Source organism: Hyla sarda, chromosome 9 (genome assembly GCF_029499605.1).
Source record: "Hyla sarda isolate aHylSar1 chromosome 9, aHylSar1.hap1, whole genome shotgun sequence".
NCBI classification, from domain to species: domain Eukaryota; kingdom Metazoa; phylum Chordata; class Amphibia; order Anura; family Hylidae; genus Hyla; species Hyla sarda.
This window is the reverse complement of record NC_079197.1, coordinates 8,595,629-8,667,717: the sequence shown is the minus strand read 5'-3', so window position 1 is coordinate 8,667,717 and position 72,089 is coordinate 8,595,629. Positions and strand designations below refer to the sequence as shown.

Here is a 72,089-nt window from a genome sequence, read left to right as displayed (position 1 = left end):
TGCTGAAGATAGGCGCGGTACAAGGGAGTAGACAAAAGCAAGGTCGGACGTAGCAGAAGGTCGGGGCAGGCAGCAAGGATCGTAGTCAGGGGCAACGGCAGGAGGTCTGGAACACAGGCTAGGAACACACAAGGGAACGCTTTCACTAGGCACGATGGCAACAAGATCCGGCAAGGGAGTGCAGGGGCAGTGAGCAGATATAGTCTGGGAGCAGGTGGGAGCCAATTAAGCTAATTGGGCCAGGCACCAATCATTGGTGCACTGGCCCTTTAAGTCTCAGAGAGCTGGCGCGCGCGCGCCCTAGAGAGCGGAGCCGCGCGCGCCAGCACATGACAGCAGGGGACCGGGACGGGTAAGTGACCTGGGATGCGACTCGCGAGCGGGCGCGTCCCGCTGTGCGAATCGCATCCCCGACGGCCATGACAGTGCAGCGCTCCCGGTCAGCGGGACTGACCGGGGCGCTGCAGGGAGAGACAAGCCGTGAGCGCTCCGGGGAGGAGCGGGGACCCGGAGCGCTAGGCGTAACAGTACCCCCCCCTTAGGTCTCCCCTTTTTTTTGTCCGGTAACTGCCTCCCCTGGGATGAGGACACCGGGAAAGAATGGAGGGTTTCCTCAACGGCAGGCAGTACAGCAGGAGTTGGAATGGGGAGGGAGGGCAGAGGGTGAAGCTTGGCACGGGGCAGGGTGACACAAGGACGGGAGCCATGAGGAGGCACAGAGGCTTGCCTGACGGGACTGGGAGGGGGGGAGAGGCACTTCCTATGGCAGGCAGAGTCCCAGTTCTTGATCTCCCCGGTGGTCCAATCAAGGGTGGGAGAATGAAGCCGGAGCCATGGCAGACCGAGGAGGACCTCAGAGGTACAGTTGGGGAGAACGAAGAGCTCAATCCTTTCGTGGTGGGGTCCAATACACATCAGGAGGGGTTCTGTGCGGTAACACACGGTGCAATCCAGTCTGACTCCATTGACCGCGGAAATGTAGAGCGGCTTGACGAGACGGGTCACCGGGATGCGGAATTTATTCACAAACGACTCCAAAATAAAATTCCCAGAGGCACCAGAGTCCAAGCAGGCCACGGCTGAGAGGGAGGAGTTGGCTGAAGGAGAAATCTGCACGGGCACCGTGAGACGTGGAGAAGCAGACTTAGAACCAAGAGACGCCACACCCACGTGAGCTGGGTGCGTGCGTGCGTTTCCCAGACGTGGAGGACGGATAGGGCAATCCACCAAGAAATGCTCGGTACTGGCACAGTACAGACAGAGATTTTCTTCCCTACGGCGATTCCTCTCTTCCTGGGTCCGGCGAGACCGATCCACTTGCATGGCCTCCTCGGCGGGAGGCCCAGGCGTAGACTGCAAAGGATGCTGTGGGAGAGGTGCCCAGAGATCTAAGTCTTTTTCCTGGCGGAGCTCTTGGTGTCGCTCAGAAAAACGCATGTCAATGCGGGTAGCCAAATGGATGAGTTCTTGGAGGTTGGCAGGAATCTCTAGTGCGGCCAGCACATCCTTGATGCGACTGGATAGGCCTTTTTTAAAGGTGGCGCAGAGAGCCTCGTTATTCCATGATAACTCGGAAGCAAGAGTACGAAATTGGATGGCGTACTCGCCCACTGAAGAATTACCCTGGACCAGGTTCAACAGGGCAGTCTCGGCAGAAGAAGCTCGGGCTGGCTCCTCGAAGACACTCCGGACTTCAGCGAAGAAGGCCTGGACTGTGGCTGTGGCAGGATCATTGCGGTCCCAGAGCGGTGTGGCCCAAGACAAGGCCTTTCCTGAAAGAAGGCTTACTACGAACGCCACCTTAGACCGTTCTGTAGGAAACAAGTCCGACAACATCTCCATATGCAGGGAACACTGAGACAAAAATCCACGGCAGAGTTTAGAGTCCCCATCAAATTTGTCCGGCAGGGACAAGCGGAGGCTAGGAGCGGCCACTCGCTGCGGAGGAGGTGCAGGAGCTGGCGGAGGAGATGGTTGCTGCTGTAGCAGAGGCAGAAGTTGCTGTAACATGGCGGTCAACTGCGACAGCTGCTGTCCTTGTTGGGCAATCTGCTGCGATTGCTGAGCGACCACCGTGGGAAGGTCAGCGAGACTTGGCAGCGGCACCTCAGCGGGATCCATGGCCGGATCTACTGTCACGATGCCGGCTGGCAGGAGGTGGATCCTCTGTGCCAGAGAGGGATTGATGTGGACCGTGCTAGTGGACCGGTTCTAAGTCACTACTGGTATTCACCAGAGCCCACCGCAAAGCGGGGTGGTCTTGCTGCGGCGGTAGTAACCACGTCGTATCCACTAGCAACGGCTCAACCTCTCTGACTGCTGAAGATAGGCGCGGTACAAGGGAGTAGACAAAAGCAACGGCTCAACCTCGCTGACTGCTGAGAAGGCGTAGGACAGAAGGACTAGGCAGAGGCAAAGTCAGACGTAGCAGAAGGTCGGGGGCAGGCGGCAAGGATCGTAGTCAGGGGCAACGGCAGGAGGTCTGGAACACAGGCTAGGAACACACAAGGGAACGCTTTCACTAGGCACGATGGCAACAAGATCCGGCAAGGGAGTGCAGGGGCATTGAGCAGATATAGTCTGGGAGCAGGTGGGAGCCAATTAAGCTAATTGGGCCAGGCACCAATCATTGGTGCACTGGCCCTTTAAGTCTCAGAGAGCTGGCGCGCGCGCCCTAGAGAGCGGAGCCGCGCGCGCCAGCACATGACAGCAGGGGACCGGGACGGGTAAGTGACCTGGGATGCGACTCGCGAGCGGGCGCGTCCCGCTGTGTGAATCGCATCCCCGACGGCCATGACAGTGCAGCGCTCCCGGTCAGCGGGACTGACCGGGGCGCTGCAGGGAGAGAGACGCCGTGAGCGCTCCGGGGAGGAGCGGGGACCCGGAGCGCTAGGCGTAACAGTTATATTCTTGTATATAGGAGGCAGTATTAGGCTAAGTTTCCACTTGGGTTTTTTCTGGCTGTTTTTGGATTTCTGCCACTGCAGTTTTTGAGCCAAAGCCAGAAATGTATTCAAAAGGAATAGGACATATAAAGGAAGGACTTATACTTCTCTTCCCTTATGGATCCACTTCTGACTTTGGCTCTAAAACTGCAGTGGCAGATATCCCAAAACTGCCAGAAAAAAAACCCAAATGGAAACTTAGCATTATAGTAGTTATATTGCATAGTTTTCTAAAAATAGATTTTATTCATCACAGGCAGGGAAGAGGTTAATCTCCGAATAAGTGAAAAACGTACATTCCATTAGTGCTGAGTAGTCCCATAAATGCTCCAAACTTGCACTTTACATTCATAAACATTAACTGCGGATCATCATTAAACATTTCTTTGTTTTACAGAGGAGGGAGATAAGGATATTGCGCGGTCATAAGACTAAACAGAAATACGGGGATGTTTTTGGCAGATAAACAGCAGGTCTGGATCAAATGGAACATCCTCACTCACCAGCAGGAATAAAGCCAACGGAGACAACGCTTGGACGGATCGTCCACTCACATCTCTTCTTAACGCATCATGTGGGTATGAAGTGGCTCAACAATAGATGTAGCAAGGTAACAGCGCCCCTAGTGGCTGGAAACAGGATGTATGGAAAGAGATTGCATAGCTACAGGGCCAGCTATAGGGCTAGGAAATTAAAGGGGTATTCTGGCCATAGGCATCTTATCCCCTATCCAAAGGATAGGGGATAAGATGTCTAATCGTGGGGAGGGGCCGCCACTGGGACCCCCCACGATCTCCGTGCAGCACCCGCATTCTATGCCAGGGCTGCTGCTCCAGTCTTGAAGACCTCTGTGCCTCTGGGACTGGAGACGTGACGTCAAGCCACGCCCCTTCGTGATACCACGCCCCTTCATTCATGTCTCCCATAAACATGAATGGAGGGGGCATGGTGTGACATCACGAGGGGGCGTGGCGTGTCGTCACGTCTCCAGTCTCGGAAGCACAGAGGTTCCTGGGACTGGAGCAGCGGCCGCCCGGAATAGAATGCGGGTGCTGCACGGAGATCGTGGGGTCCCAGTGAGGGGTCCGGCCTGTGATTCCGAAGCGTAAACCCGGCCTTAAAGGGGTACTCTGCCCCTAGACATCTTTTCCCCTATTCAAAGAATAGGGGATAAGATGTCTGATCTCGGCTGCGGCACCCCAGACATCCGGTGCACTGAGTGAACTTCGCTCTGTACCGGATGACTGGCGATGCGAGATGGAGGCTCGTACTGATCATATGGGTACCGCTGCTGGGGTACCCCGCGATCTCCCTGCTGCACGCGGCATTCATTTAGAGCGTCGGATGCATTTTACATAGACTTGCATTGAGGGGGCGTGGCCGTGACATCACGAGCTTCCGGTGCGGCACCCGACACTCTAAACAAACGCCAGGTGCAGCAGTGAGATTGCGGGGTTCCCCAGCAGCGGGACCCACATGATCAGTCATCTTATCTCCTAGGGAATAAAATGTCTAGGGGGGGGGGGAGTACCCCTTTAAGGCCATGTTCACACGGCGTAATATCTGTGTGGAAATTCACAGAGATATTTTGTTCGGAAATTCAGCAGCATCCCATTGATTTAAATGAGGTTCTGCTGCACTGTGAACATGGCGGAATTTCCGCAGCAGAAATCCCTAATCCAGCATCTGCAGCAGAAACAGAGAATCTGTTCAATGTTTCTGCGGATTCCGCTCAGAAATATGAAGATGGCGCATTGCCGAGTGGTCCTAGTGACGCCAAATCAAGTTAATGTGCAAAATGTCTGCCCTTTTTTTCCAGCAGACATTCCGCACATTTTCCGCCATGGCCTAATGGGAATTGTGCGACTCTGTTGCAGGTCTGAATAGCAATGGAAGAAGGGGGGGGGGGGGGTTAGTGGGGGTTCATTAGCAACAGCTGGAGGCACACTATAGGTTGGGTCACCGGCGGATCCGTAGCGTACAATAAGCTGCGGATACGTAACGTAGGCCCCCACCTTAGGCTATGTTCACACTGTGGAAATCCTGCTATTCTTCTCATATTTTCGTTGCAAAATTTTTGCAGTTTTTGCAGGAATTTTCGGCAGGATTTTCTGTGTACTTAAAACACAGAATTCTGCCGAAATTCAAATCCCCATTGAGTTCAATGGGATTCCGCCCGGAATTCTGCAAAATTTAAAGACCTGTTCAATGTTTTTTGTAGAATCTCGGTGGCAGAATTTCCGCAGAGAACATTCTGCATTGCGAATCGGACAGTGGAATCCCCATACGATTCTATATCCTGTTAATTTTGCGGAATTATTCCCCAAAATTCTGCATTGAAATTCCGCCGTGTGAACATAGCCTTACTGTGGCGCTGGGACCCCCACCAATCACAGTAATGGCGGTCGATCATCCTCCCCGGAATGGATAAAGAAGCAACACACATGTTCAGCCAATGCTACATTCATTCTCTATAGCTGATTTTTGTGCAATACTATACCTTACCGCGGCCCACCCTAATCTTTGTCCCGTTGGCCGTTGGGTACCTTCAGTTGGTGCACATAGATGGGGCCACTACAAAGTCCTTTTTCCACAGTGTTACTTGGATTAGACTGAAACTCTCAGAATGTCGATAATACGGAGATCAAGTTCAACAAAAAAGTCTATAGTAGTGCTTCCCAACCAGGGTGCCTCCAGCTGTAGAAAAACTTCAACTCCCAGCATGCCCGGACAGCCAACGGCTGTCCGGGCATGCTGGGAGTTGAAGTTTTTCTACAGCTGGAGGCACTGTTTTGGAAACACTGCTCCAAAAAGCATCCCCACCAATCAGCTAGATATCACCTATACTGGTTCAGGTCGAGACCACCCTTTTATATATTGGTACTGGCCCTTTAAGAAGAAAAGTTATAAAAAAAAGAATTTTTTTTTTTCCCAAGTCACATATTTCTTCTCCTTTCTCCCAGCCAGGCAGAAGGTGATAATGCCAATGTTTGCTAATGAAGTGACTTTGCTCTTGGAAATTACTGCACCCAACGCTCCTCGGCGCGACCCAATTATATAGGCGTCCGCCGGCAGAGGAGAATCAGGTTTCCATAGCCGAGCGCTTAAAATGTCAGGCGAGAATCGGCTATAATGCATGTTAATAAGTAGCACATAATCCTCACCTTGACTTAAATCTTCTGTACAATGTATCACTTTATTAACAATCCCGAGTGTAAGGCTTTTACACGTCAGGGCACCACGGCGGCGATGGCGGCGATGGCGGCGAGTGTCACTTTGCGCTCAGAATTCATTGTTTTTCCCCTAATGTTTTTTGTAACTTGACGGATAGATCATGAAACTCCGGAGTTTATAATAATAATAATAATGATAAGCATTGGAGACGGTTCCAGCATTGACTGAATTATTTACCGAAAAATTCTGCGGCTTTTTTTTTTCCATCAATTATAGCGGTGTCTTAATAATTTGTATCTAATAAGTGTGTATAACACTTTTAAATTAAGTGCTTAATGATTGCCTGATTACATGTCTCATCAAAATGCAAATGACGGCGCCCGAACGTATCTCCTTGGCGACCATTTCACTGCCGGAGGTTTTATAAAAGGAGGAGGGGGGGAGGGAGCAACTGAGCATGCTCCCGCCTAAGACGTTTTTGTTAAAAGTGAATAAGGTGGAAACTGGAATAGGAAAGATTTGGAATGATCTCTCAAGGATCTAGTGCAAAACTATTACTCCCAGCATGCCCTGACAGCTTTTGTCTATGTCCATTTTACTGATGGAGGTTTTTAAAGGAAGGAGGGGGGAGGGAGCAACTAAGCATGCTCCCGCATGTTGAACTGGAATAGGAAAGATTTGGGATGCTTTCCCAAGGATCTACTCTGTAGGGCAGTGTTTTCCAAACAGTGTGTCTCCAGCTGTTGCAAAACTACAATTCTCAGCATATTTGTTGGAAAAGTTTTAGAATTACTTGTCATTTTTTTTTTATGTAAATCTTCTCATTCTGGACTAAGTAGTCAAGTGGACGGTCCTTCAAGTGGGTGGTGATTGACAATTATTTGTGTGTAATGGTCTGGATGGAAAATTTTGAATTAATTAGGTTAAACCTCAACTTTGTAGCAGAGTTTGGCTGTTTCTTGCCCAGTTTCTGCGGCTTTTAAACTAAGCGAGGAACAGCAAAACTCTGCCACAAAGCTCAGGTTTAATCTAATTAATCCTAAATTGTGGGTTAGGGTCACAAAGCATCTTTTTCAGCCTTCTTGCAGCCTTCTTCAAAGTGATCCGTCCAGACCGTTCCCCTATTGATCTTTGTCTCACCGCTCCCACTCCCGATCCTGAACGTGCATAACAGTGTTATGCCCAAAATGCAACATCAAAAGGTGAGCATATTACTGTTGCTAAACTACTCCTGCTTAATAACATGATGTCTGCAAATTGGACTTGGACTTGGCTGTCCGGGCATGCTGGGAGTTGTAGTTTTGCAACAGCTGGAAGCACCCTGGGTGGGGAACACTGACCTAGATAGTGGGGCCTGAGTTGTAGGTTCAGTCTTGGGAACAGTGGGCTGGGCCTAGTAGATGGTTGGGAGCTATATTGAAGTAGTGTCCATAGGTGCTAGACTAACTCCCCTGAATGTGACAAGAGGGATTCAGAAGCTGGTCATGGTGAGGCCTAGTGGTACCATTAGAGGGCGGTAGCCTATTGAGGAATATTCCAGTCTGATAGATGGGAACAGGGACGGACTGACCAGTTTGTCTGTTCGGACGTGGTCCGAGGACCCATCCCGGTAAAGGGCCTGCCACCGCTGCTAAGGGCCACCGTCAGGGGGGTACAGGTAGTACCCCAGTTAGGGTGCATGGATCCCTGCTGTACATGGGAAAAGATGCCAGATAGCCATGGAGAACTGATTGATGGTTGTGCTTTGTGAAGTGAACAGGAACCTAGGACACGTATACTGTTGCTTTACACCGGTTTCCGATTGTCTTAAGAAGTCATATGGGGCAGGTACGCACTGTTTAAGGAGTCATCTAAGGCAGGTACACACTGTTTTAGGAGTCATCTAGGGCAGGTACACACTGTTTTAGGAGTCCTCTAGGGCAGGTACACACTGTTTTAGGAGTCATCTAAGGCAGGTACACACTGTTTTAGGAGTCATCTAGGGCAGGTACACACTGTTTTAGGAGTCCTCTAGGGCAGGTACACACTGTTTTAGGAGTCATCTAAGGCAGGTACACACTGTTTTAGGAGTCATCTAGGGCAGGTACACACTGTTTTAGGAGTCCTCTAGGGCAGGTACACACTGTTTTAGGAGTCATCTAAGGCAGGTACACACTGTTTAAGGAGTCATCTAGGGCAGGTACACACTGTTTTAGGAGTCCTCTAAGGCTGGTACACACTGTTTTAGGAGTCATCTGGGGCAGGTACACACTGTTTTAGGAGTCATCTGGGGCAGGAACACACTGTTTTAGGAGTCATCTAAGGCAGGTACACACTGTTTTAGGAGTCATCTAGGGCAGGTACACACTGTTTTAGGAGTCATCTAAGGCAGGTACACACTGTTTTAGGAGTCATCTAAGGCAGGTACACACTGTTTTAGGAGTCATCTAGGGCAGGTACACACTGTTTTACGAGTCATCTAAGGCAGGTACACACTGTTTTAGGAGTCATCTAAGGCAGGTACACACTGTTTTAGGAGTCATCTAGGGCAGGTACACACTGTTTTAGGAGTCATCTAGGGCAGGTACACACTGTTTTAGGAGTCATCTAAGGCAGGTACACACTGTTTTAGGAGTCCTCTAAGGCAGGTACGCACTGTTTTAGGAGTCCTCTAAGGCAGGTACACACTGTTTTAGGAGTCCTCTAAGGCAGGTACACACTGTTTTAGGAGTCCTCTAAGGCAGGTACACACTGTTTTAGGAGTCCTCTAAGGCAGGTACACACTGTTTAAGGAGTCATCTGGGGCAGGTACAAACTGTTTTAGGAGTCATCTAAGGCTGGTACACACTGTTTTAGGAGTCATCTAGGGCAGGTACACACTGTTTTAGGAGTCATCTGGGGCAGGTACAAACTGTTTTAGGAGTCATCTAAGGCTGGTACACACTGTTTTAGGAGTCATCTGGGGCAGGTACACACTGTTTTAGGAGTCATCTGGGGCAGGTACACACTGTTTAAGGAGTTATGTAAGGCAGGTACGCACTGTTTTAGGAGTCCTCTAAGGCAGGTACACACTGTTTTAGGAGTCATCTGGGGCAGGTACACACTGTTTTAGGAGTCCTCTAAGGCAGGTACACACTGTTTAAGGAGTCATCTAGGGCAGGTACACACTGTTTTAGGAGTCCTCTAAGGCAGGTACACACAGTTTTAGGAGTCCTCTAAGGCAGGTACACACTGTTTTAGGAGTCATCTAAGGCAGGTACACACTGTTTTAGGAGTCATCTAAGGCAGGTACACACTGTTTTAGGAGTCCTCTAAGGCAGGTACACACTGTTTTAGGAGTCATCTAAGGCAGGTACGCACTCTACACACTGTTTTAGGAGACATTTAAAGAGGTATTCCAGCAAAAACCATTTTTAGGGCAGGTACACACTGTTTTAGTGGCATCTTTGATATCTATGTATAGTTCAAGGAAGTATCTGAGGTAGGTACACACTTTTCTTGGGTACTTCTGAGGCCTTGTTTTAGGGGTATGTAAAAAAAAATAACTAGGCAGCAATAGGAAGAGTTGTACCCGTTTAAGATTTCCAAATATTGGTGGTTATAGTCCTATATGGGGTAGGATGATAGGAGGGGTGGTCAGTGCTGTTGGTTGCTTCTTTAGAACTAGAAGTTACCGGCAGGTGATTATCTCCTGGAAATTGATTAATGATTGAAATGTAAATTTTTCTTTCCTGCGACGCCCCCCCCCCCCCCTCTCCGCGCCGCGGTGACGTGACAGCGACGGACAGATGGCTACAATTTCATACTGTGTATTAGACTGTTAATACATGTACGTAGCAATTAATGGGAGAGAGCTCTCTGCGAAGGTGTGAAATTGTTTATTTATGTATATAACACTCCCAAGTACTGTCTCAGCTGTTCCTCCTTACTTCCCGACCCCCAGGACCTCCACCAATATGCTTCACATCACTCACTCTTCATTACTCCGCTCTTCACTTTTAACCATTGAAGACCTTTTTGGATTTGTGGGGGGATTCGCTTCGAAACCTTCAAGATCTATCGTTTTAGCCAGTGTTTTCCAAACAGTGTGTGGTGCGCCACGGGGTGCGATGTGAGGTGTAGGGGCAGATGGTGTTGCCCAGGGGCAGATGGTGTTAACCCCTAAATGTTCGTGACGCCAGGGCGTGGTTTTAACCGAGAACCGCCCGAACGGTAGCACCACTAGTCCTAGTTAGGAAGGCAAATAATAGTCCAAGGCCAGGTTAGGGTTAACGGTAGCTTTACTGAGGTAGATAGATGGTACAGTCTATACAGCTCGGCCAGGATCCCAGAGAGGTGACCAGTAACACAGGGGACCTCGCAGCTTGCTGGGACTTGTAGTGACTTGACAGACTTCAGCTCAGCCACGCTGACTATAATAGACTTGACTGTAGGTAGTGACAGCAGACAGAGATGACTTACTGTATATAGTGACAGCAGACAGAGATGACTTACTGTATATAGTGACAGCAGACAGAGATGACTTACTGTATATAGTGACAGCAGACAGAGATGACTTACTGACTTGTGGCTGTAATTTAGGTTGAGGCCTCCAGATGTGCTGGACACTGACCCTGAGACGTCTGGACTGGACTTGACCTCAGCAGAGAATGAATCACAAGAGAGATTGTAGAACCTCCCCCTCTTATAAAGGGGGCGGAGCAAGGAGCCCATAGGCCAACTGCAGGTCATCTGGTCATCTGGTGCTCTCTGGGTATCAAAACATGTGACTTTAACATATGACAACCATTATCATGTGATCAATAACCATGTGACCATATCAAAGGTCCTTTACACATAATATACATTTATATAGATTATAGGGGTACAGTGCAGGTGAGTCCTGGGGACGTGCAGGGACTCAAGCTGATAGGACTGTGAGATGCATATCCCGAACCGGGACATCACAAGTGCGCCTTCAGCTGTTGCAAAACTACAACTCCCAGCATGCCCAGACAGCCAACGGCCATATCTAAATCAGCCACACATCAGCCTGTGCAAACAGACAGTGCTACATGAACAATCCAGTGATGGAGCCCTGTAAAGACTGTCCTCGAGCACTAATGTTCCAGATCGGCACGCCTTTACAGATCATCACGTGTATAAGGTACACACATTTAGGAGTCCCCTAAGGTAGGTACACACTGTTTTAGGAATGTGTGGTAACAGGGTGTCATGAGGGCAGATGTTGTTACCCTAGGGGCAGATGGCATTAACCCCTTGTATTCGTGACGCCAGGGCGTAGTTTAGCCTATAACCACCCAAAGGTATACCGCTGGATCCTGGGCTAGGACCGGGGGGGCAATAATGACTCCAAAGCCAAGTTACGGATAACGGTAGCTTTACAGAAGGTAGACAGATAGTAAAGTCTATACAGTTCAGCCAGGGACCAAGATGGTGACCAGTGACTCAGAGACCTTAAGAGCTTGCTGGGACTTGTAGTAGGACTGGACAATTTAATGCAGACCACACTGACTGGACAGTTGCTGACAGGGACTGATTTGATTTGACTGACGACTGATAAAGCTATGACTGTACTAGTGTTGCTCGCGAATATTCGCAATTCGAATATTATTCCCGAATATCACATATTCGCGAATTCGCGAATTTCGCGAATATAGCGCTATATATTCGTAATTACGAATATTCGTTTTTTTTTTTTTTTTTTTCTTCACAGTACACATCACAGTGATCATCCCTCTCTGCTTCCAGCTTGTGTGGTGTAAAGAAGGCTGTAATACTACTGTGTGAGACTGGCGGGCGAAAATTCGCATTTGCGAAAATTAGCATATGCTAATTTTCGCATATGCTAATTTTCGTATATGCGAATTTTCGCAATCGCGTATTTTCGCATACGCGAAAATAAAACGAGAATATAACGAATATGCGAATATTCGCGAATATATGACGAATATTCGTCCATATATTCGCGAATATTCGCGAATTCGAATATGGCCTATGCCGCTCAACACTAGACTGTACCTTATTTCAATTGACTGTGGCTGTAGGACTTGACTTGAGGCGTCCAATGACTCTGGATACACACACTAGGCAACTGCACTGGACCTCAGCTTAGCAGAAAGATCAGAGCTCAATGAGAATGAGCTAACACCTCCCAGGGCTTATATGGAGGAGACTAGGAGGGAGCCCATAGGTCACCCCTGGGATCACCTGATCACTGGTACCTCCTGGGTAACAATCACATGGTACATTTCTTAAAGCAACAACACATTATATATTATAATACATAGCAAAACATATATACAGGGGGGAAACAAGTACAAGGGGCCCAGGGGACACTGAAGGGAGGCTGCCGGACAGGACAGCAAGGTTACGGGGTAACAACTCCTGTACTGGGCCACCACAAATCTAAGGTAGGTACACACTGTTTTAGGAGTCATCTAAGGCAGGTACACACTGTTTTAGGAGTCCCCTAAGGTAGGTACGCACTGTTTTAGGAGTCCTCTAGGGCAGGTACACAATGTTTTAGGAGTTCTCTAAGGTAGGTACACACTGTTTTAGGAGTCCTATAGGGCAGGTACACACTGTTTTAGGATTCATCTAATGCAGGTAAGCACTATATTAGGAGTCATTTAAGGTAGGTACACACTATTTTAGGAGTCATCTAGGGCAGGTACACACTGTTTAAGGAGTCATCTAATGCAGGTATGCACTGTTTTAGGAGTCCTCTAGGTCTGGTACACACTGTTTTAGGAGTTCTCTAAGGTAGGTACACACTGTTTTAGAATTCATCTAATGCAGGTAAGCACTATTTTATGAGTCATTTAAGGTAGGTACACACTGTTTTAGGAGTCATCAAAGGCAGGTACACTATTTTAGTAGTCATCTAAGGCAGGTATGCTATGTTTTAGGAGTCATTTAAGGTAGGTACACACTGTTTTAGGAGTCCTATAAGGCAGGTACACACTATTTTAGGAGTCATCTAAGGCAGGTTCACACTATTTTAGGAGACATTTAAAGAGGTGTTCCAGTAAAAACCATTTTATTTTTTCATTTCAACTGGCTCCAGAAAGTTAAACAGATTTGTAAATGACTTCTATTAAAAAATCTTAATCCTACCAGTACTTAACAGCTGCTGAAGTTGTGTAGTTCTTTACAGTCTGACCACATTTCTCTCTGCTGACACCTCTGTCTGTATCAGGAACTGTCCAGAGCAGGAGAGGTTTGCTATGGAGATTTGTCAGACAGAAAATAATAACTCAACTTCAGCAGCTGATAAGTACTGGAAGGATTAAGATTTTTTTTTATTAGAAGTCATTTACAAATCTGTTTAACTTTCTGGAGCCAGTTGATATGAAAAAAATTGGTTTTAACTGGAATACCCCTTTAAGGCAGGTACACACTGTTTTAGGAGTCATCTAAGGTAGGTACACCCTCCAGTGATCGCGCCCCGTAAAGACTCTCTAATCGCGCGCTAATGTTCTAGAACGGCGCTCGTTTTAGGCCTGCGCAAGGTTTCAGCCTGCGGCAGTAAACGGGAGTGTCGTCATTCACAGACAGCAAGCAGAGATCTGGGGAAAAAAATGGTGAAGACCTGACACAAAGTACATTAGAAAGTTGCGTAACTTTTCATTATGGGAGGATTAAAGTTTTATTTCTAGAGAAATGTCCAATCCCTTTTAGTATCTAATCCCCACAATCTCCTGGAAACGTTTTCCCCCCTTTTTCATTTTCTCTTTACTTCCAGCTCATGCTCCCCGCACCGCCGTTCCCTCTCGTCTCGCAGGGTGTAATTACACTCTCTCTCTTTCTCGTCGGCCTTGACGGCAATTAGCGCTGCGGAAAACGGAGAGACAGAAAAGAAGAGCAAACAGGCATAATTATTAATCTGTAGAAAGATCCGGAACAAGAACTTGTAAGGGAAATCAAGCGGAAAATCACAAAAAGCCGTCTTCATCCTCCTCCTCCGATATGTCGTCTCCTGGAGAATCAGTCGTACCTGCCGCGCGCCGAACGTTCGCCGCTGTTCAGATAAGGAAACAATGGCGCCAAATGGATCATTCACTATAAGACTGCAAAGTGATATATGGTCAATCCTATATGTGCAGCCGCTATAAGTTATACCAGTGTTTCCCAACCAGCTGTTGCAAAACTACAACACCCAGCATGCCTGGACAGCCTTCGGCTGTCCGGGCATGCTGGGAGTTGTAGTTTTGCAACAGCTGGTTGGGAAACACTGGTATAACACTTTGCAACTGCTGTAGACTTTTCTGTTGAACTTGACCTCCTTTTTATCAACATTCTGAGAGTTTCAGCCTACTCCAAGTAACACTGTGGAAAAAGACTTTGTATGGGTCCCATCTATGTGCACCAACTGAAGGTACCCAACGGCCGACAGGACGAAGATTAGGATGGGCCGCGGTAAGGTATAGTATTTGCAGTTATATAGTCACTGGCCTGTTCAATTGCAGTCAGCCAATCACACGTCTTTGTACGTCTCCACCACTTTATCCCTCACCTGTCTGGTGATAGAGCCCCGCATCGAGATTGGAGCCCTGCGGGACCCAATAAAAAACCTGCAGGAGCGGTCGGTAATGAGGTTGTTGCGGGCGGTCACTGAACATACAACGCGTTCTGCAAACTTATGAAATGGCACAAGGAGGCTGATGAAATGGTACAAGGGGGTGATAAAACGGTACAAGGGGGTGATGTAATGGCATGAAGGGGTGATGAAATGGCTCAAGGGGGTGATGATATGGCACAAGGAGGTGATGAAATGGCACAAGGGGGTGATGAAATGGCTCAAGGAGGTGATAAAATGGCACAAGGGGGTGATGATATGGCACAAGGAGGTGATGAAATGGCACAAGGGGGTGATGAAATGGCACAAGGGGGTGATGAAATGGCACAAGGGGGTGATGAAATGGCACAAGGGGGTGATGATATGGCACAAGGAGGTGATGAAATGGCACAAGGGGGTGATGAAATGGTACTAGGGGGTGATGAAATGGCACAAGGGAGTGATGAAATGGCACAAGGGGTTGATGAAACAGCACAACGAGGTGACGAAACAGCACAATGGGGTGATGAAAAACCACAAGGGGGTGATGAAATGGCTTAAGGGGTTAAGGAAATGGCTCAAAGGGGTAATGGAATGGTATGGGGAGGAGGAGTACTACCTCTAAAAGCTGTGCCAAACTATTTGCGGGAGCGGGCAGCATTGGACACACATATTGAGGGAACGGGAACACACACCTTGTGGGAGTGGGTGGCAATGGTCAGAAATTCGGCAGAAGTGGGATTGAAAAAACAGTCCTGCACAGGGCTCTATTTGGTGAGCTCCTTGGTCTTCATACTGCTGTTTGTTCAGTAATGCTCTCTAACAAACTCTGAGGCCTTCACAAAACAGGTGTATTTGCAATGAGACTAAATTGCAGACAGGTGGACCCTAGTTACTAATCATGTGACCTGTGAAGGTAATTGGTGGCCCCTGATCTTTGTTAGGAGATTCAAAGTAAAGGGGGTGAAAACATGTGCACTCAACACTTCAGACCCATGTAATTGACTATTCTGTCTTGGTCCATTACATAAAATCACAATGAATCTGGGGTTGCACCATTACCAGGGGGTATGAATACTTCTGCCTGGAAATGGAAGCATCTAAGACTTAGTTGGCACTTACAGGGTATCTGGGGACGGCACGACAGTCCCAGCTGCTATGTCAGCAATAAGATAATTCTAGTGCAGTGGGGGAGGGGCTGATCCTCTATCTCGGGGGTCACATATGAGCCCCCCAGCGCCCCCAGCCGGGGCCCATTGTACAGTATATGAGGCTTGAGGATTATATTTCATCTCAGATGTTTGACACTCATTTCCGTGGTTATTTCATTAGCGCAGGTAATGAGGGCCCCGCGGCCACTGCCGACCAATGGGAAGCCGGAGCCCGACGCCGAAACAGTTTGTTATCGCTTGGGTGTTAACAGACCATCAAGGAGCCTGAGCTTAATGTCCGCCGCCTGCTGTGATGGCTTCCAGTAGTCGCTGCTTAACCCTGCGTGTGCTGCCTCCAAGTCACCTAAAAGGGGGGGAAAAAAATTCATCCGAAACTTATTTAGGAAAAAAACCCAAAAAATTTCAGAAAAGTTTTTTATTTTTCACAAAAAACAAACAAACAAACTTTAGCCTTGTTCAATACATTTTCTAAAATCCAGAATAATTGAGGTTCCGAAGGATTATAATGTATTCCTAATGATCAAACAGTCGTAAAAAAGATAAAGACACCCCCGAAATAAAATGATAACATGAAATCAGGTGCTGCCATTTTGTATTTAAAATAAATAAATAACATAAAAATATAATAATTATAAATAATCATTTTTTTAATTATAATTATTATATTTATGTTATTATTATGCTATTATGAATTTATTATTACATTATAATTATTAATATTATTTCTATTATTATTGTCATTATAATATCATTATATTATTATGGTATTTTATTATTATTATTTTTATCATTATTATTCATAATAATAATAATAATGATAATATTGTATTGCTATTATTTTTTTTATTATTCCTAATAAAATTATCATTATTATTCATAATAATAATAATAAATACTTTATTGCTATTATTATTATTATTATTATTATTTTTACTTATATAATTTCCTTATTGTTTGCTTCTGCCCTTCTGGACTTTTTTTTATTTATTAATTTTTTTATATTTTTAATTCATACTTAATCTTTCAGAATTCCAGCAGATTATCAGACACTGTCGGCAACATGTCTTTATTATGTGTCTAGCTTCTGTAATTGGCTCCCAAATCCCTCCGTTCTTCTGCCCACTCATTCTGACATCCACTGCTCAGGAAGGGGCATGTCAAAGTCTGAGCCCGCCCGCCCTTACTCACCATACACTCATTTCCTCCCTTAGTCTGCTGTGCTGTACTGGGTCTCTTCATCCAATCACTGCAGGCTGCTCTGTAACCCCTTCCTCTCTGTTTGCACACTGCAGTTTGATAGAACAGGAGTGAGCACAGAGGAGCGCTAGTTCCGCCTTCTCCTACTGGGCTTTTGTCCCTGCCTGTGGCTCAGCTGGGACAAAGATGATGCTGCAGCCGGACAGGATTATGTTCTGGATGGAATGGGGACCCTAGTGGTCTTTTTTTTTTTAAGCCATGATTTCTATAAAAAAGGAGATAAAAAAAAAAATTATGAAGTATTTTGGGAAGTATACAATGACCCCCCCGACCTACGATCATTTCAACATGCGATGGCCTCTCAGCATCAACATACGATGCTTTTGTATGTCGGGGCCATCAAATTAACGGCTATCCGGCAGCGCAGACTGCTTCAGCTGCCACCGGATAGCCGTTTACGGTGCCCCGTGTGGTCCGCTGACGATCACTTACCTGTCCTCGGGGCTCCTGCGCGTCCTCTTCGGGATCCCCCTGCATCGTCGGCGCTCTCCATCGTCATCATCACGTCACTGCGCACGCCGTCCCGTCATCCAATAGGAGCGGCGTGCGTAGTGACGTGATGGCGGCGACGGAGAGCGAGGATGCCGGGGAAGGAGAGGCCTTGCCGGAGCGTCGGGGACACCCCGGGGACGCAGCGACAGCGATGGAAGGAGACATCCCGGGCAGCGGTGACGAGCAGTGACGGTCCGGAGTGGTGGGGACACGTGAGTATAACCTCCAATACCAGTGGTCTTCAACCTGCGGCCCTCCAGATGTTGCAAAACTTCAACTCCCAGCATGCCCTGACAGCCGTTGGCTGTCCGGGCATGCTGGGTGTTGTAGTTTTGTAACATCTGGACGTCCGCAGGTTGTAGACCACTGTCCTATACTTTACATTGCACGGATCCCTCAACATACGATGGTTTCAACAAACGATGGTCCATTTGGAACGGATTACCATCGTATGTTGAGGGACCACTGTATTAGAAAGTATAAAAAGTTTTCGCTTCAGACAATACTCATTTAGACTCTGTTCATCCTCAGCTTCCTGGTTCATGAATACAATGGCGTAATGACCGACACAAAGGGGGAAATTTATCAAAACCTGTAAAGAGGAAGAGTTGCTGAGTTGGCCATAGCAACCAATCAGATTACTACTTTCATTTTTCCCAGGCCTTTTCAAAAATGAAAGCAGCGATCTGATTGGTTGCTATGGGCAACTCAGTTACTTTTCCTCAGGACAGATTTTGATAAATCTCCCCGAAAGGGACGAAACTGTGAAAGAGACTGATGCGGATTTACGTTCCGTGTTATATTTAGCCGCGGTGGGTCGGGCACGTGGAGATATTTATTTACTTGGCCACTTCACGTCAGCTGGAGCCGGAAATGGCCGATGACGGCGAGGGGGAGGGGGGGTTCAAGAAGCCGAGGCCTGAAGGGAAGTGAGAGCAAGTGGAGGCTCATCCCCACAATAAGATCACGCCAAAGATCTTCTGCCCATCTGCTGCGGAGGAAATGAATGGCGGCCGGCCCCTATCACTATCTGCAGCCGCGCTCCCTTCCTGCCCTCACCTTCCTCTTTCGGCCGCCCGCGCTCCCAGTTCCCGGTCTGACCTGTACCCTGCGCCAGGCCCGGCCTACAACCCCTATTATTCCTGACTGGAGGTTAAAACCACAGGATATTGGGGGTCGTCTCACATCAAAGCGCCGTCTCCCTGCGCACTATTCCAGGTCACACATACCAGATTCCCAGCTAATCTGCTTCCTGCGATGGCGGCGGCGCCCGCGCCATGAGACGGACTGACAGCTGGGATATGAGGACGCCTTCACATAAGCTTTTTTTTTGTTTTTTGTGTTATGTTTTTTTTTCTCGTTTCTTGCAGTTTTCCTCTTGCGAGTCATGTGATCCCCTGGTCATGTGATTGAAGAATTTCTCATGAAGAATGTGAAGAAAACGCCACACGACGCGCATTTATGTAATATGTTTTATTAAGGAAAAGAAAAACAATAAAGGTCTATGGGGGAAAAAGACACAGAAAATCCTCAATGGGTTAAAGTCTGAAGAAATCTTATACATATAGGAGGAGAATTATCGAAACCTGTGTAGAGGAAGAGCGGTGATGTTACCCATAGCAACCAATCAGATCACTTCTTTCATTTTTCATCTTATATCTATTTCTATTTATCTACCTAATATCTATCTATTTATCTAATATCTATCTATCTATCTATCTATCTCATATCTATCTATCTATCTCCTATCTATCTATCTCATATCTATCTATCTATCTCATATCTATCTCATATCTGTCTATCTCATATCTATCTATCTCATATCTATCTATCTCATATCTATCTCATATCTATCTATCTCATATCTCTCTATCTATCTCATATCTATCTGTCTATCTATCTATCTATCTCATATCTACCTATCTAACCTATCTATCTATCTATCTCATATCTATCGATCTCATATCTATCTATCTCATATCTATCTATCTCATTTCTATCTATCTATCTCATTTCTATCTATCTCATATCTATCTCATATCTATCTATCTCATTTCTATCTATCTATTTCATATCTATGTATCTAATATCTATCTATCTCATATCTAACTATCTCATATCTATCTATCTATCTATCTATCTAATATCTATTTCATATCTATCTATCTCATATCCATCTATCTATCTATCTATCTATCTATCTATCTATCTATCTCATATCTATCTATCTCTTATCTACATATCTCATGTCTATCTATCTATCTATCTATCAATCTCATATCTATCTCTCTCATATCTATCTATCTCATATCTATCTATCTATCTATCTCATATCTATCTATCTATCTCATATCTACAGCGCTCCTGTGTCTCTCATAGAACATGTGCCGCACACCCCTCCATGGACAGGGAGAGCCGGGGCCCTGTTTTGGAGATTGTGGGGGTCTCAGTAGTCAGACCCCCTGCAATCACACACATATACAGTTTTGAAGTAGTTCCCCATTAAATTTCTGTCACCCCCTGTAAAATACCTCTGGATAGGGGAGACATTTTTTGAAACTGTAGTAGCCCTTATATCTGTCCGGGTGCTCACTTTGCCCAAATAAGTCTGAAGAAAATTGCGTCCCCTGTAGTGATACCCTAGGTCAGCGTTTCACAAAAGCTGTGACTCCAGCTGTTGCAAAACTACAACTCCCAGCATGCCCGGACAGCCAACGGCTGTCCGGGTATGCTGGGAGTTGTAGTTTTGCAACAGCTGGGGACACACTGGGGTCCATATATTGGGGGGCAAAGGACAATATTTGAATTCCACCTTGTACAAGCTTTAGAAAAAATACTCCAAAGGTGCCATTTTGCTCCTCACTTTATGGCGGCTGCACTGTGTCCCTTCTATGAGTACAAGCAGATGAAGGGCAGGAGGACATGACACCTCCTCGCTGCCGATCCAAGGAGTAACCAGGGAGCACAGCGTGTCATGTGACCAAATGCAGCTCTTCTACCTATGTGCCTGGTGTGTGCCGCAGGGGGAGGGGTGAGATGGAGCGCAGGTGAGCGCCTACTTTTGCACCTATACAAACATGCTAATGAAATGAAAATTAAACCCATCTGTTCTGGTGACAATGAACATATAAGCGCTGATTGCGAGCAAATGAACTTTCGGATTATCGCATTCTGCCGCCGATTATTTACATACGATTGAAAGACGAAAGGATTCTGTGCACTTTATATTGTTCCTGCAATGCTAAACTCTTATGGTCCATCAATTAATTGGACGACCATTATTATACTCCAGAGCTGCACTCACTATTCTGCTGGTGAGGTCACTGTGTACATACATTACATTACTTATCCTGCACTGATCCTGAGTTATATCCTGTATTATACTCCAGAGCTGTACTCACTATTCTGCTGGTGAGATCACTGTGTATATACATTACATTACTTATCCTGTACTGATCCTGAGTTATATCCTGTATTATACTCCAGAGCTGCACTCACTATTCTGCTGGTGAGGTCACTGTGTACATACATTACATTACTTATCCTGCACTGATCCTGAGTTATATCCTGTATTATACTCCAGAGCTGTACTCACTATTCTGCTGGTGAGGTCACTGTGTACATTACATTACATTACTTATCCTGTACTGATCCTGAGTTATATCCTGTATTATACTCCAGAGATACTCACTATTCTGCTGGTGAGGTCACTGTGTACATACATTACATTACTTATCCTGTACTGATCCTGAGTTATATCCTGTATTATACTCCAGAGATACTCACTATTCTGCTGGTGAGGTCACTGTGTACATACATGACATATCTTATCCTATACTGATCCTGAGTTATATCCTGTATTATACTCCAGAGCTGTACTCACTATTTTGCTGGTGAGGTCACTGTGTACATACATTACATTACTTATCCTGTACTGATCCTGAGTTATATCCTGTATTATACTCCAGAGCTGTACTCACTATTCTGCTGGTGAGGTCACTGTGTACATTACATTACATTACTTATCCTGTACTGATCCTGAGTTATATCCTGTATTATACTCGAGAGCTGCACTCACTATTCTGCTGGTGAGGTCACTGTGTACATACATTACATTACTTATCCTGTACTGATCCTGAGTTATATCCTGTATTATACTCCAGAGCTGTACTCACTATTCTGCTGGTGAGATCACTGTGTACATACATTACATTACTGATCCTGTACTGATCCTGAGTTATATCCTGCATTATACTCCAGAGCTGTACTCACTATTCTGCTGGTGAGGTCACTGTGTACATACATGACATTACTTATCCTGTACTGATCCTGAGTTATATCCTGTATTATACTCCAGAGCTGTACTCACTATTCTGCTGGTGAGGTCACTGTGTACATACATTACATTACTTATCCTGTACTGATCCTGAGTTACATCCTGCATTATACTCCAGAGCTGCACTCACTATTCTGCTGGTGAGATCACTGTGTACATACATTACATTACTTATCCTGTACTGATCCTGAGTTATATCCTGTATTATACTCCAGAGCTGTACTCACTATTCTGCTGGTGAGGTCACTGTGTACATACATTACATTACTTATCCTGTACTGATCCTGAGTTATATCCTGTATTATACTCCAGAGCTGCACTCACTATTCTCCTGGTGCAGACTAAGTGCATGCTGGGAGTTGTAGTTTCACAACAGCTGGAGCGCCGCAGATTATTGTCCTCTGCTGGAGGATTCTTGGGCAGACAACTTGTAGCTCGGCCCTAGTGATCTCTGTACATCGCCGCAGACTATGTTGATGACATCCTTCACACCGTCACAGTCCTTCCTGTATCAGCTCCAGCACCGCCATGTTGCTGCCTGTCAGGATGAGCCGGACCCGGGCTGTCACCTTGTTACTATCCTGGTGAAGCCTTACAGGTCACTGCCGGGCGCCAAGGACTATTTGTGGGATGTCGTGGGACCGGACCTCGGCCATGTGGCTTTTTTGGGAGCGGAAGGACATTTGAAAATACTGATATGAATACAATCAGTCCCATATCCCGGCCTGTGTGTGAGGAAGGAAGCGCAGGGCAGAGCAGCGTGTACGGGGGAAGCCTGCGCCCGCGCCGAGGACGAGGAAACCGAGATAATCAGGGGAAGATCCCACCATTCATAGAGCACACAGAGGGGCCGCAGATAAGGGCCACAGCATTGTGGATATTCCCATGGGATACAGCCGGGCGACACCCCAACCTCTCCGCGCTGCACACAACTTCCTCACTGCCGGGCACAGGGCATTATCTGGGTACACAGTGCCATGCATGGGTCTATACACCGTGCACCCATCCGCCCATACAGAAAAGTACTGTAACTCCCAGCATGCCCAGGGTCTAGATCAGTGGGGAGGTAGACAAGAAGAATTCCATTCATCGACAACAAGCAGAGATACTGAAAACGGGGAGAGTGGGAGATTTATCAAAACCTGTGCAGAGGAAAAGTTCCCCCGTCACCCATAGCAACCAATCAGATCGCTTCTTTCATTTTCAAAAGGGCCTTACAAAAAGGAAAGAAGCAAGCTAATTGGTTGCTATGGGCAACGGGACAACTTTTCCTCACTGCTTGTTGTCAATGAATGGAAACATTCTTGTTTACATCCACACTGACCTAGACCCTAAGCATGCTGGGAGTTGTAGTTTTGCAACAGCTGGAAGTCCGTTAAACTTGACCCAAGGCATGCTGGGAGTTGTAGCTTTTCAACATCTGAAAGTCCACTGACCTAGACCCAAGGCATGCTGGGAGTTGTAGTTTTTCAACATCTGAAAGTGTACTGACCTAGACCCAAGGCATGCTGGGAGTTGTAGTTTTTCAACATCTGAAAGTGTACTGACCTAGACCCAAGGCATGCTGGGAGTTGTAGTTTTTCAACATCTGAAAGTGTACTGACCTAGACCCAAGACATGCTGGGAGTTGTAGTTTTTCAACATCTGAAAGTCCACTGATCTAGAGCCAAGGAATGCTGGAAGTTGTAGTTTTTCCACATCTGAAAGTCCACTGACTTAGACCCAAGCCATGCTGGGAGTTGTAGTTTTGCAACACCTGGAGGTCCACTGCTCTAGACCCTAGGTCTCCAAGTTGTGGCCCTCTACATGTAGCAAAACTACAACTCCCAGCATGCCGTTGGCTGTCCAGGCATGCTGGGAGTTGTGGTTTTGCAACAGCTGGAGGTCCACAGTGTGGAGACCACTGATCTAGACTAAATGCTCCAGTTGTATCCAGTCTAGACAATCCTATACTACACAGCCTGGACTCCATTCTACCTGTACTGATACATTGCACCAAACTATCTGCACAGAAGAGACCATTAGACTGAATGTAAAAAATCCTCAGCTGTAAGAAGTATCAGGTCTATATGGTTTTTTTTTAGCCTCTGAATATCATTTAGAGTGCCCCTATTCATTGACAGCAAGCAGAGATCTGTGAAGAATGGAAATACAATGGTTTTGCAGTAATAATTTACACAATTGTTCTTTTTTTAAAGGGAAATTTATCATTAACACTGAATTTTACGCAGCACCAATCCTGCTGTGCCAGTGTGTGCTTTCCCAGCCATACGGGCATGTTGGGAGTTGTCATTTCCCAACAGCTGGAGGCACCCTGGATGGGAAACACTGGTCTACACAGCCAACCATTCAGTGGCAGCCAGCAGAGAGTTTGAAAACAGTGAAGAATTGATCGTAAAACTTTATTGGAAAGTTAAAAAACGTAATTATATATCCGATATATTCCAGACGGCGTCGGTTGAATCAGACCGCACCCCAAAGACGGCGACGTACTCCATGCATTATTCTGCAAGAAGAATGACTAAGATTATTCTATGGGCCCGGAAATACAGCGCCACAAATTTCCAAACCATGCACTATGTGGCGGAATCTCATTGGCAACAATGAGGCTCTGCTGCACCGTAATTTCCGAGCGGAATTCCATCTTGTTGCCAATGGGATTTCACTGCACAGTGCGGAGAATTGCGCAGTCGAAAGAATGATAGCGGATATTTTTCTGGCGGAATTCATTGCCGTCTATGGGGACTGCAGATTTAAGAAGGATGAAACCCAGCACTCACCGGAATTTCCAAGCGTAATTCTGTTTTGTCGCCAACGGGATTTTACCATACAGTACGGAGATTTGCGCAGTGCAAAGAATGATAGCGGCCATTTTTCTGGCGGAATACATTGCCGTCTATGGGGACTGCAGTAAGACGAAAGATGATACCCAGCACTCACCGGAATTTGTCGTAATTCCGTTTTGTTGCCAATGGGATTTCACTGAACATTACAGAGATTTGCACAGTCGAAAGAATGATAGCGGCCATTTTTCTGGTGGAATACATTGCCGTCTATGGGGACTGCAGTTAGTAGAAAGATGATACCCAGCACTCACCGGAATTTGTTGGAATTCCGTTTTGTTGCCAATGGGAATTCACTGCACAGTACGGAGATTTGCACAGTCGAAAGAATGGTAGCGGCCATTTTTCAGGCAGAATACATTGCCGTCTATGGGTACTGCAGTTAGAAGAAAAATGATACAGTCGAAAGAATGGTAGCGGCCATTTTTCTGGCGGAATACATTGCCGTCTATGGGGACTGCAGTTAGAAGAAAGATGATACCCAGCACTCACCGGAATTTGTTGGAATTCCGTTTTGTTGCCAATGGGAATTCACTGCACAGTACGGAGATTTGCACAGTCGAAAGAATGGTAGCGGCCATTTTTCAGGCAGAATACATTGCCGTCTATGGGTACTGCAGTTAGAAGAAAAATGATACAGTCGAAAGAATGGTAGCGGCCATTTTTCTGGCGGAATACATTGCCGTCTATGGGGACTGCAGTTAGAAGAAAGATGATACCCAGCACTCACCGGTAATGCGCAGTGAAGATTTTTTATGCCATAGTGTAGTACAAGGACGCGTTTCGTCGCGGGAGCCTTCCTCAGCTGTCGCAGACAGCTGAGGAAGGCTCCCACGACGAAACGCGTCCTTGTACTACACTATGGCACCGGTGTGCACAAGCGCAGATTCAAGAGAATTGCCAACATATGCCTATATGGGGACTGCAGTGTCCGCGCGGTCCTAGCGCTGGCTGCTTCATTCGGCCGCAGATTCCATAGTCTGAACCTCGCGACCGCGTAACACGATTCGGTTCCCCACAGAGTAATGCCGCCATTTGAAGTCGTAAATACATGGGTGTTTGCTTTGTAACCGGTATACATAGCGCGGAGGCATTTGCATCCATAATATGTGTGGAAAATGGCGGCTTTGTGTGTCGGCGTTCGCCACTGTATACTTAGCGATGTTTTCCTTCCATAATGCTGCATATATATTTGTGTAAGTCCCTGTATAAATGCATCTGAAATCCCAGATATCATTGTCCCTGTGTCAATATTTTTCCGGAATCCTTTCGCTGAGGCCTGATTTATGGCCAACTCCGAAATTTGTTCTTAAAAACTAATTTCCTTTGACATAATCAAAGCCAGCTGCTCGCCCTGCGCCTCCTGCCAAAACAAACCTCTGTCTTTGTGACAGGCGATCCTCCGCTGCTTTATTGGGGCTCCGATTTTAACACCCCTCAGTTTCCCCCTCTTCCGGACTTAACATAGACAAACATACAGAAGTTTAACCCGCAGCGTCCATGTCTGACCAGGACAGGCCCCCTGATATTAGGAACCCCCCCCCCCACCCCCCACCGCCATCAGGAGAGGGGGCCCAACCCACAAGACTTTATTGAAATCTACACTTAATCTGAATTCTCTGGTTCTGTACAGTAAAGATAAATAACAAAGGCTTATCTGCATGACGGGAGAGACTGCTCAGTATATTAAATGTGGGCCCCAGGGTTCTCACAGGATGTTATCATGCCAATAAATCAGCTAAACCCTTGTACTATGTACTAGAATATGGCTACTATAATACTGCTCCTATATACAAGAATATAACTACTATAATACTGCTCCTATATACAAGAATATAACTACTATAATACTGCTCCTATATACAAGAATATAACTACTATAATACTGCTCCTATATACAAGAATATAACTACTATAATACTGCTCCTATATACAAGAATATAACTACTATAATACTGCTCCTATATACAAGAATATAACTACTATAATACTGCTCCTATATACAAGAATATAACTACTATAATACTGCTCCTATATACAAGAATATAACTACTATAATACTGCTCCTATATACAAGAATATAACTACTATAATACTGCTCCTATATACAAGAATATAACTATTATAATACTGCCTCCTATATACAAGAATATAACTACTATAATACTGCTCCTATATACAAGAATATAACTACTATTATGCTGCTCCTATATACAAGAATATAACTACTATAATACTGCTCCTATATACAAGAATATAACTACTATAATACTGCTCCTATATACAAGAATATAACTACTACAATACTGCTCCTATATACAAGAATATAATTACTATAATACTGCTCCTATATCCAAGAATATACCTACTATAATACTGCTCCTATATACAAGAATATAACTACTATAATACTGCTCCTATATACAAGAATATAACTACTACTATAATACTGCCCCTATATACAAGAATATAACTACTATAATACTGCCTCCTATATACAAGAATATCTACTATAATACTGCTCCTATATACAAGAATATAACTACTATAATACTGCTCCTATATACAAGAATATAACTACTATAATACTGCCCCCTATATACAAGAATATAACTACTATAATACTGCTCCTATATACAAGAATATAACTACTATAATACTGTCTCCTATATACAAGAATATAACTACTATAATACTGTCTCCTATATACAAGAATATAACTACTATAATACTGTTCCTATATACAAGAATATATCTACTATAATACTGCTCCTATATACAAGAATATAACTACTATAATACTGTTTCTATATACAAGAATATATCTACTATAATACTGCTCCTATACACAAGAATATAACTACTATAATACTGCTCCTATATACAAGAATATAACTACTATAATACTGCTCCTATATACAAGAATATAACTACTATAATACTGCTCCTATATACAAGAATATATCTACTATAATACTGCTCCTATATACAAGAATATAACTACTATAATACTGCTCCTATATACAAGAATATAACTACTATAATACTGCTCCTATATACAAGAATATATCTACTATAATACTGCCTCCTATATACAAGAATATAACTACTATAATACTGCTCCTATATACAAGAATATAACTACTATAATACTGCTCCTATATACAAGAATATAACTATTATAATACTGCCTCCTATATACAAGAATATAACTACTATAATACTGCTCCTATATACAAGAATATAACTACTATAATGCTGCTCCTATATCCAAGAATATAACTACTATAATACTGCTCCTATATACAAGAATATAACTACTATAATACTGCTCCTATATACAAGAATATAACTACTATAATACTGCTCCTATATACAAGAATATAACTACTATAATACTGCTCCTATATACAGGAATATAACTACTACAATACTGTCTCCTATATACAAGAATATAACTACTATAATACTGCTCCTATATACAAGAATATATCTACTATAATACTGCCCCTATATACAAGAATATAACTACTATAATACTGCCTCCTATATACAAGAATATCTACTATAATACTGCTCCTATATACAAGAATATAACTACTATAATACTGCTCCTATATACAAGAATATAACTACTATAATACTGCCCCCTATATACAAGAATATAACTACTATAATACTGCTCCTATATACAAGAATATAACTACTATAATACTGTCTCCTATATACAAGAATATAACTACTATAATACTGTCTCCTATATACAAGAATATAACTACTATAATACTGTTCCTATATACAAGAATATATCTACTATAATACTGCTCCTATACACAAGAATATATCTACTATAATACTGCTCCTATACACAAGAATATAACTACTATAATACTGCTCCTATATACAAGAATATAACTACTATAATACTGCTCCTATATACAAGAATATATCTACTATAATACTGCCCACTATATAAAAGAATATAACTACTATAATACTGCTCCTATATACAAGAATATAACTACTATAATACTGCTCCTATATACAAGAATATAACTGCTATAATACTGCTCCTATATACAAGAATATAACTGCTATAATACTGCTCCTATATACAAGAATATAACTACTATAATACTGCTCCTATATCCAAGAATATAACTACTATAATACTGCTCCTATATACAAGAATATAACTACTATAATACTGCCTCCTATATACAAGAATATAACTACTATAATACTGCTCCTATATACAAGAATATATCTACTATAATACTGCTCCTATATACAAGAATATAACTACTATAATACTGCTCCTATATACAAGAATATAACTACTATAATACTGCTCCTATATACAAGAATATAACTACTATAATACTGCTCCTATATACAAGAATATAACTACTATAATACTGCTCCTATATACAAGAATATAACTGCTATAATACTGCTCCTAAATACAAGAAAATAACTACTATAATACTGCTCCTATATACAAGAATATAACTACTATAATACTGCTCCTATAGACAAGAATATAACTACTATAATACTGCCTCCTATATACAAGAATATAACTACTATAATACTGCTCCTATATACAAGAATATAACTACTATAATACTGCTCCTATATACAAGAATATAACTACTATAATACTGCTCCTATACACAAGAATATAACCACTATAATACTGCCTCCTATATACAAGAATATAACTACTATAATACTGCCTCCTATATACAAGAATATAACTACTATAATACTTCTCCTATATACAAGAATATAACTACTATAATACTGCTCCCTATATCTACTATAATACTGCTCCTATATACAAGAATATAACTACTATAATACTGCTCCTATATACAAGAATATAACTACTATATCTTTCCTAGCTGCCTCCCAGTCTGACTGGGAGAGTATGGTAAGTGAGCTATTACATCCCTGTTCACACTGGTGTGGTGCTGTGCGGTGTCCGTTGCTGCCGTGGCGCCGTGTCTGCGGGGGGGTGCGGCTCATAGACTGGTTTGAGTGGCATTGGGGCTGCTCTGCCGGTGGGTCGTTCCCCCCTGTGGGCATTGGCGTCGCGGCGGTGGTGGTCGCCGCCCGGTGCTGCGCCATTTTATGCTAGGGACGTTAGGGACCCACTCTGGATAGGTGGCCTTGACGTGGCGAGTGGGCTTGTACTTTTTGATCAAAAATGTATAATAACAACCTGTTAGTTTTTGATATTATGCTGAGAAGCAATCAGATCATTATACAAGATTGTAGATGTGCACCATGTCTGCTTTTCTACCCGAATTCACAATATAACTACTATAATACTGCTCCTATATACAAGAATATAACTACTATAATACTGCTCCTATATACAAGAATATAACTACTATAATACTGCTCCTATATACAAGAATATAACTACTATAATACTGCTCCTATATACAAGAATATAACTACTATAATACTGCTCCTATATACAAGAATATAACTACTATAATACTGCTCCTATATACAAGAATATAACTACTATTATACTGCTCCTATATACAAGAATATAACTACTATAATACTGCCCCTATATACAAGAATATAACTACTATAATACTGCTCCTATATATAAGAATATAACTACTATTATACTGCTCCTATATACAAGAATATAACTACTATAATACTGTTCCTATGTACAAGAATATAACTACTATAATACTTCTCCTATATACAAGAATATAACTACTATAATACTGCTCCCTATATCTACTATAATACTGCTCCTATATACAAGAATATAACTACTATAATACTGCTCCTATATACGAGAATATAACTACTATAATACTGCTCCTATATACGAGAATATAACTACTATAATACTGTTCCTATGTACGAGAATATAACTACTATAATACTGCTCCTATGTACAAGAATATAACTACTATAATACTGCTCCTATATACAAGAATATAACTACTATTATACTGCTCCTATATACAAGAATATAACTACTATAATACTGTTCCTATGTACAAGAATATAACTACTATAATACTTCTCCTATATACAAGAATATAACTACTATAATACTGCTCCCTATATCTACTATAATACTGCTCCTATATACAAGAATATAACTACTATAATACTGCTCCTATATACGAGAATATAACTACTATAATACTGCTCCTATATACGAGAATATAACTACTATAATACTGTTCCTATGTACGAGAATATAACTACTATAATACTGCTCCTATGTACAAGAATATAACTACTATAATACTGCTCCTATATACAAGAATATAACTACTATAATACTGCTCCTATATACAAGAATATAACTACTATAATACTGCTCCTATATACAAGAATATAACTACTATAATACTGCTCCTATATACAAGAATATAACCACTATAATACTGCCTCCTATATACAAGAATAAAACTACTATAATACTGCTCCTATATACAAGAATATAACTACTATAATACTGTTCCTATGTACAAGAATATAACTACTATAATACTGCTCCTATATACAAGAATATAACTACTATAATTCTGCTCCTATATACAAGAATATAACCACTATAATACTGCCTCCTATATACAAGAATAAAACTACTATAATACTGTTCCTATATACAAGAATATAACTACTATAATACTGTTCCTATATACAAGAATATAACTACTATAATACTGCTCCTATATACAAGAATATAACTACTATAATACTGTTCCTATGTACAAGAATATAACTACTATAATACTGCTCTTATATACAAGAATATAACTACTATAATTCTGCTCCTATATACAAGAATATAACTACTATAATACTGCCTCCTATATACAAGAATATAACTACTATAATACTGCTCCTATATACAAGAATATAACTACTATAATACTGCCTCCTATATACAAGAATATAACTACTATAATACTGCTCCTATATACAAGAATATAACTACTATAATACTGCCTCCTAGCTGTGAGGTTGTGTGTTTGTGGTTCTCCTGATGTCTGGAGAAAGCCCAGGGCGGGGCCACCCTGGGCGGGGAAGCTCCCCAAGCAAGGCCCAGGCTTCTCGGCCTACACTGGGGGAAAACTCCCAGGCTTCTTCTAATGTGGATGTAAATCCTAAAGTCATTCCAGTACAGAAGAATACTGAGCATGTAAGTCCAGCCATTGTAAAGAAGGAAAATACAGCGATGGATGTATGTAAAGAAAAGAAAGCAGCAGCAGCAAGTATGTGTAAGGAATGTGATGTGAAACAGTCTGCCAGCCATGGTGTACAGTGTGATGGTAATATGACTGAATTCAAGACAGAATCCATTGTGGGAACTCCAAAGTCTGCAAACAGAGGCCATGGAGGTGCACAGGAGCTGGGGCAGAGTGGATCACAGGCAGCAGGTGTGCAGCTCCACTCTCCAGCACAGAGACAGAGGAGGACATCTCTGGAGAGACAGACATTGCAGGAGAACCTGAAACAACAAGAGGTGGTCTCCAGCATGACCCGCTCAGGCCGCACAAGATCCCAGGCTGGAGGTAAGAGCCATAACACTGACAAGTCTATGGAGGTGACACCAGGGAAATATGTGGAGAAATATGAAAGTGTTTACAAAACTGTTCCTGCCCCAGACCCTAATGTATGTGGCCGGGCCTCAGGAGATCCAACCAGCCATGGCTCCTCTTTGTTCACCCAGCCTGAGAGACTGTCCAGACCCCTCCAGCAGGGCAAAGAGACCACCCGGGCACCAGAGCTACAGCTGGCGGAGGAGATCCCAGCACTGGTGAGGAGGATGGAGGAGCTGAAACACCAAAAACAAATGCTGCAAATGCAGATAGACTGTATATACAAACTGAAGACAGCAAATCCACAATACAAGACTATGCATGATAATAAACTGTATGCACTGAGCACAGAACTGGCCACCATAGTGAGTGAGATGGACTCTATACTGGAGAGGATGGGACCTTTGGCGGAATCCTATAGGAACAAGGAACGCTTTTCCCAATACCAGCTGAGTTTTGGTGCAGAGCCCAGATCGGATGTGGCATCTGTCATCACCCCAGATGAGCCCCAGGAGGTGACAAGACCCCTTATAAAACCCCCAAGTTTCACCTTCAAGGATCGGCATGTTCATAAGCCCGAGGAGCAGCAACCTCAGAGACCTGCAGCTGTTCCGGAGCCTGCAACTCACTTACCTGCAGAGGCACCACAAGTCCCAGAAGTCCCAGTGCATCAGGAGGACAGTGGACATTTGCCGGTGTATGAAGGTGATGGGGTGATGGAGCAGAGCTCTAATGTTGTGGCACGGACTGGGGGTGAGGACTGTGATAATGTTGGGGCACGGACTGGGGGTGAGGACTGTGATGATGTTGGGGCACGGACTGGGGGTGCGGACTGTGATGTTCTTGAGGGGTCGGTGGCTGGAGGGGGTGCACAATCTGTGTGGGATGTATTATCTGATAATGATATAGAGGTGGATGGGACAGGTGATGTTGTACACAATACTGTGCAGGATTTCCCCCCTTTACCCACAAGCACAGCAGCTGTGGCAGGGCCCCCTAGAGTAGACCCCAACCCTGTAAGACAGGACGCAGGTACCCGCCAGGTTCCTCCTAGAAATGCCTGGAGCCGTGGTGCTCCATCCTTCACCTCCAGCGCCAATTACACTGGCCAGGCATTTAAAAGGAGGAATGTTGTGCGATTTCGGCACAGAGGTGCCAAGGAGGACCTTCCAGATAGGAGGTTTGTGGTGAGGGAGCTCCTGTGCCACCAGATGGGGTTTGTGCCAGCGGACATCTTGGCTGTAATAAACCTTCCAGATAGACAGGGCTATGATGTCAGCTTTAAGCTCATGTCTAATCTGGATAGGTTCTGGTCCAACTTCCCCAGGTTCAGAGACAAGGATGGATGGAGTAAATTCAGTTTTATTCCCATATCCAAGCCAGATACCGTCATCATAAACATCATCTTCTGGAATGAAGCTGTTCCCCCCCAGGACATTGTGGTGTGGCTCCGCAGACATTGTGACCTGGTGTCTGATCTCACCAAGAACAGAGATGATGACGGTATCTGGACTGGAGGGTGGAAGGTCCTGGTGAAGCTGCGCCAACATGGGAACATCACCCAACATCTGCCAAATTCCTTCTTTATTGGCAGAGAGAAGGGTGTTTGCTTCTACCCCGGTCAGCCCAGAAAGTGTTTTAAATGTGGTAAACCTGGACATCTGGCTAACACCTGTACTGTGGTAAAGTTTAACCTGTGTGGTGAGACTGGTCATGTAAGTGCTGATTGCCAGAACATCAGATGTAATTTATGTGGTGAGATCGGTCACCCTCACCGGGACTGTCCCAATGCCTGGCACAACATCTGCCGGGAGCTTCCTGATGAGGACCTTGTGGCGGGGGCAGAGGCTGTAGAGGAGGAGGCTTTGTTATCAGACCCTATACTGACCAGACAGGAGGTCCAGCCCGATGTAAGTAACACTGCACCAGCACCTCAGCAGTCAGAGAGCACACAGGGGGACATGGAGGTTGTGCCACAAGACCAGCAGCAGCCAGGGGTATCCTCTTCTGTGTCTGAGGGGAATAGGATGCAGCAAAATAAAAGGAGGAAAAAAGACAAGTCCTCCCGCAGGCCTGAGGGGGAGAATAATATCAGTGTGAAGAAAAGGGCTGACAACAGGGCAGGAGTGATGGTGGTGTCCAACAGGTACGAGGTTCTGTCAGAGTCCGAGGGAGATCTGGACACTGAATTGAAAAGAATAGAAGGTGAATGTGATGGTGACACCAGGGACCAACCCCCAATAAAAAGAAAACCGCAGAGTGTGAAAGACAATGTAGAGTCAGATATGGAGACAGGTGGTGGCCAGCGGGACTCAGACTCTGACTTGTGATGATGGGGGTCAGGTCTCTGCTCTTCTGTCTTATCATGGCTGGGTTTACTTTAAGGGTCCTTTCTAGTAATGTGAACAGTATTAAAGTGAGGAGGACACGGCACATAGTCTATGACCATCTTAGAGACCAGGACGCAGATGTCATCTTCTTACAGGAGACGCGCCTGACTACACTGGGACACTTACGTGAGGCTGAGAGGGAATGGACGTCTGGTCTTTCTTTCTGGTCACTGGCTGTGGAGCCTTATGCCGGGGTGGCCATACTGTTTACCACCAGGGATGTGACAGTACATAGGATGACAGAGGTAGTCATGGGAAGGTGTCTGATTTTGGAGGTCACTATCCATGGTAGAAGGCTCCGGCTCATAAATATCTATGGCCCACAGACAGTGACAGAAAGGATCCAGCTATTTAATGATGTCAAGCCATATCTATTCACATCTGTTCCTGTTATAATGGCCGGGGATTTTAATGTCACTAGGACATCAGGTGACAGGTCCTCAGGCAGAGCGGTGGCCAGAGACTCCAAGGTCCTAAATAACATGATCTTGCAGTCCGGTCTGAGTGATGTGTTCACACAGGGTAGAAGGAAACCAAAACTCACATACACCTGTTCTAACAGGAGCAGTAGAATAGATATGGCGTTTGTGCGTCCTGAAGAATTTATTAGTGATAGGAATGAGAAAACTGTCCCTTATTCAGATCACATGGCCTTAGTTTTCCATCTTGGTGTCACTAAGCGCCCAGATATTGGAAGGGGGCTCTGGAAGCTTAATTCCAGTATCTTGGATGATGTCTATGTCCAGAAATGTGTTTATTCCTTCATGCAGAGCCAGCTAGAGCGGGTGGACTTCTATGATGATATGGCCGCCTGGTGGGAGGATGTCAAGGATGAGATCAGAACCCTCTTAAAGAGACTGTCCTTTAAAAAGGGGAGGAGCAAGTATGGCCAGTATCTCAAGCTGCGGAAAGAATTGGAGTCACTATATTCGGCGGGTGGGGACCAACAAAGGATAGACCGGCTGAAATCTGAGATAAGGCAGTATCAGTACAGCAGGTATACCTCCCTGGTTCTTGAACGGGATTATGGGTCTTTAGGGTCTCCTGATCCCTTTGAGAATTGCCGGGAGCGGGTGGCAAATAAATCTGTCACCGGTCTCACTGACTCCCAGGGTGTTTTGCAGGAATCTCGGGAGGGTATCCTGGGGGTGGTGAGATCTTATTATGCTGACTTGTTTCAGAGGAAGGTTTTGGATAGAGAGAAGATGACCCAATTCTTGGAGACAACTCCGCTCCCTGATACTAATGATTTGGACTTTTCTCCTTTGACAGCAGAATTGACGGTGGCAGAGGTCAAAGAGGCCATTGATAAGTTACATGTGAAGAAGGCACCAGGTCCAGATGGGATAACAGCAGAATTCTATAAGACATTCAGAGACCTCTTGGCTCCAATCCTCGTGGATGTTTACACAAATTGTCTAGAAAGTCACCTGATGCCTCCATCCATGAGAGTGTCCTCGCTGATTCTGCTGTCTAAAGGTAAAGAGCCGAGTGACATCAAGAACTGGAGGCCAATTGCCCTCTTGAATGTCGACAGAAAGATTCTGGCAAAGATCCTGTTTTCTAGGTTAGTTTGTCTGTCCCCGGCACTGTTGGCAGGCTGTCAGTATGGCACAGTAAAAGGGCGGAACATCTCTGGGGCAGTGATCTCCATAAGGGAGATGTTTGAGAGATGTAAAGCCCTGAGGTGTGGGAGATATGTTGTGAGTCTTGACCAGGCTAAAGCCTTTGACAGAGTAGATCATGAGTATCTATGGGCCACTTTGTCAAAGTACGGTATTCCGGGACAATTCATCGATTGGCTGAAGACTTTGTATTGTGAGGCCGAGAGCTTTCCTCTGATCAATGGTTGGCAGGGTGACACCTTCAGGGTTGAGGCGGGGGTGAGACAAGGTTGCCCACTGAGTCCGCTGCTGTATGTATTTGCCTTAGACCCGTTTCTGAGGTCACTGCAGGAGTGTGGTTTTCAGGGGGTGCCAGTCCCCCACTGCCTGCCCCTGAGTGTTGTTGCCTATGCGGATGATGTGACTGTAGTGATATCTGAGCCTCGTGAGGTGGAGATGTTGTCTGCAGCCATCAGAAGTTACTCGGAGGCCTCAGGGTCTCTGGTCAACCTTGAGAAGAGTCAAGCTCTCTGGGTATCAGATACTGATCCAGACTTTGATCTGCCCCAATTTGTGAGAGCCTCCTCCTATATTAAAATCTTAGGGGTCAAATTCGGGAGGGACGATAACGCCAAACTAAATTGGGAAGAGAAATTAGAAGCCGGAAATGCAAAGGTTCAGCGATGGAAGAACTGGAGGCTGACCTATAGAGAAAGGGTTAAAATGTTGAAGACTTACCTGGTCCCCGTCTTCTTGTATGTCTCTGTCGTTTTTCCTTTGCCAGAATGTTTCTCCGCTCGGCTCTTTAGCCTGTTCTTCCAAATGTTTTGGGGGAACAGGTTGAACCCAATAAAAAGAGGGATCACCTACCTACAGAGGAGAGAGGGTGGGTTGGATATGCTGAATCCAAGGGTGTTCTTTGACTCCATGTTTCTAAAAGTAAATTTTGGTTGCCTGGACTCAAACAACAGCTCCCTGTGGGCGAATAGTATCAGGGACTGGATATTGCCTTTTGCAGAGTCTTGGGTGCGAGGTGGCAGTCTCAAGAGGGGGAGATGGACGCGTGACTTCCTCCCCCCGTACCTGGAATACGGGCTCAGATGTCTGAAGAGATGGCGCATTGAGAAGTCCTATATTGAGAGTAAGACCCGTAAGGACCTGTATGTCAGGGTTTGTAGGACCTTTTTCTTTTTACAGCCAGCACTAAGGGACTGTACATCCGCCATTTTACGAGACAGTCTGAGGCTTCTAAACAGTGTGAGGCTCCCGGAAAAATTCCATGATATTGCCTGGCTGTCACTGCATGGGAAACTGTTCGTAAGAGGGAATTTAAAATACCTGAGTCTGTCTGATCGCCAGTGTCCCCTGGGGTGTCAGGAGGAGGAGACCATGACACATTTTATATCGGAGTGCTGGGGAGGGCGACACATATGGCAGACGATATCCAACAAGCTAAGAATCCCGAGACTACAGACCCTAAAATACTCAGAAATAATTTACGGTGTAACATCTAGTGTAAGTGGCATTGACCGGGAGACCTTATATATCATCATATCTGTGATAAAATACTATCATTGGCACACCAGAACCAGAGTCTCCATGTACAGTGAACCCTTCCATGATAGGAGAGCAGTAGACCTGATCATGTCAGAGCTGAGGTGGATCAAGTGTTTGGAGGTCAGGAAGGATGAGAAAAATCGTTCATTATGGAGGAACGTGTATATAGAATGATATTTACCTTCATGATGCTTTTGTGTTGTTCATTTATTTACTTTTCTTCTCATTTAAAAGCAATGGGCTTTTTTTAAGTTAACATTATTGTTTCTTTTGTAATGGAAGTGTATGATTTTTAATATTTGATATTGTTTTGATAATTTTGGTCAAGTGTACTGTAATATTTCTGTTTGTTTTTTACTAATAAAAATTGCCCCTATATCCAAGAATATAACTACTATAATACTGCTCCTATATACAAGAATATAACTACTATAATACTGCTCCTATATACAAGAATATAACTACTATAATACTGCTCCTATATACAAGAATATAACTACTATAATACTGCTCCTATATACAAGAATATAACTACTATAATACTGCCTCCTATATACAAGAATATAACTACTATAATACTGCTCCTATATACAAGAATATAACTACTATAATACTGCTCCTTTATACAAGAATATAACTACTATAATACTGCCCCCTATATACAAGAATATAACTACTATAATACTGGTCCTATATACAAGAATATAACTACTATAATACTGCCCCTATATACAAGAATATAACTACTATAATACTGCTCCTATATACAAGAACATAACTACTATAATACTGCCCTGTAGATTTTCTTACCAAATGCTAATGACATTTGTACCTCATCCATCTCTCCAGCACAGTCTGCCCCTCATTCGCTCTCTCGTGTCTTGTATGGTGTCGGTCCCTGGCAGAGGTTAAAGGGTTAATTTGTATTTATTCCCGATATTCATGTGTTCACAGCCTGGAGGGGGGACATTTCTTCAGTATTACCCCCATTTTCCAACAACACCCCCCCCCCTTGTGCTCTTACATTAACCTGCTGATGAAGAACGGATGGGGTCCTGTCTATTGGGCCCCAACATCTAATTCTTCATTGTCATCTTTAAAAATAACAAAAAATAAAAAATAACAACCAGGGCTCAGGCACTTTCTGGCCATATGACAATAAAAGTTAGTTCTCCATTTAGGAGTCTTAAGAGGTCCCAATTTAGTAGGGTCCATGGACTCCAGGAATGACTTCCCCACCAGTCAGTGTTGTTTTGAGGGTTTCCAAACCATACAGTCCCTATATTGAGTTGGATCTTTCAAAATGGACCTCATCAAAGGGGAGCCCCCCTGAACTGGGCCAAGAGGTTTATAAAAGTACCATGTATTACCCATGGGTAGCCCAGGCAGGACCTAGGGTTGCCACCTGGACGGTATTTTACCGACACAGCCAGTATTTTGGCCACCCTGCTGGGATTTTTATATAAAAATATAACAGCCGTACAATGGCCGACATTTATCTCACCAATCCTCCAACTCCCGGAATGTTGCACCATATACTTCCTCCAGCTGTCCGGGCATGCTGGGAGTTGTAGTTTTGCAAGAGCTGGAGGCGCCAAGGGTTGGGAACACTGACCTATACTATATACTACTACATAGTCCAACATGCTGGGAGTTGTAGTTTGGCAACAGCTGGAGGCACCCCTGGTTGGGAAACACTGACCTATACTATACACTACAACATAGTCCAACATGCTGGGAGTTGTAGTTTGGCAACAGCTGGAAGCACCCCTGGTTGGGAAACACTGACCTATACTATATACTACTACATAGTCCAACATGCTGGGAGTTGTAGTTTGGCAACAGCTGGAGGCACCCCTGGTTGGGAAACACTGACCTATACTATACACTACAACATAGTCCAACATGCTGGGAGTTGTAGTTTGGCAACAGCTGGAGGCACCCCTGGTTGGGAAACACTGACCTATACTATACACTACAACATAGTCCAACATGCTGGAAGTTGTAGTTTGTGAACAGCTGGAGGCACCCTGGTTGGGAAACACTGACCTATACTATATACTACTATATAGTCCAACATGCTGGGAGTTGTAGTTTTGCAACAGCTGGAGGTACCCCTGGTTGGGAAACACTGACCTATACTGTATACTACTATATAGTCCAAAATGCTGGGAGTTGTAGTTTGGCAACAGCTGGAGGCACCACTGGTTGGGAAACACTGACCTATGCTATATACTACTATATAGTCCAACATGCTGGGAGTTGTAGTTTGGCAACAGTTGAAGGATGTGTATCCTGTGATGTCACGCATATATAATTAATTATGCTAATTAGCATGGCCGGTATTTTTGCACAAGGAAGGTGGCGACCCTAACAGGACCTAATGTCCGAATAGGAGGGATCAGTGGCCAGAACCCCCCTACCGTCAGATAGGGGTGTCACATGATGCACGGCAATAGCCAATAGCCAAGACTCACATAGATCACCGCCATTACTTGGTGAGTTGGGCCCAGCCAACACTGTTTGACGTCACAAACCTATTGGTCCTATTACTTACCCCCATAATGCCCACTGGGTCCGAACGAATGATTTTCTTTTGACTCCAGGGACCACAAAGACGTCCAGGCAACGAGGAGTTAAAGGGGTACTCCTGTGGAAATAAACTGGTGTCAGAAAATAAATAGATTTGTAATTTGCTTCTATTTAAAAATGTTAATCCTTCCAGTACTTATCAGCTGCTGTATGCTCCACAGGAAGTTGTGTAGTCCTTTCCAGTCTGACCACAGTGCTCTTTGATGACACCTCTGTCCGTGTCAGGAACTGTCCGGAGCAGGATAAGTTTTCTATGGGGATTTTCTCCTGCTCTGGACAGTTCCTGACACGGACAGAGGTGTTAGCAGAGAGCACTGTGCTCACACAGAAAAGAAATTCAAAAAGAAAAGAACTTCCTATGGAGCATACAGCAGCTGATAAGTACTGGAAGGGTTAAGATTTTTAATAGAAGTAATTTACAAATCTGTTTAACTTTCTGGCACCAGTTGATTAAAAAAAAAAAAGTAGTTTCCCAAAACTCCAAAGTCCAAAGAGCCAAAAAAATTATTTTCAAAATGTCTAAAAAATCCTAATAATTTGAGGAGAGAAGCTCAGGGGGTCCTCAGAGGAGAAAGAGCTTCTGGGAAAGGAGGAAGTTTACTGTGTGCCCTTCGATCCTGGGTCTCCGTGCTCCGCGGACATCTGTTTTCCTTATTCCACTGATGAATTCGGGGGGTTCGCCAGTCACGGGTTCACAAACTTCTGGCACAGACTTCGGTTTGCAAAAAAAAAAAAAAAAATTTTTTTTTTTCCAATTTTAGAAAAGAAATTAGCCGTTCCATCCAGAAATGACGGCAGAACAGAGGGAAATGTTTAATTTTAATTTATTCTAACCCGAGCGCCGCAATTACAATTATTCTAATGACATCATCGATTCTAATAATTGTCTGTGTATTGTGACTACACCTGGACCTCGCTTATTACCCACAATGCCCTGCACATGGAGCCAAGCTGTTCTTAAAGGGACTCTGTCAGCTGACTCTGTTTGCTGCTTAGAGTCAATTGTGCCATTCCTGGAGCTGATAGTCGTTGCTGAACTTGCTAAAATTGAATTTTTTTTATTTCTCAGACGAGTGCCAAGGAGGCGGGGCAGGGCTGCTCGAGTGCCATAGCCTGACACGCCTCCTTGCTTGCTGTCACCTCCCAGCCCCTTCCTGACTGACGTACAGGGAGCAGTACATCAGTCATTGAAGTGCTGGCAGATGGGGGTGGGTGAGGAGACATGGCAGGCTGTGACACTTAAGTAGTTTGGCTCCTCCTCCTTGACACTTGACTGAGAAATAAAAAGGTGATTTTATAGCTGAAGCAAGATACATTTTGCTTTTATACCATGCGTTTTCCAAACAGTGTGCCTCCAGCTTTTGCAAAACTACAACTCCCAGCATGCCCGGACAGCCGTTGGCTGTCCGGGCATGCTGGGAGTTGTAGTTTTGCAACAGCTGAAGGCACACTGTTTGAAATACACGGGGCTATGGAGTCTGCAGGTGTTAGCAGACAGTATAGCTGACAGATTCCCTTTATGGCTCCATTCATACCATTCCACCTGCAGCAGCTTCCCATTGTTCTCAATGGGATTCCGCTGCGGGACTCAATGGTAAGTTCCATAGAGTTCATAGAGTTCTGACAAGGAATTGGATTCTGGGAAAAGATTGAGCATGTAGGCAGACAAAATTTCATAATTTAGCTTAAAGGGGTTATCCAGGAAAAAATGTTTTTTATATATCAACTGGCTCCAGAAAGTTAAACAGATTTGTAAATTACTTCTATTAAAAAATCTTAATCCTTTCAGTACTTATGAGCTTCTGAAGTTAAGGTTGTTATTTTCTGTCTAAGTGCTCACTGATGACACGTGTCTCGGGAACCGCCCAGTTTAGAAGAGGTTTGCTTTGGGGATTTGCTTCTAAACTGGGCGATTCCCGAGACACGTGTCATCAGAGAGCACTTAGACAGAAAAGAACAACCCTAACTTCAGAAGCTCATAAGTACTGAAAGGATTAAGATTTTTTAATAGAAGTAATTTACAAATCTGTTTAACTTTCTGGAGCCAGTTGATCTATAAAAAAAAGTTTTTTCCTGGAATACCCCTTTAAAGAAAAGCAGGGGATTTGGAGCTGTGTATCAGGAAAAAATTAAGCTCCACCCACTGAAACTTTAAGAAATTTTACAGCACCAAAAAGTGCTCAAAATTGGACATCGCCTTCACTGATATACACCCTGATTACATTGGTCCATATAGTGTAGGGGCAACTGTGATCCATATAGTGTAGGGGGCAACTGTGATCTATATAGTGTAGGGGCAACTGTGATCCATATAGTGTAGGGGCAACTGTGATCCATATAGTGTAGGGGTAACTGTGATCTATATAGTGTAGGGGTAACTGTGATCTATATAGTGTAGGGGAAACTGTAATCCATATAGTGTAGGGGGCAACTGTGATCTATATAGTGTAGGGGCAACTGTGATCCATATAGTGTAGGGGTAACTGTGATCTATATAGTGTAGGGGAAACTGTAATCCATATAGTGTAGGGGCAACTGTGATCTATATAGTGTAGGGGCAACTGTGATCCATATAGTGTAGGGGTAACTGTGATCTATATAGTGTAGGGGTAACTGTGATCTATATAGTGTAGGGGCAACTGTGATCCATATAGTGTAGGGGCAACTGTGATCCATATAGTGTAGGGGTAACTGTGATCTATATAGTGTAGGGGCAACTGTGATCCATATAGTGTAGGGGCAACTGTGATCTATATAGTGTAGGGGCAACTGTGATCCATATAGGGTAGGGGCAACTGTGATCTATATAGTGTAAGGGCAACTGTGATCCATATAGGGTAGGGGCAACTGTGATCTATATAGTGTAGGGGCAACTGTGATCCATATAGGGTAGGGGCAACTGTGATCCATATAGTGTAGGGGCAACTGTGATCTATATAGTGTAGGGGCAACTGTGATCCATATAGTGTAGGGGCAACTGTGATCCATATAGTGTAGGGGCAACTGTGATCCATATAGTGTAGGGGCCACTTTGATCCATATAGTTTAGGGGCAACTGTGATCTATATAGTGTAGGGGCAACTGTGATCCATATAGTGTAGGGGCAACTGTGATCTATATAGTGTAGGGGCAACTGTGATCCATATACTGTAGGGGCAACTGTGATCCATATAGTGTAGGGGCAACTGTGATCCATATAGTGTAGGGGCCACTTTGATCCATATAGTTTAGGGGCAACTGTGATCTATATAGTGTAGGGGCAACTGTGATCTATATAGTGTAGGGGCAACTCTGATCCATATAGTGTAGGGGCAACTGTGATCTAAATGGTATAGGGGACACTTTGATCCATATAGTTTAGGGGCCACTCTGATCCATATGATGTAGGGGCAAATTTGATTCATATAGGGATGGGTCGCTTTGATCCATATAGAGTAGGGCCATTTTTTATTCATACATTATAAGGGCCACTCTGATCCATAGCGTGTAGGGGCTACTTTGATCCATATAGTTTAGGGGCCACTCTGATCCATATAGTATAGGGGCCACTTTGATTCATAGAGTGTAGGGGCCACTTTGATCCATATAGTTTAGGGGCCACTATGATCCATATAGTGTAGGGGCAACTGTGATCCATATAGTTTAGGGGCCACTCTGATCCATATAGTGTAGGGGCCACTTTGATCCATATAGTTTAGGGGTCACTCTGATCCATATAATGTAGGGGCAAATTTGATCCATATAGAGTAGGGGCAACTTTGATTCATACATTATAAGGACCACTCTGATCCATAGCATGTAGTGGCCACCTTGGTCCATGTAGTGTAGGGGTCACTTTGATCCATGTAGTGTAGATGTCACTTTGATCCATATAGTGTAGGGGTCACTTTGATCCATGTAGTGTAGGGGTCACTTTGATCCATATAGTGTAGGGGTCACTTTGATCCATATAGTGTAGGGGCCACTTTGATCCATATAGTGTAGGGGTCACTTTGATCCATGTAGTGTAGATGTCACTTTGATCCATATAGTGTAGGGGCCACTTTGATCCATGTAGTGTAGATGTCACTCTGAGCCATTTAGTGTAGGGACCACTTTAATCTATATAGAGTAGGGGCCACTTTGATCCATATAGTGTAGGGGCCACTTTAAGATACAATGGGGACTTTTTGGGACAGTTCTCAGGAGCTGTAATTCATGATTCGGAGCCATGTCTGACTATTTATGACTGTGATTTTCCCTTCCAGTAAATTAGACGTTTTGCCAAACCGCGGCGGTGAGCCTGGAGAATTTATAAGTACAGCGTAGAGAAGGACGTATTAGACCCGCGCCCCATCACAGGACCAGCTGAAAACAATAACCGCGCAAAACCCAAAACTCTCAGCCCCTGTGCTGTCCCGTAGCTTTATTCTACCGCCAAACTGTAGGCCGTGATACGGGGCGAAGGGTGTGTTGCCAGAACAGCCCTTTGAAACGGTGAAATGTTACATTATACGGGAACATTTGATCCTTTTCTTATAAAGTCACAAGAAACAAAACTGTGGGAGAATGACTGAAATATTAATAATACCGCAACATAGCGCACCGCTCATAAACCACAGACGGTTATGATGGAGCCATCAAAACCTTTTACGCATTCTGGTCTGTGATGGCATCACCGCATTGAAGGGGTACTCTAGCCTTAATACATCTTATCCCCTATCCATAGGATAGGGGATAAGATGTCTGATCGTGGGGGTCCCGACGCTGGGGACCCCCGCAATCTGTCAATAAGCACCCACCTTTGTCAGCTCTCCACAGCGCTGGAGGCTCTAAGTGTGCAGCTTGACGACCACGTGGGCCGGAGTATCGTGACGTCACGACTCTGCCCCCATGTGATGTCACGCCCCGCCCCCTCAATGCAAGTCTATGGGAGGGGGGGGATGGCTTTAGTTCCTGAGTGGGGTCCCATTGGTCACCCTTAAAGAGGACCTCTGCTGCCCCGCGTTCGGAACAAAATGTTCCGAACGCTTAGAGCTGGCGCCAGGGGCTCGTGACGTCACGGCCCTGTCCCCTCAATGCAAGTCTATGGGAAGGGGGCGTGACAGTCGTCACGCCCCCTCCCATAGACTTGCATTGAGGGGGCGGGGCCGTGATGTCACGAGCCCCCGGCGCCAGCTCTAAGCGTTCGGAACATTTAGTTCTGAACGCTGAACAGCAGGGTACCCCTTTAAGTCACCTGGTCACGGATACCTCCTGGGTAACAATCACGTGACAACTGGTGATCACATGTTAACCTTTCTTAAAGATACAACATTCTTATATACATAACATAGGGGATAATATACAATTACAGTAGAACGGATTCAGGGGGGCCCAGGCGACACTTCAGGGAGACTGCCTGACAGGACAGCTAGGGTACGGGGTATCAACTCCCGTACTGGGCCACCACACTGGGTCACAATGTGGAGCCGAAACGGTTAACATTCCTTTCCGTCAGCGACTTTCTCCCGGTGACACGGAACATCACAGAACTTCATACAGTAATGTAATACAATTAATAAATGGTCTCTAATAATTCATTAAGCGCGTGGGCGCCGAGCGCCGGAGTCGTCCAGAGGTGACCCCGCAACCGCGTTCCTGTCATCTCTATACGCTGCGTCTAATTGTCAGGTAACCAGGAAATCTCTGTGCGACAGATATATCATCCCCCCCCCCCTCCATGTGTAATTAAACCCTAATTAACTTTATTTTTATGACCAAGATGACAGCCAGACCTCAGAACCCTCATTTAATGATATGTCCTTTTCCTTTTTTTTTTTTTCTCATTTTTCCACTTTTATAATATATTTTTTTCTTCAGTTATCGTCATTATTATATTTTGTGTTTGTTTTATTTTAATGTCTTCTTTATTTCTGATGTTTTCTTTTTTTGTGGATTCCATCATAATGAAAATATACATGGACAGGAAGGGGACAATGCTGTGTACAGAAACCAGGGCGCCTCCAGCTGTGGAAAAACTACAACTCCCAGCATGCCCAGGTATTCTGGTGGAAAACGTTTTTTTGTTTTTTTTTTATCAACTGGTGCCAGAAAGTTATACAGATTTGTAAATTACTTTTATGTAAAAATCTTAATCCTTCCAGTACTTATCAGCTGCTGTATGCTCCACAGGAAGTTGTGTAGTTCTTTCCAGTCTGACCACATTGCTCTCTGCTGCCACCTCTGTCCGTGTCAGGATAGCAGGATAGGTTTGCTATGGGGATTAGCTCCTGCTCTGGACAGTTCCTGACATGGACAGGTGTCAGCAGAGAGCACTGTGGTCAGACGGGAAAGAACTACACAAATTACTGTGGATCATACAGCAGCTGATAAGTACTGGAAGGATAAAGATTTTTAAATAAAAGGGATTTACAAGTCTGATTAACTTTTTGGCACCAGTTGATAAAAAAAATTATTGTATTTCACCACACTACCCCTTTAAAATGAATTTTGTGCATTTCCCAGAGCCCTTTGCCTGCAATTCCTCCGTGTATCTCCAGGACTGAGGATTTCTGGAGATGTCTTTGGTCCTCATTCATGAAAACCTGAGCAGTAGTAAAATGGAGACGTTTCCCATAGCCAGGTTCCTCTTGGTAGAGGCCATATTGTGTCTTGTGGCCTCCATTCGATTCAGGCAAAGCAATTGTGTCCACCTTGAAACAAGCTGATCGAAAGTCTCGCGCGACTGCCTCGAATCCCCATTCACTCCTGTGGATGTGCACTTGTGTGGCGCCCACCTGCAACTTTGGCGCAGCTATCCATCAAAGCCTCGTACAAGTTTCTATGTCATGGTGCCGTCCCGTGATGTTCTGTGGTGGAAAAAATAAAAGTTCCTCTTTATTGCGGTGAAAGATAACACGTTTCGAGATTGTGTCTTCATTAGATCCATACTGGAAAGATGGGATAACCTGAGAACGGGGGTAAAATCAAAATGGAGACCTACCTGGGTATAGGCCAGTATTTTTTAACCAGTGTACCTCCAACTGTTGCAAAACTACAACTCCCAGCATGCCCAGACAGCCGTTGGCTGTCTGGGCATGCTGGGAGTTGTAGTTTTGCAACAGCTGGAGGCACACTGTTTGGAAAATGCCATTGACTTAGCCATGGAATTACCTCTGAGTCTGTTTCCGACTCCATCAGGACTTGTGGTTCCCCCGTTTATTGTAATTGCGTCTCAGTCGCTGCCATAGTGATTAATGTCCCCACCCCGGGCCTGTGTGTAATGGCGTCCTTGCCACATGGCTCCCTCAGTGGGAACTCTTAGCGTCATGGAATTATGAACACATTGAGAGCTTCCCTTGGGCAACGGCGAGAAGAATAAGAAATGTGTAGAAATGAGAACTTAGACTTAGAATTAATTAAAGGGACACTCCGGGGAAAACGGATACACTGTGTGGGGCCAGAGGGGGCGGGGCATGACCAGATGGATCATCAATGTGTCGCGCAAATCGCACTCACTCACACTCAATTATCAGGGACACTTGCTGAGGAATTTCTTTGCGGAATCGGCGTCACCCGCAAGCGGAGCTTATTTCGCGATACATTTCCCCCCAGAAATAGGTGTCGGAAATAAAAGTTCTTTCCATAGTGTTCACTGAGCGGCAGCGTCAATGGGCCTTGAAAGAGAAACTATCTTTGTTGCCCATAGCAACCAATCAGAGCACAGCTTTCATTTCTCAAACTGGTCTAGTAAAAGTGAAAGCTACACTGTGATAGGTTTCTATGAGGTTGCTATGGCAGCAAAGACAATTTTGCCTTTATCAAGGCCCTGATGGGCCTATATTTTTGAGCCATTTTGCCGGCGTATGTGGCATCCATGTGGCGAATCCAGTGGACATTTTGTGAGTGCGGTTTTTTAGGCGCACAGTTTACCCACTGATTTACGATGTGCGACTTTTGTAAAAAGTTTGGCGCAATAGCCACTTCAGCCAGGAACGGATAGACTGACAATTGCGCTCCACATACTCTCTGTAAACATTAGGCGACATTCATCAAAAGGCGCAGATATCTTGATAATGTCGACCAGCTGCGCCCGACGGAGACTAGAAAAAAACAAACCCTCAAAAGTCGCACATGTTAATAAATGACCCCCTTAGTTTTGATAAATCCGCCTCATGATATCAGATTTGCAGATTTTCTGCTGACCCATTGAAGTCAATGCTATCAAAATCTGCAGTAGATTAGTCACGTGCGAACCTACCCTAAAGGGATTATCCAGGATTAGATTAGACAGATTACATCCAAAAACAGCGCCACCCCTGTCCTCAGGTTGTGTGTGGTATGGCAGCTCAGTTCCATTGATGTGAATGGAGCCAAGTTGTTATACCGCACACAACCTGAGGACAGTCATGGCGCTGTTTTCGGAAGCGAAAATGGTAACTCCGATCACGCTCTGGCGGCGGGATATCTGATGACTGAGATTACGATACAGATTTGGCTTGAAGTATTGATTATGAAGACTTGGATGGGATTTTAGCCAAAGCCGTATCCTGATCGCAATTGTCTCGGGCTAGGAGGTTGAAGGGAATTTAAACAGAGATTCTGCCGCCGGAGCACATAATATAGACCCCCGCGTACATAAAAGTCAGCGTGAGTCGCGTATATTTCACAAATATTCGGGCTGTGCAAAACTAGACAACAATTTAAAGCAAAACACACAGCGTGTATCAATAATAAATTCTCCCCTTTACACCACAGATTATAAGATATAATAACTCGGCCAAAGATGATAGGCCGTGCGCCAATTTAGTGCTGAGGAGTGCTGCAGCTTTCCTTAAAGGAGTACTCCACTGCAGTCCAAAGGATAGGGGATAAGTGTCCGATCGCAGGGGGGTCCGACCAGCCGTCAGACGCCATGCTATCTGCTGCACGGCACCCTGGCAATCCCTAGGAAGGGCACGTGTTGATCCTTGCACGAATCGGGAGCCGACAAGCCCCCTTCATGTATCTCTATGGGGGAGGGGGGTGCATCGGCCACCGCTTTGTGCGGGGGTCGACACGCCCCCTTCCTGGGAAATGTTGGAGTGACATTCAGGATATCATGGGGGTTCCAGCAGGATAAGTGTTTCTGTACTGGAGTATATTCTCTATATTGCCGCTGGGACCCCCTGTGATCTCTGGGTCGGCATTGCGGGGCTCACGGACACAGAAGCCTGGGGCCATTAGACATCTTTTCCCCTGTCCTTTGGATAGGGGGGATAAGGTGTCTTGGGGTCGAGGACCCCTTTAAGGCCCATGGTCTCCAAAGTGTGCAAATCTACAACTCCCAGCATGCCCGGACAGCCGGGCGATTAGACATCTTATACTTTGGATAGGAGATAAGATGTCTTAAAAGGGCTGCGCGCTGCCCTGCCTTTCGGAGCTCCGCTCGCAGCGTCCAGAAGTTCATTACTCCGAACGCTGTGTGCGGGCTTCCGTGTTCGCGGCCGCCCCCTCGTGACGTCACGCCCGCCCCCTCGTGATGTCACCCCCCGCCCCCTCGTGACGTCATGCCCGCCCCCTCAACCAAAGACTTTCATTGAGGGGGCGGGCGTGACGTCACGAGGGGCCAGGCGTGACATCACGAGGGGGCGACCGCGAACACGGAAGCCGGCACACAGCGTTCGGAGTAATGAACTTCCGGACGCTGCGAGCGGAGCTCCGAAAGGCAGGGCATCACGCAACCCCTTTAAGAGCGGAGTATCCCTTTAAAGGGGTTATCCAGGAAAAAAACTTTTTTTTACATATCAACTGGCTCCAGAAAGTTAAACAGATTTGTAAATTACTTCTATTAAAAAAATCATAATCCTTTCAGTACTTATAAGCTGCTGAAGTTGAGTTGTTCTTTTCTGTCTAAGTGCTCTCTGATGACACCTGTCTCGGGAACCGCCCAGTTTAGAAGCAAATCCCCGTAGCAAACCTCTTCTACTCTGTGCAGTTCCCGAGACAAGCATGTCAGCAGAGAGCACTGTTGCCAGACAGAAAAGAACAACTCAACTTCAGCAGCTGATAATTATTGAAAGGATTAAGATAGGGGTAAGATGTCTTAAAGGGGTATTCCAGGAAAAAACTTTATTTTTTATATCAACTGGCTCCAGAAAGTTAAACAGATTTGTAAATTACTTCTATTAAAAAATCTTAATCGTTTCAATAATTATCAGCTGCTGAAGTTGAGTTGTTGTTTTCTGTCTGGCAACAGTGCTCTCTGCTGACACCTCTGCTTGTCTCGGGAACTGCACGGAGTAGAAGAGGTTTGCTATGGGGATTTGCTTCTACTCTGGACAGTTCTCGAGACACGTGTCCTCAGAGAGCACTTAGACAGAAAAGAACAACTCAACTTCAGCAGCTCATAAGTACTGAAAGGATTAAGATTTTTTTTAATAGAAGTCATTTACAAATCTGTTTAACTTTCTGGAGCCAGTTGATATATATAAAAAAAAGTTTTTTCCTGGATAACCCCTTTAAGGGCGGAGTACCCCTTTAAGGCCCTTGGTCTCCAAAGTGTGGACCTCTAGCTGGGGCAAAACTACAACTCCCAGCATGCCCGGACAGCCGTTGGCTGTCCGGGCATGCTGGGAGTTGTAGTTTTTGCACCATCTGGAGGTCCACACTTTAGAGACCGCTGCTCTAGGCCCTGACCACCATACAGTAGCGCGGTTTCCCCCAACGCCAGGTACCCAATGAACTTTTGAGAGGTTAGGAATAATTCGTGGAGGGAAGGCGTCATTATTAGCAAAATCCAAATGTGCGGGGGTCTAATGTTTCACAGTCCTGGCTGAAGAATGTGGTTTGGGGGTCTGCGGCGCTCACATCTCTGGGGTCTGGGCACAAGGCTCTGCTGAGGGCGACTTGGTTTTAATGAGGTAATTAAAGGCATTTTAACAAGGCCCCAACTCCATATGTGTAACCTACAACCGGGCCTGCAATGGGACCTGTGTTCTTTACTGGTAACAAAGTGCGAGATCAGGGGCCCCCCGATGCCATAAATCTTCCAGGTCCATGCTGATATCAATGATCAATTGCTGTTTTCTTTTCTCACACTACTGATAGATGAGCCTGAGGCCAAGAAAGGAAACTTTTACATAGCAAAGTTACCAACCTGACCGCCTACAACATATATGTGTGTATATATATATATATATATATATATATATATATATATATATATATATACATATTTATATATATATATATATATATATATATATATTAGAGACATCTGTACACACACACACACATATATATATATTAGAGACATCTGTACACACACACACACATACATATATATATATTAATTATATATATATATATATATATATATATATATTATTATTATTATATATATATATATATTTTTTATATATTCTAGCCATTATTATTAAAATTTTCTTTAAAACCCCAAATTTCTGTAGGTTGATATACATACTCACTAGAGATGAGCGAACTTACAGTAAATTCGATTCGTCACAAACTCCTCGGCTCGGCAGTTAATGGCTTATCCTGCATAAATGAGTTCAGCTTTCCGGTGCTCCCGTGGGCTGGAAAAGGTGGATACAGTCCTAGGAGACTCTTTCCTAAGACTGTATCCACCTTTTCCAGCCCACGGGAGCACCTGAAAGCTGAACTAATTCATGCAGGATAAGTGATCAACTGCCGAGCCGATAAGTTCGTGACAAATCGAATTTACTGTAAGTTCGCTCATCTCCAATGCTCACAGTAAGACAAAATATATTCGCTCACATAATTAAATATATTATTATTATTATTTTTATTTTATGTCATTTTAAGAATTAAATTTTTATTTCATTTTTTCTTATTTGCTTTGCATGTCCACGAAATCCAAATCCAAATAAAAAAAATAAATAAAAAAAATTTAAAACTTTGAGAAAATCCGCATGACTGATGTTTTTCACAATGGAATTTTTTTTAATGCAAGTAGGTAGGCATATATTCTCCCGGCGCCCGCTGTTTGCGGAATGTCCACAAATGCATCCTTACTATAATTTACACACCAAAAATTGACGTCATTTTTTATTAGAAATCTACCGCAGCTCAACGCTGTTGTCAATAGCTCCGCGGCAAAGTTATTAAGAGGCACATCCTGCACCAGAGACTTTTAGTTTAAGTTGAATAAATTCCACCATAAATAGTTTATTCATTCAGAGACAATTTTTTTTAGCTTTATTATTTTTATTATTATTTATATTATATTTATAATATATATATATATATTTTATTATATTATATATATTATTATTATATTATATTATTTTATTATTATATTAGATATATTTTTTATTATTATTATTATAATATATATATTTTATTATTATTTACATTATATATATATATATATATATATATATATATATATATATATATATATAAATAGAAAAAAATACAAAAATATATTGGGATGGTCCAAGCTATTTGGCTAAGTACCTAACTTTTTCATTTTTTGCACTATAGTTGTATAGCATTTCTTGTTTTATCTATCTATCTATCTATCTATCTATCTATCTATCTATCTATATATATATATATATATATATATATACAAATTCTTCTTGCCTGAATCTTTCTCACTCTCTAGGTCAGTGCTTCCCAACCAGGGTGCCTTTAGCTGTTGCAAAACTACAACTCCCAGCATGCAGTTTTGCAACAGCTGGAGGCACTCTGGTTGGGTAAAACATGGTCTAGGTGCAGAGGAAAATGACTCTATTATCCTATTTATCTTTTGGATTATCTATAACTACTTTCCTTCTGCTTTTGTCAATTTATCAGGAATGTAAAAAAAAAAAAATAATAATAAATTTCCCTGAGACTTTGACAAGTTTGATCCTTCCTGGACAGGCCCATTATGTCTTCTCACTTTCCCAAAACCTACGTCCTCTAGGCGGCCATGTGCAGAGTGAGGGATCCGTCATCAATCAGGACATATAGGGAAAGGGGCCTGTTTCCCCCCATTGTTTTTCTTTAATTTGTATCAGGTTTTAAATGCTTGACCTCTGACCCCTTGCCCCCTTCATTTTGCACTGTATCCAGCCGTGGTGTCTTTGGACAGCTGAGAGTCATTTGTCAGGTCTGGTCAGGGGGCTTTTGTGGAGTGATGGCTACTGTTATGGTCCTGGGGTCTCCAAGCAATGTCCAGCTGAAAACACATTGGAATCAATGGAGGTCTAGGAGAATGTGGGGGCTCCGTGTCACCAAAATGTTTATTTTTAGTACATTATAGGCCTCTTCATCATGCTGCTTGATGGGTACATTGGTGACCCCAACCTTCATGGTGGCCATGGGGGACAAATGAATAAACCCAAGGCACCACTCCCTCGTACATGTGGTTATAGTATAAGGAGTCATTTATTATCACAATCGTTTTTTTACCATTTCACGATGATAAAATCTGAAAAAATAAAAATAAAATATATATCAAATTTGACCATTGATAAAAATACTAAAGACATCTCAAAAAACAGTCTTCATTCTCTGCCCTTGAGGACAATTGTGTCTACTACCTCTGTAAACAAATGCTGAACTTAGGCTGCATTCACATCTCGTTTTTTACATACGGGTGCCGGATCCGGCTGGGGGAGGGGAAAACCGGGCGCTCCCGTACCCCAGCCGGATCAGCCCGCTACTCCATTTACTTTAATGAGCCGACCAGAGTCAAATGGTGACTCCGGTCGGCTCCTTTTTGACCCGTATGCGGTTTCCTGACTGGACCTAAAACCGTAGTATACTACGGTTTTAGGTCCGGTCCAAGACCGGATACGGGTCAAAACTGAACCAACCGTAGCCACCATTTGACTCCGGTCAGCTCATTAAAGTAAATGGAGTAACGGGCTGATCCGGCTGGGGTACGGGAGCGCCTGGTTTTCCACCACAATGTCAGAGTAATATTGTTGAGAAAGAATATAAGATGGCCCTCACATTCTGCGGTTCTACCGCAGAATGTGAGTGTCATCTTATATTCCTTCTTGGCATACACATTGACCCAGTATGCGCCAACCACAATGTCCCAATGAGTAGTAGCCAAATTGTGCCCACAAACACCATCTAGATTACCTCCACCATAGGTGCCAGCTACATGGTCCCCATAAGAGCTAGGTAATGTGTGCCCACAAATAATATCCATGTGTTTTCCTCCATAAGTGCCATCCACAATGTCCCCATGAGTGGTAGCCAAAGTGTGCCCACAAACACCATCTAGATTACCTCCACCATAGGTGCCAGCTACATGGTCCCCATAAGAGCTGAGCAATGTGTGCCCACAAATAATATCCATGTATCTTCCTTCATAAGTGCCATCCACAATGTCCCCATGAGTGGTAACCAAAGTGTGCCCACAAACATCATCCAGATTATTCACAAAGGAGGTAGTGCGGCACTGAGTGAGTGTGCTGGATTAGGAATGGCAGGTGGGAGTTGGTGTAGCTGTAATGCCTCTGGTGGTGCTCAGATACTATAATAAGCAAAGTTCATGATATCCGTGAAGAGAAATGAAAATATCAGCACTCACCAGTGTGGCTGCAGGGTCTTCTTTATTGAGACATACTCACATGCGGGGTACAGAAGAGAGGGGAGTGGGGGGACAAGTGGTGGCTTAGCCACCACTTGTCCCCCCACTCCCCTCTCTTCTGTACCCCGCATGTGAGTATGTCTCAATAAAGAAGACCCTGCAGCCACACTGGTGAGTGCCGATATTTTCATTTCTCTTCACGGATATCATCCAGATTATCTCCACCATAGGTGCCAGACAAATGGTCCCCATAAGAGCTAGGCAATGTGTGCCCACAAATAATATCCACCTTTTTTTCCTTCATAAATGTCATCCACAATGTCCCTATGACTGCTAGCCGAAGTGCCCACAAATACAGTCCACATTACCTCCCCCAGAAGTGGCAGTCACACTGATTTACTGGAAACTATGAGGGTGTACCCTGATATCCATTCAAAGTTCAGACATTATGGCATCTAAGTGTTTGCCATCGGAAGCTTGGAGGAGAAGGGTTATCGCCTCCAATATGTTTAGAACAAATCGAACATTGGTACCATACCATCCATATTGGTAGATTTGGAGGCAAGGGTGTAGTTAGGGAAGGAGCTGATGTGCCTATGATCTGGGTGACACATAGTGTAGTTGGCACCAATGTGGAGTGGAAAGAGACAAGCAGTTCTATTTGAATAACTAAAAGTGTCCTAGCTATGCCTCTTGGAGGGTCTTCTTCAGGTTGGGTCCACTATGAGGCACTGTCTGGATCATTATCCTATCGATCAGCCCATTCCTGATGCCTCCAATTTATATAAATATGTTTTTTTGTAGTAGATGAAGACCATAAATATCCATTTCAGTATATGGATATATCAGCCCTTCCGTGGAATCTGCGGTGGTGGTGGTGCACGAGGTAGGGTAAAGCCACAAGTAGAAGAAAGAGGATACCCAGCACTCACCAGTAATGCACAATGAATATATCTTATGCCATAGTGTAGTACAAGGACTCGTTTCGGTGTGGGAGCCTTCCTCAGCTGTCTGCCTTAGGCAGACAGCTGAGGAAGGCTCCCACGCCGAAACGCGTCCTTGTACTACACTATGGCATAATATAACTTCACTGTGCATTACTGGTGAGTGCTGGGTATCCTCTTTCTCATAAATATCCATTGTCCTCACTTCTAATATGGGTTGAACCAACCAAACAATATTGGTGCAATACTGCCCACAGTAGGATGTTTGAAGGCTGGGGTGTATCTAGGGAGGTAGCTGAGGGGGTTAATGATCTGGGTGCTGGGTGGTGTACGGGGCACCAATGTAGAAGTGGACGAAACTAACCTAGCTATGCCTGGGGGGTCTTCAGATAGGGCCCAGTAGGAGACATTGTCCACATCATTGCCCCGTTGTTGAGCCCACCCTCCAATCCATTACCTTGTTGTAGAAGATGCTGACAATATCTTTGCGTTGTAAGTTACATTGTACATCCTCTTATTTGTAGACTTTCTCATCTCTCTGTGAATTTTCTCGATGCAAGTGAACAGCAGCCACCAACACACAAATAATGGCCCAGAGAAATGTGACTAATTACGGTCGGGAGGACGCGGATGTTAATGGATCTCTCTCCTTCTTTTGAACTGTGACATTTTAATGAGGATGTTTTAAAGAGCGACAGATGAGTGAAAATGGTGTTTCTGAAACATTCGGGTGCTTGGCCTTATTCCAGAGCTCTAATTATCTTTAGAAATCACTTTATGCAGCCCCCCCCCCCTCCTCTGATAAGACACTATCATGGCTGGTGAGGAAGAGAGTCTCTAAGGGTCTGGAGTATTTATAGGCACCGTGAAGAGGAATGGCGGTCCAACCAGTTCAACCGTATTCCTCGTTGGCAGGCTTTCCACCAAATCAATGGACCAGTCAACAAATCACTTGTCCAAAGTCTGACTAGATCTAACATCTAGGACAATGCATCCAAGAAGTCCCTACAGAACCAGGATCTGCTACTGGACGATCTCCTTAACTACAAGGATGTCATGTCATACAAATTGTAACATCTTAAATGGGCACTGTCAGATCCAAAAGCCTTTTATATGTTGTTACTAATAAAAATTAAAGACCTTTTATAATATGGTTGTTGACATAAGAAAACGGCTCCTGAAAATCCCACTACTAGAGGTCCACACACCTATGGGGACACAAACCAGTCCTGCATCAGCATCAGCTTGTCCATAAGTCATGGACAAGAGAGGACTCATGAACAAGGCTGCATGAAAAGACACACCAATCACCTCCCACCACCACAAGGGAGGGACACGCCCCCTCCTACCACACACCAATCACCTCCCACCACCACAAGGGAGGGACACGCCCCCTCCTACCACACACCAATCACCTCCCACCACCACAAGGGAGGGACACGCCCCCTCCTACCACACACCAATCACCTCCCACCACCACAAGGGAGGGACACGCCCCCTCCTACCACACACCAATCACCTCCCACCACCACAAGGGAAGGACACACCCCTTCTAACACACATCAATCACCCCCCACCACCACAATAGGGGGACACGCTCCCTTCCCCTGAGAGGATTTCTAACACCATGAGCTAATGAAAAAAGGCTGTCCAGGCATGCTGGGAGTTGAAGTTATCATCTTGAGGGCCACAGTTTGAGACCACTGATTTAAGGCATCTTCAAAAAAAACATTTAAATGGGTGTCCTTACTATGCCTCCAAAAATGTTTAAAGGTGTACTCTGCTCCTAGACATGTTATCCCGTATCAAAAGGATAAGGGATGTCGAGAAATAGACATGAATAGAGGGGACGTGATGTCATGACCACGGGCACCCGAACCCAGCGTTCTTAAAGTACATGTTCAGAGTGCCGGGGTACTGGGCCAGAGATCACAGGGGGACCCAGCGACCGGACACCCTGCGATCATAAGGGATAAGATGTCTAGGTGCGAAGTACCCCTTTAATCCCCACCCCAAACCATCTTTAGTGGTGCGTAAGGGTTAAAAAAATGGTGCATAAAACTCCACTGGACAACAACATATCATACTAACTTTGGAAGCAGTTCATCTTTGGGCCCCCTCCTCCATTAACCCTTCCTTAGACTGTCCCGACGTAGCCTCCATCCTACCATAGTAATTAATGAGTAATTACATGGCTGTCGAGAGATGAAAGGATAAAAGGATCTCTTGCAGCTCCTGGTGACAAATGATGGTGGAGCTGTCCATCACATGCCCAATCTTCCAGAACGTGAGTACCATGGACTCACCGCTTCCTACTGAACAACAACAATAAAGGGATTCAGAGACAATGTCTACCGTAGGTAGAGAGGAAAAAGTGTCCTGTACGAGGGCTCTGTAGGCAGGGACGTACCTATAGGGCAGGCATAGGTGGCATTGCACCTCTGTGGGGGCCTCTGCCATTCTGCCATAAGAAAACATCAGTAATATCAGGGATACATGAAAGTTAAGGAACCTTGTTACAGCTTTTCCATAGGGGCCCCTAGGAGCTTCAAGCTATGCCTCTGGATTTGGTGTTTATTCTTTCCAGTGGAAAAGTTCAAAAAAGAGATCATGTGCACTTACCCGTATTAAAACCTAATTCTTTATTCGACCATAAAAGTAGCCCACTGGCTGGTAGAAGTAGGAACTTCTAGCTGAAGCTGAGGACAGAATAGGCGACAGTCGGTTTCACGGCCTTGGCCAGATAAAGTGGGAGCATTCGTGAAACAGACTGTCACCTATTCTGTCCTCAGCTTTGGAGACTTTTGTACATTACACTTTCTAGTGTTGCATGTCTAGAGGGTTGTAGTTCTCGGCGTGTAGAGGTCCAGACGAGGTCCAAATGTTCAGGTTCCTGACGGGGCAACCATTACCATCCATGGAAATCCAAGTCCTGAACAGCTTTAGAGTCCTGAAGTGCTGGAGAATCTAAAGATGGCCAAATGTTAGTTTAGCTGATGGCTGTCTCTCCTGATTCCCATATACACATGCACACTTGGCTCATATATGTACTGTTTATTAAGAGAGGGGAAAAAGACACCGCCAGACACTTCAAGTGGCAGCTTATCCTTCCTAGAACAAAAGGATCAGGCGTGTTAAACTTCCAACATGTCCGACCGGAGGAGTCAAGAGGTCTCCATACACATTAGATATTCATCGAACCACTATGAATCAGAGGGTCAGCCACCCTTGATCTAATGTGTATAGCCATCTTCAATGTGGCCTATCAGGCTGGAAAATAGTCAAGTGGTGATCACTTAAAGGGGTTATCCAACATAAGGTGACCTGTCTGCCAGTAAGGGACATACTTTCCAAGCTTGTATTGGTGATAATTGGTCGTGTCCTGTGTCCTCCATCACACTGCTGGTTTATTTGTGTGAACTGGCTATTTCCTATTTCCGTGCCCTCCTTCCAGCTACAATCCCCAGTATCCCTTGTTTCTAGGTGGGAGGTGACATATCTCCCTCCCACACATTAGTCACCCCACCTATTGCAGCACAGCTGGGCTCCCTTCCATGTGTGCAGTGCTTGAAACTTCACTTCCCTGCAGCCCTGTGGAGAATGATGTGCCTCCCACCCAGAGGTCACACCACCCAATAAAGCACAGGCACGCTGCCTTTTAACACCTGACTAGTGATGTAATGGGAAAGGCCCGAGACAACACTCATTTTGTATGCTGCTAAAAATTAACATCCTGGGCAATGATCACATTGTGAGAACAGCCATCAAACACAGGGACAGACATTTTATTATGAACTAAACACACCCAAATAAAAAAGAATTGCGGAATACCCCTTTAATCCAACCAACCTATCATCTTTGTATGCCCTCTTTGGAAATGTCCTCCTCAATAGGGCAATTTGCTTTGAAGACATTGGTAGTAGAAGGTATCTACTGGGAGAAAACATGAAGACAGGACGTCCAGATGGACCACAAACATCATCAGGGGGCTGGCTTGTGAGGAAATACAAGAAGTAGCCAAGCCCCTGTATACCAGCTGCCCCCTCGAGCCGCAAAGGATTGTAAGACGAACGTCATCAGGACCTGAAAGGAAACGCTAGACCTGGGGTACCATATAATGAGGAAAAAGAAGACGATCCACGGCAGAGCCGTAAAGCGAGTAAATGTAAAACTAGCATAATTATTCATAATGGACAGGATAGTTAAAGGTTAGCTAACCCCGGAATACCCCTTTAAACAGATTAGTAAATTACTTCTATATAAAAATCCTAATCCCTCCAGTACTTATCAGCTGCTGTATGCTTCACAGGAAGTTGTGTCGTTTTTCCCTGTCTGACCACAGTGCTCTCTGCTGACACCTCTGTCCATGTCAGGAACTGTCCAGAGCAGGAGAGGTTTGCTATGGGGATTTGCTCCTACTCTGGACAGTTCCTGACAGGGACAGATGTGTCAGCAGAGAGCACTGTGGTCAGACTGGAAAGAACTACACAACTTCCTGTGGAGCATACAGCAGCTGATAAGTACTGGAAGGATTAACAATTTTTAATAAAAGTAATTTACAAATCTGTATATAACTTTTTGGCACCAGTTGATTTAAAAAAGAAAAACAAAATTCCACTGGAGTACCCCTTTAGCTTTTTCATCAGTGACACGAGAGGGGGGGGTCATTAAAATGGGCAATAAATTGGTTCTAAAGTAAAGGAGAATGTCTTGAGAAGCATAAGAGAACACTAACAACCTCAGCGGGAGATAGTCCTCAAGGTAACACCCTCTACCGCAGAACTCGAAACCACATTAAAGTTTGATTAAATCTCTGATACTTCTGCTTTTCGACTGGCACAAAAACATATCTAAAAATTCACCCTTAAATTCAAGGCCTGGGATGCCATTAGAGGGAACTGGAAGCACAAGCCTCAAGGGCCAACCACATGCCATAGGAGGGGGCCCAAGATGTATCTCAGAGGTCCCGACTCAATCTTAGTGATATATCGGGCTGGATCTGCTCAGAGGGTCATTGCATCACCTCTGTGGTGGGCAGATAGGCGGTGTATGTCGAGATAACCCGCCAGCTGGGACATTGAGATAACTCGAGATAAATGGGTTATCAGGACGTGACAAGAAGGAAGATTCAACAAGTGTCACCTGACCTTCTACATAAAAATACAGAAATATATACTGTATGTGTACATTCGATATATCAAATTTATTATAGGGTTTATACAGGACAGTTTGTTAGGCTATCGGCATGGAAGGTTCTCCATTGGAGGACTGAAGTCTTTTTTTGGTGGTCCTCATGTCTATGACGTAACCCAAATATTAGAGGTCTATTTCTTGGCTCATCAGATTGGCAAGACCACCATAGGGAACTATCCATACTATAGATGCCATCAATCATACCAACATGCAGATGGCACGTATGGTCCTATTGGTCATCATCACGGCAAGATAGGGCAACCATGGTGATGGAGTACCTGGTGGGAAGTAAGTTCTGCTCCTTGTAGACCAGTGGTCTCAAGCTGTGGCCCCTCCGGATGTTGCAAAACTTCAACTCCCAGCATGCCCGGACAGCCAACGGCTGTCCGGGCATGCTGGGAGTTGAAGTTTTGCAACATCCGGAGGGGCCACAGTTTGAAGCCACTGTTGTAGACCATATGTGGGTCTCTCCAGCTGATCTTGTGGTCTTCAGGTTGGTACCCTACGGTGCTTGTGTGGTGTCTACGAGGTGGATGCTATAATACACCGTTTGTGATGCCAGGACAATGTTAACCTCCACGTTCTGAGGATTGAGATAGCTGTCCTGGGCCAAGTGCAGGGGCAATGATGACCATGATGCAAGGTTATGGAAAACTATCTTTACCGAGGCAGCAGTGTTGTTAAATCCTTCACAGTACAGAGTTGTGCAGGGGGGGAAGTGCAGAGTGACCCCGGGAAGCATTATCTTGCTGGGATTTGTAGTTGCTGCAACTGCAGATCTGTGATTAATGACTGCTCACACTGTCGTTGGCTGTCCAGGCATGCTGGGAGTTGAAGCTTTGCAACATCTGAAGGGGCCACAGTTTGAGGCCACTGTTGCAGACTATATGTGGGTCTCTCCAGTCCATCTTGCGGTCTTCAGGTTGCACAGTAACAAAGCTTCCAAGTAGGTATATCTAAGCCCCTCATCCATGATCCTGTCTGCTGAGATGATATACCTGAGCCCATCATGTGTGATACCGCCTGTTGTATCTAAACCTATCTCATGTACTCCGATTTGCTGGGCCATCTATCCATCTTATGATGTATGTTCCCGTCTGTGGCGCTCTACCAGGGAAATAGACAAACCAAGCTCTTAGCTAGTGTTGTGTCTGGTATCTGCCCCCTTCTCCCACCCCTCCCCACCCCAGAACCTTTATCCATGTTTACCATGTGTGGTGTATACAGGGTGGATGTTACAATACACAGTTCGTGATGCCAGGGCAACGTTAACCTCCACGTTCCGAGGATTGAGATAGCTCTCCTGGGCCAAGTGCGGGGGTCAATGACGGCCGCAATGCAAGGTTATGGAAATCTATCTTTACCGAGGCAGCAGTGTTGGTAAATCCTTCATAGTACAGAGTTATGCAGGGGAGGAAGCTGAGATTTGTAGCTGCTGCAACTGCAGACCTGTGATTACTGACAGCCCACGCTGTATTGAAGACTTTATACTATCTGTCTGACAATTTTTTCCCCCCTGAAACGTTGCACTTACCGCCAGGCCTGAACTTCACCTGAGCGATGGGGTTTCCCTGAGATGTAGGTGGCTGCATATGTCCGGTTTCTTCTCCTTAGGCCTCCTCAGACTTCTCCTCACAATGTGAGAGATTTATCAAAACCAGCGCAGAGGAAAAGTTGCCCAGTTGCCCATAGCAACCAATCAGATTACTTCTTTCATTTTGCAGAGGCCTTGTTAAAAATGAAAGTAGCGATCTGATTGGTTGCTATGGGAAACTGGGAAACTTTTCCTCTGCGCTGGTTTTGATAAATCTTCCCCAAAGTTCCCCAGCTAGAACTGAACTAGACTTAGCCTTAGGATGTGTTCACACTGCGGAATTCCACGCTGTGAACGGTACCATCAGTGTGAATGGGTCGTCCTCGAGAGCCGTTCACACCGGTGGACAATCCAGACGCTGAAATTGTTCCGCACAAAGAAAGAACATGTTCTTTCTTTGCGCGGAATTCCGCGAGCACTGCATAGCCGTCAATGGTGACGGCGCAATATCGCGCGGTCCTACCGCCAAGACGGAATCTCCACTAGCGGTATTCCGCGAGCAGAGATTTCGCAGTCTGAATATACCTTTAGACTGAGACTGAACAGCTACTCCCCCCTACTCTATATAGGGGCTAGTTAGGGGGCTCCCATTGGGGCATCAGGGTCACCTGGGTAATTCTTCAAAGTTTGCTTAAAGAGACAGTAACATAATTAATTATAGCATAATCGTACAATGCCGCAGAATACCCCATGGAGCAGTGGGCCCAGAACAGTGACACAAGGGATGCCCGAGGCAATGACATCCTGCACTGGGACACCACACGTGGGCTGTTTCTTTCAGTTCTTTATCTACGTTTTTTTACCTCAGCCCGCCGAGTCCTAGTTCAGTGTTTGATGCCTTTGTAGAAGTTTCTGGTTCACTGTCGTTGGACCATGTGCCTGGTTATCTTGATGTCTGAGTCGTTGGGTAATCACAGACAAGATGACAAGCAGCTATCTCCCACCACAAGACTGAGGTGATGTCACATCCAGCGGACCCTCCAAAACCAACCACTGCATCTTCCTACAAGAGGTTCAGTTCAATCGTCTCTGGAACATCTTTCCTCTTCCGTTACTTATCTCATAGACCTGGTATCCTGTGGTATCTGAGGAATCTGCAGCCACTATAGTTATATGGCCTGGGAGGCTATAACCTGGGTATATACTGATAAAAGTTATATATCTCCTGTATATAGTGATATGGGCCATGCTGGTATAACCTGGTATATACTGTATATAATTATATATGTACAGCTGGTATAAGTTATATATCTCCTGTATATAGTGATATGGACCATGCTGGTATAACCTGGGTATATACTGTATATAATTATATATGTACAGCTGGTATAAGTTATATATCTCCTGTATATAGTGATATGGACCATGCTGGTATAACCTGGGTATATAATGTATATAATTATATATGCACAGCTGGTATAAGTTATATATCTCCTGTATATAATGATATGGACCATGCTGGTATAACCTGGTATATAATGTATATAATTATATATGCACAGCTGGTATAAGTTATATATCTCCTGTATATAGTGATATGGACCATGCTGGTATAACCTGGGTATATACTGTATATAATATATGTGCACAGCTGGTATAAGTTATATATCTTCTGTATATAATGATATGGACCATGCTGGTATAACCTGGTATATAATGTATATAATTATATATGCACAGCTGGTATAAGTTATATATCTTCTGTATATAGTGACATGGACCATGCTGGTATAACCTGGTATATAATGTATATAATTATATATGTACAGCTGGTATAAGTTATATATCTCCTGAATATAGTGACATGGACCATGCTGGTATAACCTGGTATATACTGTATATAATATATGTGCACAGCTGGTATAAGTTATATATCTCCTGTATATAATGATATGGACCATGCTGGTATAACCTGGGTATATACTGTATATAATATATGTGCACAGCTGGTATAAGTTATATATCTCCTGTATATAATGATATGGACCATGCTGGTATAACCTGGTATATAATGTATATAATTATATATGCACAGCTGGTATAAGTTATATATCTTCTGTATATAGTGACATGGACCATGTTGGTATAACCTGGTATATAATGTATATAATTATATATGTACAGCTGGTATAAGTTATATATATCCTGTATATAGTGATTTGGACCATGCTGGTATAACCTGGTATATACTGTATATAATTATATATGTACAGCTGGTATAAGTTATATATCTCCTGTATATAGTGATATGGACCGTACTGGTATAACCTGGTATATACTGTATATAATTATATATGTACAGCTGGTATAAGTTATATATCTCCTGTATATAGTGATATGGACCATGCTGGTATAACCTGGTATATACTGTATATAATATATATGTACAGCTGGTATAAGTTATATATCTCCTGTATATAGTGATATGGACCATGCTGGTATAACCTGGTATATACTGTATATAATATATATGTACAGCTGGTATAAGTTATATATCTCCTGTATATAGTGATATGGACCATGCTGATATAACCTGGTATATACTGTATATAATTATATATGTACAGCTGGTATAAGTTATATATCTCCTGTATATAGTGATATGGACCGTACTGGTATAACCTGGTATATACTGTATATAATATATATATACAGCTGGTATAAGTTATATATCTCCTGTATATAGTGATATGGACCATGCTGGTATAACCTGGGTATATACTGTATATAATTATATATGTACAGATGATAATATATCAGTTTCTTTGTACCTGCAGTATAAAGTTTTCCGCTCTGTGTAGTTGTATACATCTCCTGCTCTATAGACCCCTATGAAGTAGCTGTGGCCCCTTTGATGTCCCCTTTGATACTCAGGTGCGGGGCCCCTCATCTGCCCGGTCCTCCTCATACACAGAGTGCGGCTGGGTTTGTCATGGTTGTCGGATGGCGCTGCAGATGTTCTACCATCAGAGCTAATGACAAAATATATATTGTGGCTGCCGGAGGCTACGATTTAATGAAAGCTTCTGTATGACAGCGGACGCTGAGGTGACGCTCCCGAGATGGCAATTAAACCACAAACAAAAAGCCAGAGAAAAAAAGAAGAAGAAAGCAGCGACACAATAAACACCGCCATATATAGAAATTAATGACATATAAATAAAAGACAACAAATGAGGTGGATACGGAGGGAGACAGCGGTCAGCGGGGAAACGGCGACGAAAATATCCTAAAAACCCAGAGTAACAATATAGTGTAGGACCGTTCTGCATGAAGTGTGAATATACTTGTATTATACTCCAGAGCTGCATTCCCAAATCTGTAATCTTCAGAGCCGAAATCTCCCAATATTACTGAAGATCAACTAAGCTTATAGGGGAGTACTGCCAGTCCAGACCTGCAGAATAGTGAGTGCAGCTCTGGGGTATAATACAGGATATAACTCAGGATCAGTACAGGATAAGTAATGTAATGTATGCACACAGTAACCTCACCAGCAGAATAGTGAGTACAGCTCTGGAGGGTGTGGTCGCTAGGTGTGTCTGTTGCTGAGCTCCTGAGACTCCAGACTTCCAGAGTAGAGAGGCTGATTTTTCCACCTGCTTTCCCAGGAAGGTGGCAGATTCCTGGGGGAGCCATCAGCATGAATCCCCTGACCTCCACTCCTCGGTCCAGGCTGGCGAGGGGTGTAGAGGGAAAGCTACCAGCCAGTGCCCCGGCTGGAGGGGTTAGAAGATCTGGCAGGGTCCGCAGCGATGTGGATTCTGTCCCTCCAGCAATGGTTGGGAGCCGCAAGGCTCTCAGCCAGGAAGAAAAGCCTGCAAGCAAGACAGGTTTAAAGAAGGTCTCTGCAGCACAGAAGAGCTCCTCCAAGAGCCAGGTTGTGGAGCAGTGGGGCCAGAGAAGACCCAAGGAGTCTATGGCGACATACAGCTCCAGACTTGCTGCCAAGATTGGTGAGTACGAACTCCTTGGGAAGAAGCTGAGGGAGCTGAGAGAGGAGCTAAAGTTTGCCAAGTATCAGGTGAGCACAACTACCAAGCGCAGGAAACCAGAGTACTCTGCAAGGGTTAAGTCCTTGAGGCTGGAGCTGGAGGAGACTGAGCTGAGGAGAATGGCTGTCCTGGAGGGGAGCGATTTATTTAGGGAGAAACTTCTTAATGAGGATCGCTCCTCCAGGATGAAATCCCCAGTAAAAGAAGAGGAGATTGGGGGTGATTGTTCAGCAGATGAGAGCAGTAGTGAGGATGAGGTCCAAGAAATGGAGGCTGAAGAGGCTAAGGTGCTGGCAAGTGGGGAAGCTGTGGAAGCCAAGCCGCAGCCAATGCAGGGTGTGAATATGTCCCAAGCAAGTCTTCCTGCAGGACAAGTGGCATTACCACCTTCATCGTGCGAGAGTGCTGGCGAGGAGGAGGAGGGTTGTGGTGGCGCCCTGCTGGCACAAATTGTAAAGATGGAGTCCCCCATGCATTTGGATAATTTTAGTTTTGGCGACGACCTTGGAGAGGAACAAATAATAAAAAAGAAGAAGAAAAGGCAGAAAAAAACATCTGAGCAAGTAAGCTTGATTTATGTTCCTTTTGTGCACCCTGGGCCGGCTGCAAAGTCAGTTCAGGGTGCAGACCCTGGTAATCTGCCTGTCCCCCCCTTCTGCAAATGTGGAGCGGGGCCAGAACACCTGGGATAATAAAGTAAAGATGGGGGAAAGCGCTGACCTCGCTTGTCATAGTAGCGGGGCCAGCACCTGCAAAGATACGGCCAAGGGGCCGGACAGTGTTGCGGACAAGGTAGCATGTCCCCAGTTAGGGGATATTGGCGTTGCGGGGCACTCCTCTGCAGGTGAGGGGGGGAGTGTCCAGGTGGCAGAGGTTGGTATGGAGCTCGGGCGGCCGGGCAATTATAAAGACAAGGGAGAGGGCAGCTCCCAGAACAGGTCTGGCACTGCAGGGCACTCCTCTGCAGGCAAAGGGGGGAGTGTCCAGGTGTCTGGAACCGGAGCGCCATTCTCGGCGGCCCAGTCAGCGGTGTCTGGCTCTTTTGAGTTGTGGCGCTGTGGTGGGGCTGCTGTGGGTGGAGCTGGCGGTGGAGGACTGGTACCACAGGAACATGGACATGATACAACCCATGCAATGTTAGTAGCAGTTAAAGAAATTGAAGCCGAGGTATTGGCGGAGGCCGAGGGCAAAGTATGCGACAAAGCAGCTTCTTCCGATATTTCTAAAGGGAAGACTGCTGCAAGGTTGAGTGTGCCCAATGAAGCCAATGATGCAAGTGTAAAGCCCGGCATCATAAAGCCAGCAAGATTATATCCCGGCCAGTCCAGTGCAGCTAGGCAGGAGGGGACAGGCACAAGTGTTATGTATAATGTTACTGCCTCTACTGTTGTTTCTGGGGGGAGTGGTGTCGGTCCGGCTGCCCCCCCGGTAGCGACTGCTCCAATAAGGAGTTATGCTAATGTCGCTGCTGGGGGTCCCAGGGGATCCTCATCTCTTAATCCAGGGGAAGGTAACTTGCAACAGCGCCTCCTGGAGGCTTTAAGGAGAGGGGATAGAACGCTCCAGGTAGAGGACCGGGAGGTCGACTTGTCTTTTTGGATAGAAAGACATGGACTTGGGGCATTCCGAGAGCATAATGGGGAGGTGGTCTGGTCCCTTCCAACAAGCGGGCAGGAGCGTGGCCGGAGGAATGTGGCCCGTCTGGTATGGAGAGGCGGTGATGCATGCCCTTCTAGGGCAAAAGTTGTGGAGCTTCTTTTCCAGATGGGATTCAGGGCTAATGACATCTTTGCTCTGATCCACCCCTTCGGTACCTCTGAGTTCGACATCAGTTTTGTGAAGCCAGAAGGGCTTGAGCTCTTTTGGTCTAATCACGCACTGGTGAAGGACGAGCCTGTCTGGCAGGATTTCGCTGTGAAGGCGGTATCCCGCCAGAGTTTTGTCAAGAAAGTGACCGTTCTGACACGTAACGAGTCTCTTTCTTGCTATGACATAATGACCTGGCTGAGCAGGTATGGGGAGGTGACGGACGTCCCCAAGAAAAATCTGGATGAACATGGCATTTGGTCTGGAGCCTGGACGTTTTCCGTCCGCCTCCGCCGTTCAGGTAACACTGTCGCACACATTCCATCAGCCGCCTTTCTCGGCCGCGATAGGATCCAAGTCTTTTACCAGGGACAGCCGAAGCTGTGCCACAAGTGTGGTGATCCCACACACTTTAGCGCAAACTGCACTAAGCAGATGTGCGCATTGTGCGGTGCGGAGGGTCATCTGGCTGCCACCTGTGGCCGGATTCGCTGTAACCTGTGTGGTGACCTTGGTCACCCATTTAGCCGGTGTCCCCGCTCATTCTCCAATGCTGTGACCACCCGGGATGGGGAGAGCAGTGAGGTTGCCTCATCTGGGGTGGGGACCAGCAGAGGAGAAGGGGCACTAGAGCCAATGAAGAAAGTTAAGAACAAGAGCCCCTCTAAGCTTAGGAGGGAGGAGAGGCGCAGAAGGAGCAGGGATCTTGAAAGTTCCCTGGTAGAAGGTGTAGTCCGGGATCCTGCTCCCGACGCTGGCTCAGAGAAGACAGCTGAGGCTCTTGGGGACGCCGAGTTAGGTGAAGAGATAAGGAAACTTCGTAAAGAGGAGGCAAATAGGGCCATTTCCTCAAGTTCCTCTCAATATGAAAGTTTGGATGAGGAAGATGGGAAAGGGCAAAAGGAAAAACAAAAGTGCGGCAGAAGGAGGCAGGGCCAGAGGGTACTCAGGGCATCATCTTCCTCCTCCGGTGTTGCAGGCCAAGTGCCTGGGAAAAGCCTGACCAACCCCCCTCTGATCGTTCTATCCAATAGGTATCGGGCCCTTGGCAAGGACTCTTCCCTTTCTTTGGAGGGGGAGGCTGAGAGTCTTTGTTCAGAGGCGGAGGAACCTCCGGGAGGTGCTGAGCCTGTTCCTTCTGAGGTAACTTCCTTGGGAGGGCAGGTGGCCCCTGGGTCAGGAGATGAGGATCGTGGGATGGATATGTCAGCATCCCTAAAGAGGTCTAAAAAGAAGGAAAGGGGGTCTTCTTCTGATGGGGAAGGGGGGAAGAAGAAGGGTAAGAGGTAAAGGGGATAGGCCATCCAACTCGATCACTCAGGATGGCGGCACTCACCCCATTGACGCTGGCATCCATTAACTGTGCCAGCATTAAGTCTGATATGGCTAGATTTGCAGCCTTTGATTTTCTCGGCCGAGTTGAAGCCGACATTTTGTATCTGCAAGAGACCAGGTTGTCAGATCTAGCCTCCCTGGTAAAAGCCAGGAGAGAGTGGAGGCGCGGCCCCTCCCACTGGTCTCTTGCGGCTGAGCCATATAGTGGGGTGGCGGTCCTTTTTACCGCTCCTGTTGAATGCAGACGGGTTATCGAGTTGGAAATGGGGAGGTGCCTGATCTTAGATGTCCTCATGAAGGGGCAAGAGCTCCGGCTCATTAACATCTACGCCCCACAAACAAAGTGGGACCGTAAAAGCCTCTTTATGAGGATCAAGCCCTTCCTTTTTACAAGTCGGCAAGTGATCTTTGGAGGGGACTTCAATACTGTCACGAGGTCCCAAGATAGGAGAGGCTCCAATGGTCCGCTGGCTTATGACAGTACAGCCCTCAATAGCATAGTTAGGGAAGCTCGCCTAGAGGACGCCCACATCCGGAGCCCCTCAGGCCACGCGGGTTTCACCTATCATCGAGGTAGCTGCAGGTCTAGGATAGACAGGTTTTATTTAAAGGAGGAAGCCGTCTCTTCCGCAGTGTCCGTGATTGAGGTGGAGTTTTCCGATCACTGTATGATTTTGTTTTCCTTGAATGTTTCAGAGACCCCCCGGATGGGTAAAGGTTATTGGAAGCTGAATTCGTCCCTCCTGGAGGAAGCGGAGATAAGACAGTCCTTTGAGGATTTTCTTCAGAGTCAGGTACCTTTACTGGGCCTTTGTAGTAGTAAGTCAGAGTGGTGGGAGATATTCAAGAAGCGGGTTGCGGGGTTCTTCCGCCAGCTCTCGAGCCTCAGGTCCCTGAACAGGTATCGCCTGTATCAGGGTCTGAGGAGGAAACTCGAGCTTCTCGTCTCGACTGGAGGTAGCCGAGAGGATATCTCCAGAGTGAAATCCTTGCTGATGAGGTGTCAGTATGATAGGCACGCATCTTTGGTTTTTGAGAGGGATTTCGGGAAGTACCGCTCGCCCGACCCTTACAGAAACTGTAAGATGTCAGTGAGTAGTAAAGTCATTTCAGGACTGATCGATAGTACGGGATCTCTGAATCGGTCCAGATCAGGGATCCTGGAGGTTGTCAGATCCTTCTACTCACACCTCTTGGGAAGGAAGGATCTAGATCGGGACAAGATGTCGGCTTTCCTGGCTGAAACCATTCCTGAGCCAGGGGTAGACCCCTCTCTTGATGTTTTGGCAGAAGAAATCAGGGAAGAGGAAGTGAGACTGGCGATCGAGGGGCTTGCCCCTAAGAAGTCTCCAGGTCCGGATGGCTTAACATCCGAGTGGTACAGGACCTTTAAGGAGTCTTTAGCTCCCCTCTTGACTGAGGTATTTAATGAGTGTCTCTCCTCGGGCACTCTGCCAAAGTCAATGAGGAGGTCGGCCCTGATTCTTCTCTCAAAGGGTAAAGATCCTAGCCGGATTGAGAATTGGAGACCCATAGCTCTTCTCAATACGGACAGGAAGCTTCTGGCCAAGATACTGTTTAATCGGTTGGTGAAGTTTGCACCCCGGCTCCTTTCGGGGGCCCAGCACTGCTCTGTTCCGGGCCGAAGCACCTTAAGTGCTGTCCTCAGTGTCAGGGAGGCAGTGGAGCGGAGTAGTGCGGGTCTCTGGAAGGGGTACTTGTTGTCCCTGGATCAGGCCAAAGCATTTGATCGGGTGAACCACGAGTACCTCTGGTCCGTCCTCCTGAGATATGGCTTACCGAGTACTTTTGTGAATTGGCTTGTCACCATATATGCAGGGGCAGAGAGTTTCCCACTGGTGAACGGTTGGTCTGGCCGCTCTTTTGAGGTGGGGTCCGGAGTCCGTCAGGGTTGTCCTTTGAGCCCGCTGTTATACGTGTTCGCAATCGATCCCTTCGTCCGGAGGGTAGATTGTGGGCCGTTAGCGGGAGTCGGGATGAGTCTGGCGGAGCTGGATGTCGCCCAGAGAGTGGTGGCGTACGCTGATGATGTCACCATTTTCGTCTCCTCGAGGGTGGAGGTCGAGGTGGTGATGTCGGAGGTGGATCGTTACTCGGAGGCATCCGGGTCCAAGATCAATCGGGATAAGTGTGAAAGTCTCTGGCTGGGAGGGGGGGATCCCACGTTTGATCTCCCGGACACCCTTC

The 72,089-nt window shown here is 44.9% G+C and overlaps 1 protein-coding gene across 1 annotated transcript; it reads left to right on the top strand.

Annotated features, from left to right (window-relative positions):
• The first annotated feature begins 31,602 nt into the window (after positions 1 to 31,602).
• On the top strand, positions 31,603 to 56,726 carry LOC130291245 (uncharacterized). Its single transcript, XM_056539816.1, has 2 exons — positions 31,603 to 34,263; positions 56,483 to 56,726. Exons 1-2 carry the CDS (start codon positions 31,798 to 31,800, stop codon positions 56,519 to 56,521), a joined length of 2,505 nt encoding a protein of 834 aa, XP_056395791.1. The 5' UTR covers positions 31,603 to 31,797; the 3' UTR covers positions 56,522 to 56,726.
• The last annotated feature ends 15,363 nt before the right edge of the window (positions 56,727 to 72,089 follow it).

Excerpts from the sequence above, each read along its gene's own strand:
- LOC130291245 (XM_056539816.1), top strand. The coding sequence starts at position 31,798 with ATGTCTGGAGAAAGCCCAGGGCGGGGCCACCCTGGGCGGGGAAGCTCC. Across the intron at positions 34,264-56,482 it reads GACAGGAGGTCCAGCCCGAT|ACTTTCTCATCTCTCTGTGA; the intron begins GTAAGTAACACT and ends TCTTATTTGTAG.